Consider the following 72,089-nt stretch of genomic DNA (forward strand, 5'->3'; position numbering starts at 1 on the left):
CTGCGTAAGCACACCGGTGTGTTGGAGAGCAATGCCATGACATTTAACAAATGGGTACAACGTTTCGCTGATAGTCACAACCAGCATCATCAGATGTTTTACTATTGTGATCTGATACAAATATCAATCATGAATAATATCATTATGAATATTTAGCTTATATTACACCAAACATTCATAAAGTTTAGATCATTCGCTCAGTAAACCATTACAAGTCCTATATTTACCCTTTCATGTTTACTTTCTTCTGTAGCCAAAAGCAAAGCCTGGAATCAAATTAAGATATGGCTGTCTATAAACATTAGCAGTGTTTTATACATTACATTTTTGCAGTGCATTTCATAATATGTTAATGCATTTACATAATGCATCATCGCCATCATCACCGACACCATGTCTTCTAATGCCAGCACAACACCGTAATATGTATCCATACGCTTTATCTCTGCTTTGCAAGTGGTATGAAATGCATATATTTTACAACGTTTTTAGTTTTGTAAAAGTGAACGGTTTCATCGGCATAGTTGCATAGCGTGTCTAGGGTGAAGCATACTTGCATATTATCGTATGTACACATTTTTATTGCGCTCCTGCAGTTTTTGTACGAAAGTTTTGTTTTTTACAAGTTGTGTTCCAATAAGCATGTCCATGTGAATAAACGCCGCTTAAAATGTTAAGTTGTACGTTTTATTTTTAAAGGTGCCAGCCCTGCGTTGACTGGCTCACTCCATCGCTCGAAGAGAGGCCGCCACGAGATAGAGACATCTCTAGCTTGCTTCGCTACATCGTGACCTGAAGTGGCTCTCTCAAGGGTATTTGGCCTACTCTTTCATGCTGGCCATGTGTCTTGGAAGAGTTGGGAGTACACACACTTTACTCCACCAACACATGAACTTCCAATCGACTCTGATGTACCCATTTATACTTTTGATAATATAAATACGGTGCAAATCTAAAGTGTCCATATTTCGATACATACTGTTGAGTTATTCATTCGACACCAACATATGTAGAGCCTTGGTGTTGTGTAAAACAACAACATTATTTGTATCTTACTTAACGTTACTTTGGGAATGGAGTTGCTCCCTTCTATATCCAACCCCAAACAGACAGTGCCATTTCATTGAATCAGTGTGATTCAATGAAATGCCACCAGTGTGACACGTAACATCAAATATGTATTTGTACTTCCCAGAAGCATCTATTCATTTCTTTAAAACTGATTTTTTTTTTTGCGCGTGTGTTTAGTTTGTTGTCCTTCCCCCGCACCAAAGATTAGCAGGGTTTGCTACGTATGGTGTGAAAGAAGTTCAACATAATTCAAAAAATGGATCAACATGTCGAGGTCTTTATGTTTTGCCAAATAACCATTTGGGATGCAGTGAATACGTTATACGCTCTACATGTGATCTATTCCATCCTCTTGCAGTTGTTTAATCTTCTTCATCAATGTCCTTGTAGCAGGTAATATGCACCGATAAAATAAAACATATCCAACATTAGGAATATTGATATGTTGCTTATCAGTTTTTTCAAAAACACCCCAACCCGCTTTCGTTTGCCTCTGTGTTCAAAGTTTCACCTCGGTTTTGCCTTAAATAGCTGACCTAGGTATACCTCGTTCATTACTTACGATTACAAATAAATGATTACTCCCTGACTTGAAACAAAACAAAATCAAAGAAGAAACACACCGCAAAGTTTAACAATGCTTCCAGGACCAGGGGAAGGATGTACGTACTTACGCAACGTGCAACCTGCGTTACAAATCGGGCCACAGGGCCGAATCCTCTGCCACTCCCAGTCTCGTTTCCCAGTGGTGGCTTGGCAGCAAGGGGTGTTGTGTCAGGAAGGATACAAGGCCAAGCTGAACATTCCCACTGTGACTCACCATGACGGTTAGCCCGTGTGCACCACGCGCACAACGCCGCAAGACGGAATGCAACTTCAATTACTAGCGGTGCCTTAAAGCGTGCGGTAAATGGGCCTTGACCACTTCACTCCGTTCGCATTAGCTATGGCTTTGTGGGTGCGTTCTGCTTACTTTACACCAGTAGGACGCGTAATATTACAACCACAGCTTGCGCACATGAAGTTAAACAAATGGCCACGATGTTGAAACACTCGTTGCGTAAACTGCACGGTCCAGCAGCTTGTAAATCAGAATAACTTCATGAACACAGCCTGTTACTATTGTATTGACGTTCAGCCGTGCAGTGCCAACATTGAAATCAGCTCTAACAAACACGTTCATATTTTGATTTAAAGCTTTCGTGACTGCCGGAATCCATACTCTTTGGTTCTTTCGGTAAAGTCACGTAGGTAGAAAAGTAAAAAATAAATCTATCACGACGGTTCAGCAGTTCCACTGCTGGTTTTTTTTTCCACCTGAGGACGACCACTTGTGTTGCGATCGAAACGTCGTGATATATATTTTTTTATTTAGTTTTTCTACCTATGTGACTTTACCGAAAGAACCAAAGAGCACGTTCATATACTTGGGTCTTTCGGTAAAGTCACGCAGATAGGTTCAAAGAAAATAACAAAAATAACAAACAAAAAACTACGACGTTTCGATCGCAACACAAGCAATCGTCATCAAGTAGAGGTGGAAAGCTGCTGAGGCAGGCAAGCCTTTAAAACAGCCTGCCTCAGCAGCTTTCCTGCTCTTTTTTCTCCTGATGACGATTGATTGTGTTGCGATCGAAACATCGTATTTTTATTGTAATAGGTTTTTACCCTTTCAACTGGTACAACAACTGGCACCTTTATACAAGGGATCATGTTTGCAATAACCACAACACAAGCATTCAAAATGCAAACAAAAAGAAACAACTCTGATAATGATATGCACTGTCCTTGAAGTTGATTGGTCCACACCCGAGACAGCTTTTCTCAGAGCCTAGTCTCCATTGGTGTTGGACTCGGCTCTAAGAAAAGCTGTCTCGGGTGTGGACCAATCAACTTCAAGGACAGTGCATATCATTATCATTATTAGAGTTGTTTCTTTTTGTTTGCATTTTGACTGCTTGTGTTGTGGTTATTTCAAACATGATCCCTTGTATAAAGGTGTCAGTTTTTGTACCAGTTGAAAGGGTAAAAACCTATTACTATATTTGCCACTGGTAAAGGAGGTCTCATAGTGTCGTATTTTTATGTTATTTTAGTTATTTTCTTTGAACCTATCTATGTGACTTTACCGAAAGGCCCAAGAATATGAATTCCTGCAGTCACGAAAGCTTTAAGTCAAATTTAAACACGTGCATGTATTTTTTTTAAGTCTGTGGAAAACTATCGTTCTTCAGTCAAATGTAGACCTGTGCAGAAGGTGACCTTCATAAAAAGGAATGGCATTGAAATGTAATGTTAATTTGTTGAGTATTCCAACATTTTTTGAAATCCGTGCTGATGATTTTTTTAATGATAAACATTATGTAGAGTGCCACAACTACAAAATCGTGTGGTGTAATAAGGCCTTCATTGTTTTAATTTATAAAGGAGATTTAATGCGTTAATAATACAGTTAACTCTGGTCTTTAGCACCGGACGACATAAATACACAAAAATAAAATAAGATTTTCCAAACATTTTTACCAGAAACAGGTAAACTTTTCAAATCTGCGGCATTTGTTTGGAACTCAAACGTGGCATAACCAAAATTCAATGCACATTTAATTGATCAAAGTTGCCATATTTTAACGACTAAAAACAATCAATGGCTCCAATATAATGAAAACCAATGAGAAACACTGTTGGTCACGAAAGCTTCCGGTCCTTTATGTAAGACTTACCTACCATACACCGTACACATCACTGCATTGCAGTAACACAGTCCACCACCAACTGATATGCGTGCCCATTACGAATTCATCAACTCTCTAACGTTACGAGCAAAGTTGTGCTGAAATGCCCCGTTCCCATTGCACAACCTGCCGACGTACCAGCATCACTGCTACGACGGCCATCCGGATGTTGTCCTTGAAAACGTGCGGTCATGCACGATACGCGCGTATAGAACACGGTTGTAAATTCGCCGCTGGATGAGGGCCTCTCCACGCACTGTCGGAGGAGAGAGTCGATCATTCACTGGCCATACCTCGAAAATGATGATTCAGTGCAGGTTGACGAATGCGCAATGCCTACTACACCCGTTTGATGCATGTTTGTCACCCATCCAAGCGCTGTCTATCTTCCAATGTCTGCTGGTGATTCTACTGTTTAAACATTTGATGCACAAATCACACTCTAATTTTATTCTTAAAGATAAGGGTCCGGCGTGTTGGGAAAACAAAGAATGGAATCATTTTCATGACTACAATGGAAAAATCCGAGCCCTTCACTCTGCTCAACCGCAAAACTTTCCCCGCGATGACGCATCACAGCGGCAGCAAATGCAGCAGCAACACACACTGCGGGTATGTTGTGCGCAGGATATGAAAGCCATAACTGCAAGTGAATCAGTGAATAGCTTTACAACCACGTGCTGTTCAGCTAAAGCGAGGTCTGACGTTTCGCTCCACGTGCCGAAAACCACTGTGCGTAACGACACACCAGAAAGCTCCACAGCACAACTGGGAACACCAACACGAAGCAGTACATTAATAATTCCACTACAAAAATCAGAAAGTAACATTTTAGATGGTGTAACATGTTTTCTTTTAGATGGGGCCTTAAGTGTTTACTGGCCACTTTCAAAGGAGACAAATAAGTGACCTTTTGGGAGCAGTGAATGCTCCCACCTATTAACACAACACACAGTTGGGTGCGATATCCGGGCAGACAAAAGCTGTTATCCATACAAACAGCTGCAAGTCAGTATTTAAAAAGCAAGGCTGGAGATGAGAAGGGTGTGCTCACTCAACTCTTAAAGTTCTCATTCCATCTCTCTCTCTCTCTCCGGGCAGCTGAGTAAATAGCTCCCATCAGGCTGCAAGTTAACGGGACAGAGAGCGTGAAACGTAAAAAGAAAATGCGTCGATGTTTGCTCGCAACTTTACTTATAAACCCACCAGCGCAGCTTTTCGGCACCTTCCATCACTCCATGCGGCAAATTTCCTCAGTTGTTGGGTAGGTTTGAGGAGTGCATGGTGTCAATTGCCTGATTGTGCATTACCACTTAAGAACTGGAATTGGCTCAATGGCTCTGTAACACACTGTGAAAGTGTCAACTGTAGCAGTGATCACGAAATACAACGGAACACACTCGTAACTAAGCTACGATGACAATCAGTGTTGGGACAAAAAGGTGCATAATTTATTTGAACTCTGCTTTTCAAAAACTGGAATACACTGCGGGAGTTCAATCTTCCTTTTGTAACCCGATGTCTAATCATTGGCTAATGTTTTAGACGTTATCTTGATGCGGCGTAGCCGACGTATACTCAATTGGCTCTGCTGCACACATCGGCATGCCAGTTTCAATGTGTAGTTGATTCAACACAGGACATTTCACACTTAAGATACGTGTACTATTAAAAAGCGTCGATTGCAATTGTACGCAGCAAGACTGACACGGGATAATAATAATAGGCATTTCTCGATCGTTCTTATGTTGAAAATGTTTCAGCAGCATTCGTGAATGTTATATACCTCGAGGGAATAACACATATATGTTCAATACACATTCCAAAAATGCAGGCCGTGCATGTACAGTACTGTGCAGTATATGTGAATACATTAAAACAAACTCGTAGTGGAATGGTGGAGCAGTGGATAGCGCACTGCACTATGAACACAGCAACAAGAGTTTGATTCCTGGCCACAAGGCTAACATGACTTGCCGCCCCCCTTTCACTAACCCACACTGACTAACGTGGCGAAATATTAGAATATAACAGAATAAAGAAATTATCAAACAATCTCCACGACCAACACGATGTACAGTATGTATTTATGTGTAACTTCATTCGCACCGTACGCAACCGACCGTGCAAGTCGGAGGAGCTGCAATCTATCGGTGGATAGACAAAGGCGATAAAGGCGGTCCAGTTATTTAATTATGTTCTGTTACTCAATAGATACTACGACAAACTTATTAGGTAACCATTCATACGCCAATTGTTTTAACTGGTCAAAAGAAAACATTTTAATTCTCATGAGGTCCCATGGTGTAAAGTGATGTCTCCAACTCTTATTATCCACCATCTCTCTCTGGCATCTCTATGAAGAAGGCCCATTACCTAAAACGTCGCCTATTTTATAGTTTTCTTTTTAAGGCTACAGTGTTGTTTGTCGAAAGGATTGAAGGCTTTTTTGTTATTTGTGCTTGTGCACCACTGTCAGTCCAGCAACAGCAGCATCACCAAATAAGCTGCTACATTAATAAAGAATTAATAACATAAATGAAAATAATTATACTGGACAAACAATCGCTTCGGGACACATCAATAATTCAAGGACCCTCCTTTTTATCAATACATGTCCACGTGTCAAGGAAAAACGATGCCAAGTGTATGCTGTCATCATTACATAAACCTTTTAACACTGATGCTTAAGCCCATTCGGTGTACTGTATTGAAATGAATATAATCAAACGTCAATTACGTTCTATGAAACAAATAATCAGAAATAGCAATACAACGTGGGCTTATGCAACAAAAATAAAACATTCTTACAAATTGATCAATAAAAAGCAAGGACATTCAAATACAGCATAGCATTTAAAAAGTGGACTGTACACGCAAAACAATCAGTTTTGATGTGAAGCTTTCGTGACTGCAGGAATCCATACTCTTTGGTTCTTTCGGTAAAGTCACGTAGGTAGAAATTAAATAATACATCAGCCAGTTCAGCAGTTCCACTGCTGGATTATTTTATTCTGCCTGAGGACGACCGCTTGTGTTGCGATCGAAACGTCGTGATATATTATTTTTTGTTTTATTTTCTTTTTTCTTCCTACGTGACTTTACCGAAAGAACCAAAGAGTACAATAAGTCTTGATATGCTATATGTAAGGTGGCAGTGTTTTGAAATTTGTACCAATCCTTCAGTCAAAAGGCAGTTGAAGTTGATGAAGATGGAGAGCATAGATGTGGGAGTGTAGTGAAGTCCAACATTGGACGCCGCTACACTACGTAGATAACACAATATTCCGAGATCGGGATAACAAATAAATACACGTGCAGCCTGCTTTTTTTGTCAATCCAATGAAGGATGAAGACCTTCTCACGCCTTGAAAACCGTGAGATATTTGACTATACTTCACCACGATGGTCAGTGCGGGTTTGTGCAGGTTGGGGCCAGGTTGGGGATGCAATGGGGTTTCCTGCACTCCACTCTACCGCACACAACGCCCAGGGCACCAGTCTTGTTCGTATGGTACTCACCCATCCGAGCGCTAACCAGGCGCAATCTGCTGAACATCTCGGGATTGGACGGTGATCGGGCGCATTCAGCGTGATTTGGTAACGCGCAAACACATTTATATTCCACGGGATAATAATTACGTGGCCATCATTGTTTTAGAGACCCCCTTTTGGTCGTAACACATAAACGTCTCTCCGACTTAATCCATCGCAGTAATGAATTGCTCTCTGTAGACGAGCGGCAGCATCCGCAGCCCTCCCTGGCGATGGGGGAAAACGGCTCGTGAGTGAATTGGTGCCCAGATTTGTACTGCAATGGCATACATCTTGCCAGAGCAGCCGCCACCACCACCGACCGACTCACCAAAAGCCACCTACCGACCCACCAAAAGCCACCTACCGACCCACCAAAAGCCACCACCACCCACCAAAATCCACTACCACCCACCAAAAGCCACTACCACCCACCAAAAGCCACCACCGACCCACCAAAAGCCACTACCACCCACCAAAAGCCACCTACCGACCCACCAAAAGCCACCACCGACCCACCAAAAGCCACCACCACCCTCCAAAAGCCACCTACCGACCCACCAAAAGCCACTACCACCCACCAAAAGCCACCACCACCCACCAAAAGCCACCTACCAACCCACCAAAAGCCACTACCACCCACCAAAAGTCACCACCACCCACCAAAAGTCACCACCACCCACCAAAAGCCACTACCACCCACCAAAAGTCACCACCACCCACCAAAAGCCACTACCACCCACCAAAAGCCACCACTGACCCACCAAAAGCCACCACCACCCACCAAAAAGCCACCACCACCCACCAAAAGCCACCACCAGAGGCAGCAGCGATAGCAGCAGCAGATTTAATGCTCCATCGCCCACACGCCCACCAGCAGCCCCTCCTGCTCCCCGGGGGGAATTGGCGCTCACGCTGCTGCTGCTGCCGTTGATGCTCGCGCACCGGCTCACGATCAGAAGGCACATTCAGGCTCTGGCTGGCAATCGCGGCGGCGGCAGCAGCATCAGCAGCAGCGATGCGTTGTGACAACGCCCTGCCGACCATCACAGCCTCCATTCAGAATGGAATCGTCGGTCCCAGCGTAGGGTAAGAGATTCGTTCCCCAGTGCGGCGGCTGCTTGCTGGCTGAGTCCACGTATATATTTTTTGTCAATCGTGGATTGCTTATTGTTTTAATTCCGTCGGTGGGCTTAGATTTATGCCGTTGATTTATTTTCTTTTGTGTTCTTCTCGTTGAAAACACATCGATGCTACTGCAACTCGGGGAGGGGTTGCTTATTTAAATATCCTGTGCATATCGAGAGGGCGACAATTCCAACGTTCCGTTGCTCGTACGCCTGACGATGGAGGCTGTAAGCGGCGGATCAGCAGCAGCAGCATCATCATCACCAGCACCGGCATCAGCAGACCCCCCTCGGCCACAGCATCCCGAGCAAAAGCGGTCCAGCAATCGAACACCGTCCCCGGCGCGTCCGAGGGGCGGCCACGCTCGCCTGTCCACGGGCGCAAAGCCCGGGCTGCCCACCAAGCCAGGGGCCAGCAAAGCCGGGCTCTCCCCGGCACGCCTGGCTCGCAGGAGCCCGGCCAAGGAGAAGGCAAAGCACGTGGCGGATACCACCGGCTCCTCCGGCGTCAAACCGGGCGCGGCGGCGTCCTCCTCCTCCTCGACCTCGTCGTCCGTGTCGTCGTGCTCCTCCGGAGGGGCACCGCGCACCACGAAGAGCTTCCTCGTGCGCCTGTCGTCGGCCGAGCTGAAAGCCAAGAAGATCGTCGACTGCAAGGCGGCTGCCGTGGCCGTGGCCGCGGCGAGGTTGAGGAGGAAGGTTGTCACGGCGGCGAATTGCGACGCGGCGGCGGCGGTGGTGGCGGTGGCATCAGCTGCGCACGGCGGAACGCGGACTCCGCGCACGGACAGCGGCTCCGACCTCTCGGACTGCGTCTCGGAGCCGGTCTCGGTCTCGGACGAGCAAGGCGGAGGCTGCGGCGGCGGCGGCGGTGGCAGCGAATCGAACGTCTCGGACAGACATCTGGACGAGCTACGCGAGAGCGCAGAGGACTGCGAGCAGGAGGAGGAGGAGGGGGCCACGGACGGTGCGCACGCCGCTGCTGCTGCTGCCTACGATGACGACGACGACGACAACAACGAGACAGCGACATCTGCTGCGGCAGATGCCGGTGCGGCTGGTAAAGCAGACGTGGCAGACTGGAGCGACAGCGGCATGGAGGCAGAGTCGGCGGACTCCCCGTCCGAGCTGAGGTCGTCTCTGCGCGCCGACGAGGACGCGTCCGGCGAGGCGGCCGAGTCTTGCTCGTCGGCGACGGACGCGCGGTCCAGCAGGCACGGCGAGATGTGCGGCTTGGAGGAGGAGGAGTTCGGCTTCTTGGACCAGGAGATCTTCCGCGAGATGGAAGAGCTACGCTCCGAAAACACCTATCTCAAGGTGGGTGCCGTGCCGGCGTTCTGCGATTTTACCGATAATATATATTTTTTAAAACAAACCACACGTGTTGGCTACGTACGGTGCGAAAGAAATTCAGCATACTCTATGGGAACCTCATTTGCCAGTAAAAATATGATAATTGGTTTTTTTACCCTTCTATCTGGCAACAAAACTGACACCTTTTTACAAGGAGTCATGTTTACATAGACCGCAATACCTGCAGTCATAATACAAACAAAAGACATAACTCTTCAAGGAGAGTGCACATTATCAGAGTTATGTCTTTTGTTTGTATTATGACTGCAGGTATTGCGGTCTATGCAAACATGACTCCTTGTAAAAAGGTGTCAGTTTTGTTGCCAGATAGAAGGGTAAAAAACCAATTATCAAGTTCAGCATACGTGCATAAATCTTGGCTTTCTTGCTGGCTTTTTGGGTCAACCCTTCACGGGAGGGGATGGATGGTGGTGATCGTGAAGCGTGGGGCATGTGATGACATCCGTTTTGTCATTCCACTGCTGGATGAGAGCCTCCATGTGCCGTGTTGGACGTGGGGTTATTTAATTGACACTGTACGTTGGTGAAATCAATGCAGTTATCGGCTAGACCCAGTCGATCCTCTCCCCTCCCTGGTCCCCCTTCGTATTGAGGGCCCGAATTCGATTTTTTATTTTTCGGATTATCTAGTTAAGAGCGCAAGACTTGACGAGCTTTCTAGCCGTACGAGAACATCACGAGAATTGACATCACTCATTCACGACCGTCTGTATTAATTATATCATCTGGACACTTTTTTGGATTGCATGTTATATTCACTACATACCTATAACATACGTAACTATAAACTGCATTGTCATGTTGCTGTTTAGCATAATGCTCCTGCGCAAACATGTGCGTTTAAAATTGCGCAAATGTACCCTCGAAATATATGCACACTGGGGCGCATGCATGCATACACGGGGTAACCTTTACTGCTAATTACAAACGACCCAGCAATCTGCGCAGTTGTCTCGTCCGGATTACTGGGTCACATGTGTGGATGCTGGTGGAGATTTTGATCGAGAAACGTTGCCAAAAATAAGATCAGTAATTCGCAATCATGAATTTAAAAAAAATACCCTAAAACCATGCAATTAATTACCCAGCGGGTACTATGAGCGCTACGGCCGTTGTGTATAGCGCGTCTTTGAACGTTTCAGATTGTGTAACCGAGATATAACATTGACGTGTCTACGTGACCTATTTTACAAAATGTATATTTGATAATGGTGCTCTACTTATTTCTGACACACAATAGATGTTGTCAAGGATTTTGCCTTCTGGGATTTACTGCAATACATTACGCCACTGTGCACAGAATGACCTAAATTTGAACAAAAATATATTCGCATGGTTTAATTTCTTCCAAGGTCACGTGGTTTAAGCACATTTAATGCATCTGTACTGTAAATAGATTTTATTTTTTATTGCTGACCGACACAGTGATGAAATGCGTCCTGAATGTGTAGTGGAAAAAATTCCACCCTGCAGCCATCATCAAATCCGTTATCAAAACTAGGTCACACCATGGCTGAAAAACAGGCACTTGAATTGATTGACGGCTTTACAGTACGTGACTTGCCGTTAAGTGGGGATTATAATATCATGTTGTGTGCATCGTCCTAAACTGTTAAATGCCAAAGGCCCACATATTTTTACGTGTTATAATGTTGCAAAATGATTGTTAATTTAATCAATCGTCTACTCGACAAAGAGGATTTTTTTTATTGGTCAGTTCAAAGGGTCAACCATCCATAATGACACTTGGCTGGCAAACCATAGTGACGCAAGCCCAGTTCGGCATCCATCTTCGCGTGACTGTGTTGGTGAGCAAGGTTGTTCTTCAGGATTTAGCATAGGGCTTATCAAGCCAATTGGACGTTGTGCTTGCAAGCCCTCACTTTTGCCAAACTCTCTTAGCCAATATAATTAGCATTGCCCACTTAAGAGTCAAGCGGACAGGAGTGTCTTTAAGAACGTAAGAATGAGTACCACTTTAAAGCTTCAATAACGGACCTTGCTATTGCATTGTCTAATATTCCTGTTATGCTCACACTGTACGCAAGGCTCATGCATTAGAGTTCCCTGTTAGCCACAAAAGCAAAATACTTTACGCTTTATTAAATCTATTGTGCTCCATTGCAAAGCACTGTAGTTCCCAAAAAAACAAAGGGATTTGTATTTTTTTTACTTCAGCAAGTGTATGGGTTTTCCTCATTGTTTAGTTTGCAGTGATGTGCTCAGTAGTTGACATCAATGTCTCCTGTCTGTCACATCTGGCAAGATGAAAGCATTCGTCTAACAGGCCTAGCCGCTGAAGGTCAAAACTGGTCGACACTTTGTTATGGAATTCGTATCTGTGATGTTGCACAACTAGATTGAGATGCTTACTAAAAGTTGAATGCACGGAACTTTGTAACTTCATTATAAAAAAAATGAATGAGAAGATAAATCGGAGAACAAAACAAAAATTGGATGTTGGAAAGAAAATATAGTATGGAAGCAGCAAAGGGCAAGTTAATATTTGGCAATTCACATTTGGTAACCATTAGGAAGAGAGATGGAACCATAACACGTGATAAGATACAAAATAAAAACATGAGTGGGTGAATTGTATGCAGACTTTTAACAAAAACTCCATCATCATATATTGCAGGAATCAAACTGCTTTCAGATGAAGAGATTGTAGTTCCACTGTCGCTCACAGTGTTTTTTAAATGGAAAGCTTCTGGACCAGATGGTGTAACTGTAGAAATCAAAGATGCAGGACCAGTTGTTGGAAGAACATTTGTGAACCTATTTACAACATGTGTGCATATAAATGAAATGCCCCATCATGGAATGATGCCTCAATCATTATTCTATTCAATACAGGTAATACATTAAACTGACTTGAAAAATTACAGAGGCAGAGCACATATATTAAAGATTCACAAAGATCATTGGAAAACGGAATAATGGAATATGTAGATGACAACCAACCACACGAGCAAACTTGGCTTAGGAAAGACAAATTAATATCGGTTATCATGATGCCTTGCTTTTGTAGACTATGAACGTACATATTACTCAGTTCAAATGGATCAATAATCCAAGCTCAAACCAGGCCTGAATAAAAGAAAACATATAAACAATACAATCTATTTACAGAAATAGATACAAAGTAATAAAAACATATTAGTGGGGGAGTATGAGACAGTTAGACACACGTTCATCAAGGTTATTCACAGCAACATTCAAATATGCTTTTAAAAAGTGGAAATGAGAAACAAATGAATACACATAAATGGAGACAATATTACCAATCGCAGATATGCTGATGAAAGAGTCACTATAGTACATCATCAAAATTGAAATTAACTACAGGAAATGGTAGAACTTGATGGAGACGGCTGCAAAGTGGGGCTTAAATATAAGCCAAAAAATGTCTCGTAAAATAAGTTCACTAAACAATTGAAGACATCTGGTGGAGGGACACAACTGGAAAACACATCATAATATACATACCTATGGGAGTTATTGAAGGTGGATTGGGGTGAAAATTATTAAATAACGAATTGGAAGTGAGCAGGTTGGAGTGCTTTTGGAACTACTGCAAGTAACGAAAAGCAACATACCAACGATGCCTAAAAAATTACGTTTTAATCAATCTGAACTAACTGCTGTGACGTACTGATCGGAAATATGGACATTGACAAAGAAAAGGTAAAAACAAAGTTGAAAAGTGCAACAACAAACATGACAAGAAGATGCAAATTTGGAACATGAATTAGGGAAATTAGAGACACGAAAAGTAAGTGGCCTTGAGCAGGACATGCCACTAACAGGAATGATAGCCAATGGTCGAGGCTCACAAGGAAATGTGACAGAGTAAGGAAGCAACACACCTAAGATAATGGCCACTGCGAATTTGTAACGATGAAAACAGCACGCTTGCAGGTGCTGGATGTATTGTTGTGTCGCAGGACCGTAATAAATGTTTGATGGAGATGGGAAAGCCTTCTTTGGGCAGTGTAATGATCATGGCTGATGATGAGTGTTATTTTTAAATCCTTTATATTAAGTTCGCTTGCTTGCTTGCGTGCTTGCGTGCTTGCTTACGACCGTGCAAATCTTTCGGTCGTTTTTTAACCCACTTCCCGTGATCCAATCGAGCTGACATTTTCCACACAGACTCGTTGTGCGTGACAATTAATTTTCGTGAAATTTTTTTTCCAAAATTTTACACTGTTTAGGGGAAAATAAATAAATATTTAATTACCAATTGGTTAATGCTGGCAGACAATCATCTGACCCATAGGTGGGAGCCATCTCAAGCCAGAGGACGAGAGGACTCTAGCCGCCACGCATATAAAGGATCTAGAGTGAAAAACTTTGTTTTTACGGGTTAATTTTTTAAAAAATCTAGCTACATTCTGTTATTTTAACGGATCAGTGTGATTTTGGTCAAATTAAATCTCACGGGACAATAGCTGCACACGGCTTAAATAAATGTAAATGTAGTCCAAGATGGACTTCACTCACTTTTATTGTTCCTTTGCAAAGCTGCAGGTCTTTGTAAAAGTGCAAACCCACAGTGTAAAGAAGTCCATGAGTTTTTTTTCTGTGTACCTGAAATGACATCATACACCTCAAATAGCATGTTTCCAAATGTGCAATTGTTTTTATTAAGGCTACTGGCCTTGGCTTGTTGACTTCCTCTCGGCAACTGGTTTGGGAATTCACAAAATAATGTCGCATAAGATAGATCCTTACTTCTGCTCCATTTTCATGGCCAGCCAGCTTCTTATTCACTGCTAGCCCCTGGTATAAATAACTGCCTTTTTATTCACACACACACATCTCATTTTGAAACACACGAGAGAATTGTCTCCTTATTAAAGCTGCAATGCTTATTCAAACAAAGCCAGATTTTTATTACTTCCAGAGCCTTATTGCAGCTAGTTATTTATCAGGCCTTCTTTTGAATCTGCTTTCCTAAATACTGCATGATATTAACTATGTATTAGAGTTTCGTTGTCTATAATCGGTGTATTTGTGGATAAAACTCAATTACAAAAACATGATTTATACATGGGCATGTAGGAATACGGATTGCACCAATGAGATTCTAACTAATGTTAGATTTATATGAATGGGTTCGATTGTATACGCAATCAGCGCACACAATCTGCACACGCAATTACAAAGCTCAGCATCACCAATGCCATGTTGGACTCGCTCAGCGTATTATTACAAACAGCTGGAAATATCAGCAAGATTGCGAAAAAAAATACACAGGTCAACAGAAGTAACTTGCACATGATGCGTACACATAACATACAACGCGAATGTATTGTTAAGCAGAGGTGGGACAAAGTCATTGTTATGCAAGTCCAAGTCGAGTCGCAAGTCATCAAATTCATGACTCGAGTCTGACTCGAGTCCAAGTCACATGACTCGAGTCCACATCTCATAGGTGGGACAAAGTCATTGTTATGCAAGTCCAAGTCGAGTCGCAAGTCATCAAATTCATGACTCGAGTCTGACTCGAGTCCAAGTCACATGACTCGAGTCCACATCTCATAGGTGGGACAAAGTCATTGTTATGCAAGTCCAAGTCGAGTCGCAAGTCATCAAATTCATGACTCGAGTCTGACTCGAGTCCAAGTCACATGACTCGAGTCCACACCTCTGGTGCATACACATAAAATACAACGCGAATGTATTGTTAAGCACAGCAACACTCGTTGAAGTAGGAATCCATCTGATGAAAGATGTTGTGTGGCAGACGCAGCACCTCAAAGCATGCCATTCTTCGGAGGGGCTGCTAAGTTAACGGTCGCATTGGCATGTGGATATTTAGGATCCCGTGACACTCTCTACAATAGAAAGCAATTGTTTGCTAATGTCGTGGCCAAAATGACCTTCAACATAGCCTGTGCTTTTCCCACATGTAGGTCAGCATAAAACGAACACACATCAGATATATGTGCATTTGTTATTATTATTTTATATCTGAATACAACAATTTCAGTAACGCACAGTTAACCAATTGTGCTCTCTTTGGAGTCATTCCCTTCCAGACAAGAATTGGTGTCTGAGAAACCATCATTTCACGAGAGACCATTAACAAGCGACTGACACTCACGACAACAAAGCTCCTCTCAAGTCTTCTCAAAGAACATTACAATTACACGTTCTCAGCAATCACATCAAGCAAACTTGTCGACACTTTGACCTGCCACATGGCTCTCTAATAACCATTCTCTTCATATCGGAAGTGGGGGAGGTGGCGGGTGAGGGGGTGGTGGGTGAGGGGGTGGAATCATCTTCTTGGTTCTTTCGGTAAAGTCACGTGACTTTACCGAAAGAACCAAGAAGATGAATCCCTGCAGTCACGAAAGCTTTAAATCGAAAAAAGGGGTGGAATCATTTAATCGTGCGACAATCATGCGCAGACAAATACCTTCGCACTGACAGCGTCCAACATACTCTCGTGACCACCACAGGACGAGCTGGAGGAGCTGAGAACGGAGATGGAGGAGATGCGGGACAGCTACCTGGAGGAGGACGCGCAGCACGTGCAGGACCTCCGGCGTGAGCTCGACCGCGCGCACAAGTCCTGCCGCATCCTGCAGTACCGCCTGCGCAAGGCCGAACGCCGCAGCTTGAGGGCCCTAGCCGCCGCACACTCGGGCCACTCGGACGGGGAGCTCATCCGGGCATTTGAGCAAGACCTCAAGGTGAGGCGGCACCGTCCGGGGCACCGGCAAAATAAAGTCCGCGGTGAGATGTTTGCCAAAAGACGCTTTTAATGTACACATTTTTTTAAAGGTGAGTTTGAAGGATCACATAATTATCACAGGCAAGTCAGTCTTTGACCTCGAACCCGGCTCAAGGACATTTCCCCAGGTCTCATACTTGACCCTGGCCTCGGGAGTGTGGCTTCAGTCCGATGCCTTGGCCTTATCGCACTGATTTTGACACTGGCCTCAGCCGAGAGCAGCGTTCTTCATTGCAAGGCCCACGAGCCACTGGCGGCCCCTGGTGGCCTTTAGTGCGGTCCCTGACGTGCGGCCACCAAAAATACACAAATGTGAAAACACCCCAGCGTCCTGTGAAACCCAATGGTTTCATATGTGTGCTGGCCCTCACACTGATGTCTGATCGGCCAAAGTGGCTCCCCCTCTGAACACTGGCCTAGATGATCTGGCCCTTGACTGGCGTTCACACTGGCGTCGACCAAAGGACCCTAGGGCTTGTGGCTCTGTGTTTTCAGCCCGGCCCTTAGCCTCCTGTATCCTGAATTCAAGACTGAATCATTTTTATGTGTTTTATAACATATGCTTACAGGGTTACAAGGTGGCATGTAATACAGTGCAGAGAGTAAGTTTTTGGTCTGGGAGCTCTATGGAGGACCCGCTAGGGGGAGCTCTAGATAGCACCTCTAGTGGTTATTTGGCCTTTTATTTTCATGCTGGTCAGACGTCTTGGAAGAGGTGGAAGTACCCTCACTTTACCCCACCACGTGATCTACCAATTGACTATGGGTGTACAAATTTATGCTGCTGGGTAGACAGAGGTGGGGGGGGATTTAAACATATTGCACCATTGTTTCAACTGTTATGCCGGGAGCTCAACTGGTGACCTCTGCATTTCAAGTCCAGTGTACGTCAATATGAGAGGCGCTTTATAAAATGGAGGTTGTTATTATTGTATTATTATAGCAGCATCTCCAATAAATCGTTATTGCTCTCTTAGCACATTCTGCTGGCTCAGTAGATCTGAAAGTTGAGAATTCAAACCCTGGTTGGGGTTCACTCAGCCAATCATCTCCTTTCGGGTCAATACTCAAAGTATCCATTTGTGGGGAAGTCAACAGTGATTGCCCCAAGGCTTGACTTTCCCCACCATAGAAATGTGGAATTTCCACCACTGGCTTAGGACTCATATTCTTAGGTTTTTTCCGTAAAGTCACGTAGGTAAAACATTAAAATTAATAAAAGTAAAATAAAATAAAAATCACGATGTTTCGGAGGCAACACAAGCTTCCGTCTTCAGGTGGAACCGTCACAGCCACGACAGCTGTAAATGGGAGATGAGCACGACATCAACGATCAAATGAGCAGGAAAATAACTTTTGTAATTTTGCTTTAATCACAGTAAAAACTTTTTCTCTCTGTTATAATCCACGAGTCATTGTCCCCCCCCCCCCCCGCGCGGATACAGGTTGCGAAGGATGTCTCGGTGAGGCTTCATCGTGAGCTGGAGAGCGTGGAGGACCGGCGTGTGCGGGCAGAAGATGAAAACGATACCCTGCGTGCCAAGCTCATTCAGCTGGAGGTCGCTAAACAAGCGCTGCAGAACGAGATGGACAAGCTGAAGGAGGTGAGTGACCCGGGCCCTCCTCGACCATGACCTCGACCGCCACTGTCAACCACACAAGCACCTCGGCATCGCCTACTACATGATTGAACATTTTTAAATCATTATCAATACTATTATTATCTTTGGGTTTAAGTTGCGCGTCAGTGCTGATGTGTTGTGCGTCAGTGCTGATGTGTTGTGCGGTCGTGCTGTATGTTGTGCGTTTTAGAGTACAACATATATTTTCGTGATGCCTAAAAATGAAATGGTGCCCCATTGGCATTTGAGGACATTCTCGAGTCTCTAAACAAGTGTGTTTACAAAAATAAACTCCCGTATTATCAGCATTCAGCGTAATAATACATTTGCTGCCCTTTGTCAATCCAGTTCCCTATGAAAGCCTCCCCACACATGTTGATTTTAGGTGTAATTTGACCATACTTCACCAGTCCAAGTTGGTGGAGGTGGGGGGGGGGGGAGGACCGGGTCTCATTCTGACATCACTCGGCACTGACGACAGTCGCGACTGAAAATTGAAAACAGGTCACCGGGGTTCGTAGCATAATGCATGAAAACACAAATAATAAACATTAATCGGCGGTGCGTGAGGCTCAGTATGGCGTTCAGGATTTTACAGCAAGGCTATAATTTATTCACGAAAGCCATTTTGTTTTTCAGGAAGAGAATGTGGAACTTTTTCCTACGATGACTGATTTTTTTTTCTGGCAAACACTATTTCCAATTATATACCCATTGTACTAAGCATGTACGACGGAACACAATAGTGGGTTTCGTCTACTTGTTATATTTCCAGAATTGTGAACTGGGTAAGGCAGGCTGGCAAATCGTGACTGGAATTTCCCAAATTTCCATGCACTGGTACTCACTAGGCATTAATCTTCGGGAGCACTGGACGGCTTAATTTGCCATAGCATGCTGCGTGGACACAGTTATAAGACTCTCTATCACAGAAACAATCTCATGCTCTTTAGGTTTGACGAGCCGATTTGAAGGCGAGTCGTGAACGGTGAGCAGTGCACCGGTCTATTAACAATCTCTCTAAATATAAACATGACACAAGCTCTGAGATGATTTTAGTCGGCTAACAGTAATATCTGACTGACTAGAATAATGAGATGGTGTGTGGCTGTACCCGTGACTGTGACTGCATTGTCATATCTTGTGAAAACAAGAATAGATACACAAGTGACCTAATTTTCACAATCAAATATACATCGCATCCAACAGACACGCAGCACGGACTAAGAAGTAATACTTAGTGGCATGTATCGTGATATTTGCACATCATGTTTACGTTTACTTGTTGGACTTTATTGACACCGTCGGAAGCGTCATCGATGATATCTGCCGTTTTTCTTTTCAATTTCACTTCCACTTCGCCTCATCCGTAAATCTGCTTTTTATTGCACATCTGAGCGCTCGCCGAATAACGTCAATGTGGATCGAGAGAGTAGTGTTGCACGTCTCCCGAATGCAGAACGCTTGTATCGGGCACGGGCAAACGTGCGGTGCGTAAGCAATGAGCACATAAGTTCCAGAGACGCTTCCGCTCTCAGCGTGGTTCGCAGTGCTTTTCCCAAAAAAATAAACCTCGCCCCGCCGCCGGGTTGCAATTGTGGCCGAATTCTCGGCCATGATGTCATTTCCCTCTCGGTCATAGAAAACAATGGGGCTACCTCGGCGTTCTGAGAGCTCTATTGTTAAAGCGACGGCTTTATTGATTGTACATGACAATGGTGGTATTGTGCGAGCCTTCGCATGACCTCTGACAGGTTCCTCTGTAGTGGATTTCCTTTTTAACCAGAGCAGTGAGCCAAGCACCTTAAGTTCCTTGTCTAGTATAAACATATTTGCTTCATGTCATGGATGTTATGTGTTCAACTATTATACACTGCAAACACGATGCAACAGGCATGGACTGATCATGGCTGCAAACTAACACTGGGTCCCATTTAGGTAACTTGTGACATAGTTGCAGCCGGCGTGTAATTTCATTTTTTACTGGAGTGTAATTTGGCTTCAGAAAGTGGCACAAGATGCTAAAATAGAATCTAAATTAAATCACTGGACAGACTCAACTCCATATGTTCAGGTCATAAGAGAGAAGGTAAAACAATGGCAGTTGGTCTAATTTATTTTAAATAGAACACTTATACCCATGTCATGTGATGAAAATACTTATGAACATTCGACTTACGTACGATCACCGATACGAACAAACCTGTCCGTATGTCCAGTTGCCTGTTCGGACTGAGAGCCGTAAGTTCAACCGCCGCGCAATAGATAGCGGTGGTGGCATCTACATCTGCAGAACATGAAGAATCAGTGACATCTACATATACAGGAGATTATACAACTTTTAAAGCCATTCCCCGTGTTTAGTGTACATGCCGTACAACATGTTTGGAATCGACAGGAGTAAAATTGGACTTACGAACAAATCGACTTACGAACAGACCTGTGGAACCTGACTCGTTTGTAAGTAGAGGATTCCCTGTATATGTTTTTTTTAATATAGCCTTATATATGTCGTTTTGGCGGGATGGACTCGTGCATGCATGCAATTACTGTAGAGACCCCGCCTGCCCCCCAGCTCAGTACTTGATATATTTAAGTTGAGATCTAAGTAAGATAATGTCGCACTTTTAACTCACAGTAGGCTTGATTCATTGCCACAGTTGAAAATGTTTACCCGAATGCCTTCATGTCAATGTGGTTAGCATTAAAATAAAAAGGTACAGTGTTAGACCACGGGAGGTGGGATTGCTGATTGAAGCAGAATTGATTGTTGTTGTGCTCCTGCTGCTTGGTTTTTAATTAATTTCCCCAAATGGCACTGCATTTAACCAACGCCACAGTCAATACAAGCTGATTTATGAAAATGATGGTGAAGTTTGTATATGGATTGCTTGGTCAGGCACATTGATTTTTTAAAAACCTATGAATAATGAATGATATATGTACTTAATGACATTAATGTATAATTGGAGTAAAGTGCATTAAGTGAAACACTGCATCCGTACTGTTAACCTCTTTCAAGGCTGCAATGATTGGAAGTATAGTACTTGCGATCTTTGACCTTTTGCCCGAAGCAATATATTATCAAGGGCACAGTGTTCGACACTAGAATCGCCATGCAAATTCCACACTTCCTCCAAATGGTTTAAGCACTGCCACGGGAAGGCCTGACATACAGAGGCAGGCAGGCAGAGCAACAGAAAACCATCCACATTGCAATCATATTTCTCTCTTGTGAGACATTCAAAAGCGCAGAAAGCTACAAAACAGCCGCGCGTCGCTTGCTGGCCGATCCTCTAACAAGTTGGTGATCGATGCAGACAGGCCAATAAAGGACTCATCGGACTGCAATGTGATCGGCGTAAAGTATGTGCGTTCTGAACAGTCCGAAGGGCGCTTGCCGGGAATAGCTGTAGAGCCCTGGCACGCGGCAAAGCCTTTAACCCAACGCTGCATTCGCGTGTTTACGGCGATTGGCTTCACAAATCATATCCCTCTCTGCACCATGCCTAGCTTGCAGAGGTGTGGACTCGAGTCATGTGACTTGGACTCGAGTCAGACTCGAGTCATGAATTTGATGACTTGCGACTCGACTTGGACTTGCATAACAATGACTTTGTCCCACCTATGAGATGTGGACTCGAGTCATGTGACTTGGACTCGAGTCAGACTCGAGTCATGAATTTGATGACTTGCGACTCGACTTGGACTTGCATAACAATGACTTTGTCCCACCTATGAGATGTGGACTCGAGTCATGTGACTTGGACTCGAGTCAGACTCGAGTCATGAATTTGATGACTTGCGACTCGACTTGGACTTGCATAACAATGACTTTGTCCCACCTATGAGATGTGGACTCGAGTCATGTGACTTGGACTCGAGTCAGACTCGAGTCATGAATTTGATGACTTGCGACTCGACTTGGACTTGCATAACAATGACTTTGTCCCACCTATGAGATGTGGACTCGAGTCATGTGACTTGGACTCGAGTCAGACTCGAGTCATGAATTTGATGACTTGCGACTCGACTTGGACTTGCATAACAATGACTTTGTCCCACCTATGAGATGTGGACTCGAGTCATGTGACTTGGACTCGAGTCAGACTCGAGTCATGAATTTGATGACTTGCGACTCGACTTGGACTTGCATAACAATGACTTTGTCCCACCTCTGCTAGCTTGATGAGCAACATTTCAAGGAGAAACAAACTGGCTGCTCAATACATGTGCCAGAAGGTTAATGTTTCAGCAGGGCCATAATCTTATATTTCAGCTACCTGGCCTGATTTTAGATGAATACTGTATTTACAGGGTGTCTGTATATAAATATGTCATTCGTTATATAAAAACGACAGCATGTTTATCTGCCTGATGGAATAGTAGCATGGTGGAAAATATATTTTTATGTACCCAAGTCTTTACTTTACTAAAAATCTTGAATTATATATATTCAACAACACATAACAGAAGCATTCAACACAATCACACCCGACATGTCTGGCAACACCATGACGACATTTAGAGGTTTAGAGATCTAAAACTAACATGATGAAAAAAAATCTTAACATGGCCAAATGCGTGTGTAGTTGTGTCGGCCTTGCTAAAACTACCATACAATTATATTTCTTCATTGACAACCTGTATATAGTCATGTGGCTTTACCGAAAGACCCAATGAATATGAATTCCTGCAGTCACGAAAGCTTTAAGTCAAGAGACAACCTTATAGTTCAATCAAAAGGTCTACTGTATAATAAAAATATACGAAAGACACAACATGAATAATTGCTGCGAAGGTGTCATAGTTCTTAGTTCTACCACACCCAGTTCACAGTTTTCAATACCAAGAGCAACATCGGGAAATTAAAATATCTCAATTAAAAATAAGAGATAGAATTTCAGGTCACGGGCCATCATAAAAAATTAGTTCTTCAGGACGTGCGATTAACTTCGTTGGATTACAAATCCTGCATTGTAAAAGTAATGCGTGGACGTTGCACAATGGATTCTTTTGTGGGGTTTAATGGGTGAAATTGGAAGCACTTGAAAACAGGGGCCAGGGCTTTAAGAGAGCTGCCATGCCGCTGAGCAAATGCACAGCAGCTGTTCGTGCTGGCGACACCCACCAGGGATGAGCCGAGTGCCAGCCCCTAGGGGCAACACTCACAATTTTGCTGCTCAAACATGAGACAAAGGCACTTTGGGGCCACTAATTCCAAGGCTCTTTTAAATGCTACAATGTTCCGTAAATGTGGCACGTTCTAAAGGTGGATTTAGGGGTTTAAAAATGGCAAAGGGGAACACCGCTTTAAAGCTTTCGTGACTGCAGGGATTCATCTTCTTGGTTCTTTCGGTAAAGTCACGTAGAATGGAAATAATAAAATAATAAAAATAAAACATTATCAAATTATTCTCACGCCGTTTCGGCCACAACGCAAGCAGCCGTCCTCAGGTGAAGAACACCTGAGGACAGCTGCTTGCCACAACGCAAGCAGCTGTCCTCAGGTGAAGAACAGGTTTGTCGAGAAGGCAGAGTCTGACCTGTTCTTCACCTGAGGACAGCTGCTTGCGTTGTGGCCGAAACGTCGTGAGAATTATTTTATTATGTTTTATTTTTATGATTTTATTTTCATTCTACGTGACTTTACCGAAAGAACCAAGAAGAAAGGGAACACCGCTGTCACGTTTCATTTGCCCTTATGGATTTTGCGCAATCATACTTTACATTGACTCGTCATTCACATGTAATTTAACATCTGGGTGTATTTAATTGGGCATGAAGCGTCATGTTTATAAACTGTATTCTTCATCACGTTACCAACGAGTGAATTGATTGTTGAGATGCGTTTTGTGTATAAATGTATAGCTAGAGTAGAGTTATGTATATTGAGTTTTTTTAACCAATTGCTATTCACAAGCCTCATTGCTGTTAATAGTCCAGTCACATGCAATTGTCATGGATGTCCATTTTAACTAAATAAGGTCATTTACAAGATTAACTATGCAAGTTAACTATAAAAAATCCAAATGGATGTGAGATGTTTGTGGTGGTATTTCATAAAAGAAAATAATGTAACAAAAAATCAGACTTTATTTTAACATGCATTCGCTCTTTGAAATAATGGAGTTCTTTATGTATGTGCTAGGTTAGGTGGGAGTTGCTGGATTGGCCGATTGGCACAATAAAACGGTTGTAAAAATTGGACCTCCTAATTTGGGTCTACCTCATTATTAGTTCAGGAATATCCCCTCAAGGTAATGACATAAAACTAATTCAATTAATATTGTCAAGACGATCACTCAGGAGAAGAGTGGGCAGGATGTCATGAGTTTCAATGGCACTGTGTCCCAAATCTCCTCAACAAAAGGACATGAATATCTCAGTAGGCTTTACACTCTGTTTTAAGTGGGAAGATTTATTTCAATAATGCGTACACATACTGCGCGTTTTCAGGAGCACTGTGTGTGAGCAGTGTATGGTTAACTGGTAACCAAAGTACGCTGCCCTTGTGAGTTGTGGGATTTATGCAAAATAAGATTGTACTGCAATGTGTTCACAGCTGGTTTTAATTTAAAACAAACATCTGATTGATCGTGTAAAAATGTTTTTTTTCAGAGCTCGCTTCGGAGGCGTGGCAGCAGGGAGCTCTACAAACCAGAAAAGAGACCTTTGTCCCAGGTTGGTGTTATGAGCTTCAACTCTTTGCCTCAGGAATGAATGCACATTCAGTTCATTAAACAAGGCGGCCAAGGCATTCCTGAGAGTGTATTAATGTACAGGGTGTTTCAAATGGATGGACCCAATTTGAAATCGCTATATCTCTGCAACCACGAACCGCCCATGAATTAAACTCTTACCACTTCAAAGGGCGGGGTATAGAGAGGGCGGGGCATAGAGAGGGCGGGGCATAGAGAGGGCGGGGCATAGAGAGGGCGGGGCATAGAGAGGGCGGGGCATAGAGAGGGCGGGGCATAGAGAGGGCGGGGCATAGAGAGGGCGGGGCATAGAGAGGGCGGGGCATAAAGAGGGCGGGGCATAGAGAGGGCGGGGCATAGAGGGCGGGGCATCGAGTTTCCCAGCGCACAAATAGTCCCTAGACTCAGTCATTCGCAAGATGGCGACCCCGCAACACAAGGGGCGTTTTGCATTCTGCAGTTCAGCAAGACTGAATCCGTAATTGCGGTGCAGCGTGCGTTTCAATGGCGTTTTGGCATCGATCCGCCAATGTGAAAGAGCATGGTGGCACAAAATACCGTGTTTTTGTGCCACCATTAGCGACTAATCTGGATGACCTCAAAAAGAGAATCACGGCAGCGTGAGTGGAAGAAGACACTTTGAGAGGCGTTTGGGACGATTTCAACTATCGTCTCGATGTAGTCCGTACAGCAGGTGGAGGGCACATAGAGCATTTATAAAATGGTTAGTAAAACTTGATAACTCATTAAACCGTTTGTACTTTTTGTGTAATTGTAACATGTTGCCATCGTGAAATATACTGATTTGAAATGGGGTCAATCATTTTAGAACACCCTGTATTTAACATGTGTTTCCACTTGCCCATCCAAAACAGGTAATTAGTATATGCTGTATCTTATATATAAAATGAACAGCCATTTATCAATCCATTTACTGGGTGGAGGCCTCTGCATCCAATGTCAGTCATAGTGGTTGTTTGGCCATCCTTCACCAGGCTGGTTCATTACAGTTCGGTGAAGGAGGCACCCAGGATCAGTCCAGATTACACGTGCCACTGATGTCATCCGTGGTCAGCCATCGATCTCGGATCCCCGGGTTCATCGCATAGTACATGAGCCACAGTGTCACCGCTCCCCACAAACAATAATATACAGTTTTAAATCATCGTCGTCGAAATAAATATGATAATAATGGCTCCCAGAGATAAATCTCAGTGTTTCCCATGCCGAATTACGAGTCGACACGAGCCTGAAATCTGATTAACAAGAAAGCGTATATAAAGAGCTTTCATTTTCCCTGAGGCTTTCTTCAGCTTTAATGAGCTTTGCTGCCATACACATTACACTGTGGCAAGCGCAGCAATTCCGATCAATGGTCAGTGAGGCTGAATAGAGCTGACGCGTAGAGAGAGCCCGACCATGGGTGAGGGAAGAGTAAGGCAAGTGGAATATAACCACACTACTGTGCATTTTGCCACCGGCGTAACTGATTCTTATACAGTAAAACCTTGGATTGCGAGTAACTTGGTCTGTGAGTGTTTTGCAAGACGAGCAAAATTTTGTAATAAATATTAATTTGTTAAACGAGCGAGGTCTTGCAATACGGGTAGCACGTGTATACGCTTTGTCTGCCGAGCGTCATGTGATCACAACTGATATACGAGTGTTTTGGATTACAAACACGTTTCCGGAACGAATTATGCTCGCAATCCAAGGTTTTACTGTAATTGATTAATCCGCACATTTATGTGCTGAATGTCCAGAGCGTATGTATGAAGGCCTCCTAAAATAATATGAAATGTATTTATGCAATACTGTACGATTCAGTCAGTTAATTACTACTGTATAAGCAATGATTGATTATGTGTACACTGTACACAGTATGATTACATTTTAAAAGCTTTGGATTCCAATTCATCAATATAGACCGTATTCCACTTACTAAAACAAAACACAACTCTGCATTGGTAAACATTTCCACACGACCTCCTGGCGCGACGTGATCACGCTGACACTGGCTGGACAGCCTTCAAAGTGTGCCATCGGTGGTGTTTCAGTGCCATTTTAGGCTCTAAATGCGTTCGGCTCAATTCTGAGTCTCTTTCCATCACATCAGGAGCGTATTTAATTAAAGGCTACCCTGAACATCGATAAACGTAGCCCAAGATAACCTCCGTTCTCCTGTGATTACGTTTTACAGTGCTATATGCGACAGGCAAACTCGGACGGTAAGCGCGTTAGCTGCGAGGAAAGCTCTTAGAGGGCTTTACGTGCAGAGCACACCAACATATGCCCTGCATGTATATGTATGGAAGAATAAGAATAGGCTTTACCCTTTCTGGCAACAGAACAGGTGTTGAGATATTCAAACGCCAAGTAAATACCTATTGAACGGCATCGGGTCTCAATTAACTACACATAGTTGTGGCAAAACATGCAAAGAAACATGCTCTGAAAATATTTGCATTGTGTTTGAAACTGATTGGCCTACACCAGAGACAGCTTTCTTTATGCTCACCTTTTGGCGTTCTCTGGTCTAACACTGGTGAGACTAGGCCATAAAGAAGGCTGTCTCTGTTTAGGCCAATCAGTTTCAAAGACAATGCCCATATATTGTCAGAGAATGTTTCATTGCGTGTTTTTCCTGCCTTATTGCCAGAAAGGGTGAAGCCTATTGTTATGTTTTCATCATTTTGATACTGGCAAAAATGTCCCATAGATGTATGTATGTTGAAATTCTTTCGTACCGTGTATAGCCAACTATGCTAGTCGGAGGTGCTTTAGACTTCTACATGGAAGCATAGTCCGAGATGGCATTTATAAAGGGTAGAACCCCCTGTTCTTGCGGCAGCCAATATATTTATTGTATAAATGTTGGTAGAATGCCACCCCCCTCAATCATTTCCACTTGCTGCACACGTGTTGGCGCAGAGAATATTAATATACCAAGGCAGATTCACTAAATAAATATGATTTAGAATGGGGTTTAGCAAGTAGACTGTAATAATTTTCAATTTAATTTTCTTCCGGTTAATACATGTATTATTTAAATTTTCTTAAGTTACTTTTCACCAAAAATAATGGAGACAATATTTATACGTGGGTGTTTCAATGAGAGCTTTTTTTTGTTCCATGACAACTTTAGCACGTTCACCGCTTGTTGGAGAGGTTCGTGGTTCAAATCTGGCCAGCCGGCCTGGTTATTACTGTGGGTGTATTTGCCGTAAAATATGCGCAATCTGCTTTGCAGTGGACGTTAAAGACCATGTGACGTAATTCAACACGAGCAGGAGGGCATTATGTGCTGACATCATGGTTCATATTTGCCAAATTTGGATTCCACATAGCAACATTGCCCCCGACTGCAAAACTTTCTGCAGACCATGTCTGTGAAACATAGTGCCTTCATGATCGCCTTTCAATTTAAGAATGGCACGAATACCGAATGTACTTCATTATTACGTCCGAGTGATTTCAGTAAAGATTACACAGTAAATAGGCAATGCTCCCTAGTATTGGTTTGCAATATTTTTTTTAAAGACTCTTCTGATCATTGGCGGATATATCATGCGATCAACGACTCTGGCAGCACCATTGCACAATCGCACGTTAGGAGAGCAGTGAGCCGTTATCGGATTGTTTTTGTTTCTAACGTATAAAGACAAGTGAAATGTATCAACCAATGAAGCTGCAGTATGGTGACACGTTAATCAACCATGTCAAAATTTGCAACTATGTATACTATATACATATGAAACAGCACCCATACATTTTTTCTAGTTTTTGCCATCAAATATAGTACAGTACACTGGGCACATATATAATGTATAAAACATGTGTTTAACATGTAGGCTTTCGCGACCAATATCATCCATAATATCAATATCAACCAAAAAAATCTCTTATTGGAAAACATATGTTGATGAAGGCAGCCAGTCTCAATTACGTTTCAACATCGTCAAGTGTCAGATGTAACTCTTGCCTGAAGCCACGCATAGTCGTGTACTGCCGTGTTTTACACTCGTGAAGCGTGCGAGACTGACGGCCAGCACGGCAGTAAATATGCATGTGGCTCGGACATCGCCTCACCTCGTAACCGTCACTGTTGCACCGTCAGCCTGGTAACAGGAAGCCGTCACACTCGAGCACCGACACAGATTTATTGGGCGACTGACAAATCACCTGGCCGCTCAAGAGCAATGTCAATTAACCTCAGGGGTCATCGCGTGTGATCATTCAAATGGGTGCAATCCGATTTAAAATTATTACTTGCAAAGGTGCAGCTTACCGCTGCCTCTTTCGAATACAAATAGGCAAATTGCACCGCAAATGTTCCCAAATATTTGCAGAAGACTGCTTGGGTTTCATGAGGCACTTCATTGTTTACAATGTATAGGGGTGGGGGGAGTGCGAGCTGGAGAGGGAAGGCAGACTAAATAGAAGGAAGTGAAACAAAACAAAACAGATTTCCTGTGCCCCTGACTAAAGCACAGGGAGGGAGGCACGGTAGGAACAACATACACCCTTCAAAATAGCAGGAAACCAGGCTTGCGCAGGTCACACCCATGAGCTGCGGAGAAACAAAGCCACTTTAACTGCGACGCTGCCAATGTGACAGAGCGCTGATTTGTGTCGGTGTCCATTTGGGAATCTTAGCCCCCTGACCCTTAATCGAAACAGGCATATGAATAGTTTTCATCTTAATAATGGACCCCTCACGTCTTCCTTTGTCCCAGGTCGTGACATCTCGATAGCCTCTCGCACTAGTTATGAATTAAGAATCCAAGCAAATGTTATAAATAAATAAAAATCATATTGTATTCCCTGGATTATCAATACACTTTCGGATGAAGGCCCTGCCCATTCTTTGTCAGTCACAGGGGTTGTTTGACCACACTTCACCACACTAGTCAGTGTGGGTTAGTAATAGGGGTGCCCAGGACTGGTTCACATTCCGCATCTCCGATTAGCACGGTTGGCGACATACGGTTCAAAAGGAGTTTAACATACATACATTGTCAGCTATAGTCGGAAATCAAACTCGTATCACGAGGTTCATACTGCAGTGCACGGACCACTGTAGCCAAATCCACCCCGAGGCTAGTAATGATATAATAAATAAAGTGGAACATCAGCTATGATCAACATTTAATTTTGTTACAGCTCGATTTGACATTGCCATGCAGACACCACAAACATCACCGTTCACCACTCTTGCAGGAGGACAATGCAGACCTCAAGTGCCAGTTGCAGTTTCTGAAGGAGGAGGCTGCGCTGATGCGCCGCAAGATGGTGCGCGTGGGGAAGGAGCGAGACCGCTTTGAGCAGGAGCTACAAAAGTACAAGGCCTCGTACGGCGACCTGGATGGGCCACTTACAGCAGGCGACGGAAGCTCGGCCATCGGCGGTGGCCCTCCGAGCACGCGGGAGACCGAGCTGAAGCTTCGCCTGAGGCTCGTGGAAGAGGAGGCCACCGTCCTGAGCCGCAAGATCGTGGAACTGGAGGTGGAGAACGGAGGCCTCAAGAGCGAGATGGAAGAGATGAAGTGCCACTGCGAGAAGGGGTCTGCGACGGCGGAAGGCTCTGATGCGGACGACCACAGGTCGTGCATTTCGGTGGATGGGGATCTTGGCGAGTCGGCCTGCGAGCTCAGGCGCCACCTCCAGTTCGTCGAGGAAGAGGCGGAGGTCCTGCGTCGGTCGGTGGTGGAGCTGGAGGAACAAAATCGGCTGCTCACAGAGGAGCTCGGACGCTCGCGGCCGGGCTCTGACCCTGAAGGTGACTGGGACGAAGAGATGTCTGAGAGTGGACCCCCGTCATCCGAAAGTCTGCAGGAGGAGCTCGATATCGCACGCAGCAAGATCGGGCAGCTGAGCGGAAAGTTGGCGAAATTCCAGTACGAGAACAGGATTCTGCTCTCCAAAGCGCAGGGCAGTGATCTCGTCTCCCAGGCGAGCCACAAGGAGAGCACCGACGGCAGTCTCGAGGACCTTGGAGAACCGTCCCAAATGAGACGCGAGGGGCCCGTGGGTGGTGAGGGAGAGAACGAGGACCATCGGGAAGAAGCCACTTCTCAGATGGAGAATGACATGAACCTGCTGCTGAGACGATACGAGGAACCGCGGAAACTCGCGCGCTTCAGGAGCGAAGCGGAGCGCCTCGGGAAGGTTATAGAGTCGCTGATATCCGACACGGAGAGTTTGATCGGCGAAGCAAAGGATGCCATGCCGTGCAGTGAAGTCGAAGACAACGACGGAGAAGCTTCATTCGCGAACAGTGGACCACAATTGCTGGACAAAATCGATGCGAGGATGAGGGACATAGGCAAAGAACTGAAATCTTTTATCGAAAAACTTGACATTTCAGCAGATGATGCTGCCGATGAAGATAACACTTGCACAAGAGACACCTTCTCCCACTTTTCTCTGAATCGGGACCACACACTGGATTTCCAGGTGAGCACGGCTCGTGAAACCAAATGTTAAAAGGACTACACTGTATTTTTAAACCAGATTTTAAGCCTGCATTTTCACGTATGAAAATTAGAGTTGCGTACATGTTCAGGTTAATTTAATTACAATACACTGGTACTGTAAATGCCATATTGTAGCGTTCATAATTTGGATTCATACTACAAACCACCCGTTGATGTTGCTCCTGGTTAAACCTGGATACGTTTTCCAAGGAGGTTATGCAGCTGCAGTGTCTTCTAACCAGATAGAGACACAGAAAACTATGATCTTAATGCGACTTATGTGTTCAATAACAAACGCATTTTAAAGGTACTGCGATATTGCATGTTAAAATGAAATGTCCATTGTGCCCTTAATCCACTTGCATTGTCATCCGTGGGGCTTACGATTGCTTTAACATGTTCGTTTAATACCATCGGTGCCATAAGGACTAATACATGTCATTGGCATGTTACAGCAATGTTAAGCCTGATAATAGTAATACTGTACAGAAAAACAAAGTCATGCTCACATGCCAAACACAGTTTTTGATGCTCTATCTAAAAACAAAAGATCAGCATGCTGCTGTTGCTATTCACTTATGTTTCTGCTTCTGCATGTGCGCATAACCATGGATTGTTGCACTCCCCCTTCCCTTCTCACCACTCTCCTCTGCAGCCAATCATCTTCTTAGTCCTCGCTCTCCTGTTATTTTCTTCCATGTCCTACGCCATAATCTTTAAGTTGGCTTTTATTTTTTTCCTCTTCATCGTCCTGTGATTCAATTACTCCGCTACGTGTTCGTTTTTATTTACGAAGATTATTTTCTATCGTTTCATATTTTTTTACGTTTAAAGGTCAAATTTTTCCTCTCTTGTCATTTTTGTTCTTGCGTGTGTTGTGTCTTTGCGCGCGTCGTGCGTGTATGTTGTGTGTTTGTCGTGTGTGGACGTCTGTCTTCTATAAACTGTATATAAAAGTCTGAGCTGGAGGATCAGGCGTCTTGGGATGAACATTCAGTTGACAAGGCTTGCAACCTAACACCTGCAGACAAAACCTCTTCCGGAGCGTTGCATGAACGAATGTATGGAAAAACAGATTCTGTGGAATCTGAGGTTAGTATACTAATACTATTAATATGATCCATATCAAGCTTAATTTGTAACTGTATCACTCTCACTTATATTTCAGTTGTCTCTTGCTGTTTTCTATCTTACGTGGTATAATTTTATCCCTTTGTTTTATGACACTAATTGCTGCCATTCTACAAATGAAATTCTGTCTATGCAGTATTTGTATTTTGCAAAAGTGTTGTTCATTAAAATAATTTTCACAAACGCAGCCTCAACCCTTAACGTACTAATAAAGATGCCCGCTCACAAAGGCCCCCCGCTGGAGCTGAACTTCTTAACGTGCAATTTTCAAATCAAGAGTGCAATTTTTATATTCTCTACAAATGTCCAAAATAACCGCACGTTGTATTATCTACACCATTAGCTACGAGAGTCGCAGGAAGTACTTTCAGAAGCCAACATGACCATTCAGCAACTTCAGGTGCAGTTGGAGCAAGAGCGGCAGTATCGGAGAGAGGAAAACCAACACCTGGAGAAGCAGATCTCCCTGGTGAGTACACCTGCCACTTGAATAACAAATACTGGGCATATGCATGAGCCCCATATTCTTCTAGTTCCCTGGCCTTGGGGCCATTGGGGCATGACTGTTTCCTTCAATTGATGTCTCATTGCAGTGGTCTCTCCGCCTCTCTCTGTCCGTCACTCCGTCTTTCAACTGAGACAGCTTCTATCCCATCTCTTGTTTGATGTTTAGGCAGATCACAGGCTTCCTCGCTCCCTAACACCGTCCAGTGTGTTCTTCATCACCGTCATTTGCAGCCAGTCACCGTTCCATCCTGGTTATGTGTTCAAAACGTTAGTGTTTCCTATTTTTGACGTGACTTAGTCGCCTTTGTATGCCCGTTTGATTTTTCCAGGACTTCCTTGTTCATTGCGTGCTCTTTATAAGACATAATAAATCCCGAAGGCTTCCATTTCAAAGGCGATATGAGAGAAATCAAACGGTGATGACAAACGTCTAAACCTCGTCTCCGGCATTGGCCACAGTATCTCGTGCAATCGAAAGGCAGTGCCACCTGACACGGCTGCCCTTCTTTTCCGAATCTTGTTGTACGAAAGCTCAAGGCGGAGCAACGGAAGCTGGCGCTGCGGCGGGACTTTGAGCTGCAGAGCGTGCGGCTGCAGCAGAAGCTGGAGCGCCGCGAACTGGCGAGGGCTCGCGGATCGCTCGTGCAGGAGGTGCGCTGCCTCCGCCAGGGCCTGGCGCTCGTGTGCGCGCGGCTGCGGGCCGTCGTGCGGCACTGGAGGCAGGGCCGCAAGGACCTGGGGCTCGGGGACGAGGCCTTCCTCGACGTGAGTAGACGGCCGCGGTGGCGAGATGTTGACGACCTCGCCGAGTTTACAGGAGGTCGCTTGTATATTTGTAGTTTGCGTGTTCTCCCCGTGGTCGTGTGGATTTTTCTCCGGGTCCTCCTCCTGTTTTTCCCTCCACATTTAGAAACGTGCGTTGAGGGTGTTTGGCTGTTGTAATCTTCCACGTGATAAGCCACTTTGTTGGGCTATCATTTTTGGCAGGTCACTTCTGAAAAATGGCTATTGCTCAGTGTGCCCTACCTGGTAAAATAAAAAATTGTTTAAAATTGTTTGCTTTATTTATTTATTTACGGGACCATCTTTTGTCCCCTGCTTCACAATTTTTTGTTTAGTCTCATCGAGTGTGGCGACAAGGGTGGCCCTTCCCTGAAGTACAAATAAACCTGGACATTGCATTGGAAGAAATATATTTCAAAATGCTGAAAGAGGAAAGGGACTGCATGTAAATACACCGTTTTTGTTGGTGTTTTATCACGTAACTTGCAAATACGGGGACTTTCAGTAGCCTGGGAAGACTCGCAGACTTCCCTGGACAGCCACCTCAAAAAGAAGAGGACAACCCTGGACAAAAACCACGGCAGGTTGGGAGCCTATTGGGGACCCGAGCCAGGGTCCTATTGCTGTTCCTAGGCCATTCCTGGGGCCAGCGACGCCTGGTTTCCAGTGGTTGTCAAAACACAGCGTGGAGTGGGGGTTGAGGCACGGGTCCGTCCCATTGTGTGATTGTGTGTGTGTGCTGCAGCTGGATGGAGCTGCGGATCTCAGTCTGGTCCTGGTAGAGAAGGATCTTCTGGAGGACCTGTCGGAGGCATCCAACACGTCGGAGAGCACAGAGGACAGCGGAGTGCACTCCTTACTGGAAGGCTTGGCTGAGAAGAGAGACAGCCTCACCGCCATGGAATGTCTGGGCAAATGGGAACAGGTCGGTGCAGTGGCTTTTAAATTCACTGGACGCATTTCCCATGTGAATGTGTGAATGTCAAGCGTCCGTCAAAGTGATCACTCGTGAGTCACTCGGGACAAAACCTTTTGCCAAGCATGACACGTAAGGTTATTTGGAAAATTGTTATCGACAAAAAACAAAACTATTGCTCATACCATAGATAGCAACACAAGTATAATGATGCCTACACAATTAGAAATATAAATAAATCATAATTGTAAACTGTTTGTAATATAACCAGTTACATTCATAATGACGATTGCTGTGTATTTTGCGGCGTGTAATATTCACATATTGCACACACATTTTTATATAAAGCAGTGTGCACATGCACTTACACGTTAGATGTTAAACGCAAATGCCCCGTGCGTGTTTAAATTTGGTGCCAAAGTCACTAGGTCATCATAGCCAATGCCGTTGATGACACACCACACCTTGCTGTTACTTACATGCTTCAGCCAGATCTCTTAGTTGGCACGGTAACTTCAAGGTCTACTCTCATAGTATCATCCCCACCTCTTGAGTGAAACGCAAGTTTATCCATACGCATACGTTTCTAGACTCTTTTAACGTGTTAAGAAAAGCGAGATGGACAGGCGGGGTTGCCATCTGAGGTACAAAACATGAGTAAATATCAGAAGAAAAATATTTAAATATACCAGATAAGGAGATAATTAAATGTAAATGTATTGTTGTGAGTTGTGTTGTTATTATTATCATTGCATCACTTAGAGACAGAAAACTGCACTTTCAGTGCCATGAGAAGACTTGCATTTTTCCCACGTCATCTACCGCAAATGAAAAGATGATCGTGGGAAAAAGGAAAACAACGAGGACAGGTGGTAATCCTAGTGGAAAGCCTATGTATGCATGTATGTATGTTGAATGTCTTTCGCACCGTACCTAGCTATTCGGAGGTGCTATGATCCCGGGTACCTGTTGCCAGGGCTACCCAGAGGGGAAGAGGGGGGTGTGGGGGGTGATGGATGGAGGGGGGGGGGTCACAAAATGGGCCTTCCACGTAAGGGGCCCCACAACGGGGCCTGCGTTTTTTTGCTGCTGACGAAATAAGGCGGCGGCGGGGTGGGGGGAGAAGTGGGGGCCCAAGTCGAATTCTGCCCTCAGGCATCCAGAATCCTCTGGGCAGCCCTGCCCGTAGATCTCTGCCCGACGGCTCCTGGTTCTCGTGATGTGGTCGTTCAAGCAGGGCCGGGAGAGCCGCCGTGTGCTCCTGGAGCTGCGCTCGGTGCTCGAGGATCTGCAGTCGGAGTTCCGCGAGGAGGAGCGGAGCCGCTCCGAGCTGCAGCGAGAGTTCGCCACCGAGAAGGCCACCTGGGAGATGGAGCGCGCGCAGTTCAAGTTCGTCCTGTCTCAGGTGACCGACTCTAGGGTTTGCCCGGCCTGTCCTGGTTTGTCCTCTTAATCGGCGTAGCAGTCCTAGGAAATCGGTACGTCTTCACGGGACGTTGAATAGATCTGGCTCTTGGCAGTGGCGGCGTAATAAATAATAAATACGCCACCCAAGACAGGGGGGCCGGCAACCTGCGGCTCCGGAGCCGCGTGTGGCTCTTTCCAGGCTGCTTCATGACGTGATGTGCGTGCGTGTGCGTGTGTACGCATGCATATGGGGGAGCGGTAGTGTAGCGGTTAGTGCGCTGCGCTATGAACCTGGCGACCCGGGTTCGATTCCCGCTCACGGCCAACACCAGTGACGATTATCTGAGCCGGTCCTGGGCCTTCCCTAGGTCGACTCAGCCTGAAATGAGGACCTGGTGTGTGTAAACATCGCCACTGGGGAGACAAAGGCGGTCGGGCGTGGTGCTGGCCACCCACCCCCTCGTGTACCGTTCCGGCCTTCATAGGTGCTCGCTAACAGCACTTGCCCCTACAGTCTGTTAAGGCTATACGGGGGATCTTTATCTTTGTACGGATGCACATGCATTGCGGCTCTTGGAATATTTAGTTTTGTACCGAATTTGAAACAAATGTCGCCTTCCCTTTAATTTTGGTTTGCCGACTGCTGACCCCAAAGACGATGCGTTTGCATGCCGTTCTCCCCCTCTTATGGTATCGTTACATATTCCTCCTCTCGCGTTACCTCAGAGGTGACAACCCTACACCGAACCCAACACCCAACACACACTCGGGACACACAATAAAGGGTGGGGGTCTGTTCAACAATTTCACATTGTGGCAGAGCACGCTTGCCTTTGCTTTGTGCTGCCAATTGCAATGTTGGCACATTACAATTATATAATTAATACGCGACAAGAATAACTAATTGCCACATTACATAAGTATTGTGATTCGTATTGGTTTTCATTTGGAATGATGTTGGCATGCATGCAATATGATTTCAAGTCTTTCACGAAAAACAACCATCAATCATGAAAATATTACATGGAAAATATTAAGCGTTATTTTATTAGTTTTTTCACTTGGTAGAATTTGGCCAAACATTTCAGGGAGGAAACGTCATTAAATTAGTTTAGCTGCTCCACTTTTTTTCCTATGTCAGGATAAGTATTATATAGGTCGCGTTGCAATATAAATGATATGAATTCTGATCTCTTAACCTGATTACTTTATACATTTTATATATACAGTATATGATGCATATCTTTCCAAGGGAATTGAGAATTATTCATACGCAGGGCTTTCAGTATTAGCATTACACACAATATATTGCAGTTACATTCTTATTAAATTAAACAAAAAAAACCCTCTCTAAGTGGATAAACTACTGATATTCTCGTGAGCGGCAATGAAATATACGGCGATTCGATTGCATCCCCAGTAATAGTTTAGATGCGTTCTCAAATTATCGGTGACGACTTTAAAATAAGCTCCACAGCTGCACAAAGGACCTTAAAAAAAGACCCGAGAGTGGGCACTGTACACGCATCCCCTGCCGCAGATGTGCAAACCACCAGGAGTGATTTGCTCGATTGGTCACAGAAAGGCTGCAGTGGCAGGATTTGTGGAATGCTTCTACAGTATAAAGTCCGTTAGAAAGGTACGCTTTACCCAAACTGCAGGAAATCGTGCTGTCTGCCAATATATATACACACCACTGATGATCCATCTGTACAATGCAGAATGACATATTGACTCACAAATATCATTTCTGAACCTCACACTACACATATGAAATTGCATGTGTAAAAATCAACATTTCCCGATCCATTTATGCTGTATGTAAAGCGTCTATGTGGCCACCGCAGCCACTGTTTAGTTTGTTGTCCCTCCCCTGCACATCCGATTTGCACGTTTGGGTACGTACGGTGCAAAAGAAGTTCAGCATACATACATAGAGGCTGCTAGAATAACCACAATGTAAAAAAAATCTCAAATCAAATTGTTACCTTGAATTATGACAATGCATTGAATCACTGCAGTGGGGGTGTGAATGATTAAACCTGGAATTGACGTAAAATGTGGATTAAAAATGTTACTTTCATTGGACCCTGCCAGAAATGTGCCACATTATTCAGTACACAACTTTGAATGTAAAGCTAAAAAATTCCAGCACGAGTAAAGTAAGGGGGAACCAGTCTTAACTAAAAGCCAAACAAATGGGAAACGACTAAAACATTTTTTCAATAGTGAAGAAAGACAATGAGATGTCAGTCATGTGATGGGAACAATAAAGGAGCTGGCGGGTGAGGAGGTGGAGACAGTTGTTGTGGAGATAGGGATCACAGCAGTGGCATCTCGACCTCGAGCTATACAGCATCAAACGCACCACATCTGTTGTGTTTCTCACTTTTTGTGGCGCAAAAAAAAACAAGCATGTTAATGAAATCTTCTTGGTTCTTTTGGTAAAGTCACGTAGAAGGGAAATAATAAAATAATACAAATATTATTAGATTTTTTTTATAATGTTTTATTTTTATTATTTCCCTTCTACGTGACTTTACCGAAAGAACCAAGAAGATGAATCCCTGCAGTCACGAAAGCTTTAAATCGAAATGTTAATGAAATTTGAACCAATCTGAGAGGTGTTTTAAAAGAGCCCCCCTACGTGTCGTATAGCAGGCAACGAGTATCGGTTATGTGAGATTTGTGTTTCGCAATCAGAACAAGTGTTATGTGTGTTCAAAAGCATACTAACGAACAGGACAGTGGCCTGGAATCTCATTAATTAAAACTGTTGTTTTCTTGTATGGGCATTGAACTTGTGCACCTTACATAGCACACCATCTGAATTGGGGGTGCGGGGGAAAGACAACAAACTATACACAAAAAAACTGTTCTAAAGAAATTCGTTTTAAATCTCTACTTAAAAGTGCATAGCTCCAGTGGCTCTCTTAATATCGGATGGAAAAGCGTTCCAGACGGCCGCAGAAGCGCCGTCTTTGTTCAATGGCCAGCAGCCAAAATCCGGGTGGCTCAGGGCTCAAAGCACTGAGACATCACCGCTGTGATACTGAGTTTGAATCTGGGCATCCACTTATGAATCAACCAGATTCCGTAATTCATCAAGCCGATTGTCTCAACGTCATTCACTAATAACTGAACAACAAACAAACACACGCACGTCACGTACAATTAGTTTTTTCGCTTCATTTGGCTGACTTGCAGCCTCGGAGAATTGAACCAAACGGTTTCACTGCTATGTTATGGAACTGTTTCTCATTAGCAGAGAAAGTGCAGCCCATAATGTGGAATGTACCTTGACAAGACCTCATTAGTTGTGATATTACTTGGTGCACACCCTATGAGCAGTGCTATGTGCAAACCCCGTGTGTTCTCCAGCACATGGGGTATGCACTGCTCTGCGAGAGTTCTGAAATTATTATTCATCCAATCACATGATGCCCGTTTCACAAGTTGAGTTTGAACACTTGGAAATGGAGAATGCATATTTATACAAAAAGAAAAATGACTAGTTTCCAAAAATATGGATTTAAAATATCAATTGCCTCAGCGATTGAAAGCACCTTACATCACACCTCATCTCAACCATTCCAGTGCTCTGCGGTTGTATAACATCAATCCTCTACTGAAACCTATTGGCCAGCCAGAGCCAATCTAATAACCTAACTTGTGATGCGTCTGCTTGTTTGCTTGCGCTGGCACCGGCCAGCCAAAGCGATAACCTTGCACGGGACGCGTCTGGTCGCTTGCCCTGGCGCAGCTGCAGGCAGACATCTCGTCGTCGGGCGAGGAGCCTCCGCTGCCGGAGCAGCTGGCGGAGCAGCAGAAGGCGCTGCTGGCCGACATGCACGGCCGCACGCTGGAGCTGCGGCGCCAGCTTCACGCCGGCGAGCGCGGCTGGGGCCGCGAGCGCACGGAGCTGCTGCAGCGCTTCGACCACGAGCGCAAGGATTGGGAGCAGCAGCTCCGCCTGATGCGGCACAAGGTCCACCAGGTCGGCCGCCCGCCCGCCCACCCGCGCCAGCCGCTCGCGCAATGTTTAACCACAAACGTTGAATTTGTACATTTGGTGTTCCTCGCCAAGTCTTACAGCGCGAGGCTCTCGCAAAGGTGCTGTGTTTCGCGGACGTAGTCTCGTGGTAGATTTATCGCTCTGTATGTAGCACTCGGATGGGTGAGCACCATGCACACCAGACTGGTGGAGTGGGCGTTGTGTGCAGTAGAGTGCAGCGCTGCAGAAAAAAAAAAACATTGCTCCCCTAACCCTGCCCCCACCTTCACAAACCCGCACTGACCATCGTGGTGAAGTATTTGTATGTACCCTGATCTCGGAATATTATTATTTGTGTTATCTACATATGTATGTGTTTTGGACTTCTTTCACCCATAGCCAACCGTGTTAATCGGAGGTGCGGGGGAAGGACAACAAACTAAACACAAAAGCAGTTCTTAAGAAATGAGTTTTCGATCTAGATTTAAAAGTGCGTAGCTCCAGTGGCTTCTCAATATCGGAAGTTAGAGCATTCCAGACGGCCGCAGAAGCGCATTTGAAAGCTTTCTCCCGATGAAGTAGTTTCTGGGCAGTTCTTCAATCTTAGCGAACTGGGACCATGACACTGGCACACGTGGCCTGCTCTTCTCCAAATAGGACCCTGAATGTCCACGGTGAAGCAGACAGTGCGTATCTATGGTTGCTATACCCGCGGTCTTAACCAGGGCGGCTACGGATCATGAGCCACAAATCTCTGCAACCAACCAAACATTTCCCTTAGTTTATTTGTTCAAGTAATTATTGTGTAACGCACAGCACACGCATATTAAAATGCTTACTATTTGAAAGTTGACAATGATTCGAAGATGCATGGCAGGCTTTAACGGTACCGTAATTTAATAATGCAATTAATAATTATTCATATTGCAAGCATAGCAGTGCTCAAAACAATAAGAACAGTTGCAAAGGTACGGCAAGATACGATTTTGCGATAATCGTTATATTTTGAAAACGTATATGTCAAAGCGTATCGTGAAAAATGATATCGCGGCAACCCTTGACCTGGCTGATGGCTGCAGTGGAGGGGGGGTGGAGCTCGCAAGCGATGGGGGAGGGGTACTGATCGTGTTCACAGCTGCTGTTGAGCTCCTGTGGTCGACTCGCATAAGAGAAAAAAAAAGTAAAATGCCAAACATTGATTTATTGTTCTTCAGCAATGAGAAAATGCACCTCTATCAATGAAAAGGCTGCAGATTGGGTGAGACCAACGGAAAGCAAGAACATTTGCTCAATAGCTTAATCCTTTAATGTTTACGTAATTCGCGATTTTGTTCTGCTGTATTTTTCCCACTGTTGATGAGTGTCCTGTGATTACGCAGACTTTGCTCGTTTACTAAGCCACCTCGGCCAATGGTAACAAGATACAGTCATTGCGACCGCACATAAATTGGGAGTGTGAAATCGAATGCCCTCTAGCCACAACGCCACTCATCCACAGAAACACGGCAATCCCACAGTGGTAGGGTAGTGGTGGAATTATACAAACGTTTTCAAATCTGATTAGCATGAACAACTGCTAACATTTTTACAGTTCCATTTAGGGCATACTGAAACAACACTGGATATTTTCTGCATCCAATTACTATCCACCTAAACAAGTGAGAGCCTTGAGCTCTCACCTGTTCAGGCTCTCACCTGTTCAGGCTCTCACCTGTTCAGGCTCTCACCTGTTCAGGCTGCCGTACGAAAAACGTTGAGCTCTGGCTCTGCGCCTCCGAGTTCTTGATCGAACGTTGCATACGATTTGCGAAACGTGTGCGAATTATCAAGTGTCTTTATAAGCATTACTATATGCATGTAAACCTGTATGGATTACAAGTCGACACATATTATAGTTAATATTTCAAACATGCTTACAGTTATGATGAACATCACCAAAATGTGCCCTATGGTATATATTCTACACACTTTTTTTTAATAAACTGATTATATCTCATAGTACATGATGGGTGGGGATGAGTGTAGGTTGAAGGAGGGCTGGTTACTAAGACAGGCTTTGGTGTGAGAGGCCCAGAGACTGGTGACCAAGAGGAAGATCTGTAGGCAGATCACGTGATACAGTAAGAGCAGACCTTGAAGGCCAACTTGTCAAGTTTACAATAGCTACAGAATACAGTGGAAGGAAATGCTGGCCAAAGGTGTGGTGCTACGAACCTCATTGGCCACGATGATCTCTTGACCTTGATGTCTCTGGTGGTAAGTTGCATTGATAATTGTGTTTCAATCCCTTAGCTACAGAAAGAGAAGCCATCGCATGCAGCCAGTGGGTTGGCTCAGCACCTTCCTGGAGTTTCATCGGGCCTCCGAAGCGAGCAAGGAAAGATCATCTCCATCCTGCGCTGTGGCCCTGACTCCCAAATGCTGAAGGACATTCGGCCACGTGCATTCGAATCCTTGGTTCTGGACGCACTCAGCCTGGACTCGCCAAACCGGGAGGCACTACACAAGGCCCCAATGCTGGGACAAAATGAGGTAACGCAAGGCAGAATAACTCAATTCCACTGTAATGAGCAAACATAGCCTGCCCAGACGTTGCATATTAGAAGGTGGGATTTATCCACTCTAATTAAATATTGTTTTCCATTAAAAACACATTAAATGCACTGCCCACACCTGCTGTGGGCATAATGTAAAATTAAGAATGACAGAGTTTCATAATGAAAGTGAAATTATGACTCTAATTAAGCTAATTAAGCTCATATTGTTGAACTGAGACATTGTGAGCAATAATAAATCAAATAAAGTTGTAAATTGGAAGTTTTCCTTTTTTCAAACAAAAAAATGCATACCATTGATTATTTTCAGCTCTTGTCAATCCGCTGCTGGATAAAGGCCTCCACACGCTATGTCAAATCATGTGGTTGTTTAACCATACTTCACCACACTGGTCAGTGCGGGATGGTGAAGGAATGGTGGGGCCCAGGACCGGTTGACACAGCACTCGTCACTCATGTTAGCCATGGCAGGAAGTTGAACTCAGGTCACTGGCTTCATATAGGACAGTGCACCACCACTCCAAACTCCACCAACATTGATTTTTTTGCTTGTACCATTTGAAATAACCAATTGTGACTTTCCATTCTGCACCGCTGAACATTTCACTTGCAATAAAATCGAATGTATTCTCAATATACATGTGTTGTTGTGCTTTCTTGCGCTTTTCCACATTCAGGTGAAACTATTCCGTAGAACAAACAGTGAGGACCTGGGAGAAGACACTGATGGTAAAACAGGTTTACGCAGGTGTGTTGGACGGATCAAAGAGCAGTGAATCATTTCCATTAAAATGCTGCTGTATATATTGAAAGTATAACATGAAATATTCAGATTCATGAATACCGATATACAATGAGAAAAAAATTTGTTGTGGGCTAATTGATGTGACTTTTAATTAAAGACTTGCTCGTGTCTTTCTAGGGCAAGGTCAAGTTCCTCCATCAATGACTTCGATGCCCAAATGGACAATGCGCCGTACCTTCCGGAAAAGAGCTCCCCGACCAACAGTGATCCGCTGTTCATTAAGATCGACGGGGTCTCGCACCCACTCTCGCCAGACGACCTGAAATACATCGAAGAGTTTGCAGCCAGGCGGAGGGTCAACGACGCCACCCACGACCGCTGGTCGAGCGACGGGCAGGAAAGCGAGCAGGCTTTGCTGCAGGATGGCCCCGCCGAGAGCGAAGGGCACTCCTCCTGGTACCTCACCACCGGCGTCGACATGAGCGGCGATGTCCTCGCAGACGCTGAGCTCCGGGCTCAGCAGATCATGGGCTTCGGCCCAGAAGAAGCCGAGAGAGACGGGGAGGGGTACTACGGGCGTCGGTCGCCCAGGGGATCCGACGCGGCGCAGCCGGAAGGCGACGCCGGCGACGGCGGCTATTCGTTCCTGTCCCCGCACAGGAGGCGAGCGGCCGACTCGCGCTGGTCGTCCGAGCTTCTCGGCCGTCGGAGCGACTCCTCCGAGAGCGGAATCGCGTCGGACATACAGACGTCCTCGGCGGCCGAAACGGAGGCGTCGCGCAACATGAGCGACGACATGAAGGAGGCGGCGTTCGGCACGCGGACGGGCGCGCAAGGGGGCGGCGGGGACGACGAAGACGAAGACGGCGGCGGCGGCCGTCCAACGCGGGACACCGCCAGCCAGACGGCCTCCGCGTCCACCACCGGCACGCAGACCGTGCGCACCATGGTGAACGTGTGCGCGCAGACCGAGTACGTGCGGGGCCTGTCGTCGCACCGGGCGGCCGTGCTGCAGCGCGCCACCTCGCAGGCCGTCCTCGGCTCGCCGCGCTCGTCCCTCGGCGCGCGCGGCAAAGTCTCCGCGGCGGTGGCGGCGGCATCGCCGCTCGACAAGATGGACGCCCGCTTTGAGCGCAACTGCTGCTCGAAGTTCAGCTCGCCGAGATTTCCGCGGAAGGCCCCCGCGAGCCGTGCGGAGCAGGCTCGCTACGGCCGAGACTCGCCGCTGTCGCGGCTCGACTCGCTGAAAGGGCAGAGCGAGTCGGCCTGGGCTCGCTCCACGACCACGCGGGACAGCCCCGTGCACACCACCTCCAATCACGGCCTCTCGAGCCTCTTCACGTTTATCGATCACTCCACGGAGGTGCCCGGCAAGGCAGGGGCAAAGCCCGGCGGGAAGGAGCCAGTGCGGTCGCGATCGGTCGACATGTCGCGGTCAAACTACGGGCTCATCCAAGAGATCCTGAAAAATGCTCGAGACAGATCACTGAGTCCTAACTCCAATCGGGAACAGAGGATCTGCGCTGCGGCCGTCAAAAGCTGTTTTGGGTCTCCGAAGAGAGAGGTGCCGGTGACTTCCCCTCCCAGAGCGAGAGAAGCCCTTGGTCAGTCGAGCAGTGAGCCTGCAGCAGCGAAGTCATGCGACCAAGACGACGCAGGAGAGAACAGCACAGACAAACCTACGGGGAATACTCCCGAATCGCCGTCGGTAATGAATACTCTACTTTTATCCGATCTTAGAGTAGCAACATTATTTTTGCCTCCTTCGGCCATGCGTTATTTACAATGTTTTGTTGAACATGACGGTTACGGAAGCTGTTTTTCTCAGTGAATTGTGCTGTGGTTTGTGAAGGCTGCATGCAGTTTACTTACTCAAACTACATGTTTTAACATCTTTACTTACTAACACTAATTTCTGCTCTTTTACCACATCTTGCTGGACATGCATCCAGAAGCACCCTGTTGTATTAACAGCCCCTTGGAGCTCCTAGCATGCCAACTTTAGACTGCTGTAAGTCTCCTTTTCTCGGTGAAACAATCTCCTATTTGCTGTTTCCACTTTTCCAATTACATTTCTTGAATTGCTTTCAATTCTCTTTGTTCACTCATTTTCTGAACCTCCCAACAATGTACCCAATGTGGTCAAAGCATGAATGTATGCGACTCTGTTATTGTGACCGTTGTTTTTTTTTCTCCCTGGTTTTTTATTTTATTTTTGTGCCACAGTCCCGCGAGTCTGCAGCTGCTCGGCGTTCTCAAAAATCCACAAGCCGGACCTTCCAACCCCGGTGGCCACCGCGAGATTCATCCTTCCCATCCCCCGTGGCATCGAGCAAGAAACCCAAGTCCGGTCCGGCAAACGCTTCGTGTATGAAACCTTCAGCTGATGCAGGTGGAAAACAGGAAGGCGAACACGCAGACATTCAAGGTGAACTGGAGGGTGGTGGGCGTTGCTCGCAGTCCCGTCCGCAAGAAACTGGGGAACATCCAGAAGGCACCGAGAACGGCGCATCGGAAGCAACAGATAATGAGGCTGCCGCCCGTGGTACTGAAGAAACATCAACGAATATGACGTTGGAGAATGATCAAGAGGGCATGCCGGATGTTGATGATAACCTGGGTGGTGAAGACAAAGATCTCAGAGATTTAACTGATGATGATGATGAGGAGGAGGATCCAAGTGGAATCTCGATCAATGTCTATATTGACAAAAATGCCCATTCTGATGATGATGATTACAGCTCAGCAGACAAACCGGAGAGCAATAATGAGCTGATAGCTCACGACGAAGGGGAGAATCCAGCACCAGATGATGCAGAATGCATTGCCTCAATGCCAGACGATGAACAAATATTCGATGACCCTGCAGAAGAAGTCGAATTTAATACAGATGTGGCCAACGACGAGTCTCCGTTTGAGGACACGGAAACATGTGAGCCAGATGGTGGCAATGATCTTGAAAACGACGCGGATGACACTGGGGCCCTGGACAAAGTGGAGGAGCTGGAGGAAAAAGAAAATGATTCTGAAGCAGAATCGGAACGGGATCAACTTGAAGCAGAAAATTCTGAAGATGGCAATGATCCCACAGCTTAGGTGAAAACGCGTATGAGAATTTTGATAGCAACAATTAATGTTACGGAAATAAAAAGATTAGTGCCAATTTTCAAGTTTGTATGCAAGTTCTTTCTTGTTTTTTCTCAGACACAGGAATTCGTATCTAGCATATTGAAATGCAGCCATATCATTTATATGCGAAATTTGATAAAACATTTAAATTATTCATGTACATTTAAACGGAGAAATATTAATTTAATTCTAAATCGGCTGTTTGCACCTCTGTTAGCACAATCCACTCATTTGTTAGTTACGTTTTGAGTTTTGGTTATAAAAGTCCAAATCGAAATCACGAAATTTGTATAAAGGGGCCGTCCATAAATTACGTCACGCACCTAGGGGGGGGGGGGGTCAGACATTTGTGACGATGTGTGACGAGAGTGGGGGTGTTGAGAAATGTGACGTCACATCAAAATGTGCAACTTTAAATAAATATAGAATTGTTCTAACAACACTCCTACAACATCAGAGTGCAGCGCCACATTAAATACGCGCTACAATGACAATAGTTTAAAGCAATTTGAAGCATGTTCTATTTTCAAAATGGAAATATGGTTTGGGGGGGGGGGCAGAGCTTTGTGACGTCATATTTGAGGGGGGGGGGTCTGACTTTTGTGACGCCGTGTGACGAGAGGGGGGGGGGGGTCAAAAATCGTCCAAAATCGCGTGACGTCATTTATGGACGGCCACTAAGTGACAAACCATAGCCCGCAAGTAATTATTTTTTCAATTTCACCCACAATTTAAGTTTCTGAAATTGCATAAATCTTCTCGCTCGTTGGACAAAAAGTACCAAATCGGCAGGGTGTCTTATATTATTGGTCTTATTGATACTGTTAAAATATATTGTGGATGTTTTTATTTATTCCACACACTGCCACTTTGATGTGCTACTTTAATGTTGGGTTAGGAGACGATACCAGAACGCCGATGAAAGCTTTATGTTCAACTGTGACGAACGACATCTGTTGTGAAATATGCGTGCTGTTATTCAAGTCATCGTTGTGCGCGGAAGAACACACGTCACATGTATTGATGATATGTGGTTGGCGTTTGGGCCGAAGTGCTGTTTCGTGCATGCTAATGAAGTTAGCACTTTAGTGCTTGTAGTTAGCACAAATGATTTGGTGTCAGTAATGTGAAGTTTAAGGTTCCGTGATATCCCTGTAACCAGTTAATTTATATTATTGATGTTTTGAAAAGTGGACAAATGCCTACACTTGTATAAAAAAAAAAGTCTTTTTAGCTTTGTAATGTTTTTATTGTACTTGTAATTATTTATGTTGTCAGACTACTGTAGTGATGCCTTTATATTAGTTCCAATTAATTATTTTTCAATAAATGTAAAAGAAACGGTCGCTTTTTTTTACATAATCAAAGCTGGTTTTTAGGTGTGTGTGTGTGTGTGATAATATATGCCTTAAGTAACAATAACTTGCAATGTTTTTTGCATTTGAGTTTAAGCACTGTATTTGGTGAACAAATAAAGTGCTGCTGAAGTCTACCCACGTTGATCTTCCTTGTTAAAACTAAACCACGTTCATATTTAGTGAGGGGGGTGTGGGGATATTCAGAATAAACTCAATATAAACATGAGGCATCAAAGCTGTTTTGTGTTACGAGAGATGAGTTTTCGCAGAGCGCTATACACACGGTTTTTATAACGGCAGATGCACGACTTAGTCCTTAAAATTACATTATTTTTGACAGTGGCATAATATTGGTTATTCGAGATAACACGCCTAATTTTAGATCGTCGGTGCTGCATGCAACTTTGAAAAGGAAAATACATTTCTCAAGCCACTGTTGACAAGTGCGAATGGAGATAATCTCTGAGGAAGGCTCTCATTCATAGGATCGTTTACATATTTTTTTCATTGACAAGGCTTCTCAGTTCAACAGCGCAAATGTATATAATGCATACCATGGATTGTGGAGTGAATACGCGGCTCCATCATTGCAAATATTTGCGTGAGAAAAATGTTGCCACTGGTATTTTTTTCTCCCAACTGGTGTTCTAATTGCAAACTAATTCAGGATGAGAAAGGGTGCATGAAGCAGGAGATTCTACACCTACACAATGCATCTCTCCGTATTTTGATAGTAAATGATTTACTATCCCTGGGATGGATAAACGATTAACTTTCGAGAGGTTAAAAGGCTAAGGTGCAGCCCAAACCGCTCACTCGCACCGCTGCTGGTGGAAGGGCCTCCAATAGAGCAATGGCTCTCAACCGAGGGGTATCTGATTATAAATGTGTGAAATTATATCATACATGAGGGTCATTGGTGAATAATCACGTATGAATCTGCTTATATAAATTAACTACGATACCATTGCGATCCGTATGGCAACCGATAACGATGTAACATTCTAGACTTTATTGATCATATACAATGCGGTTTACTCGAGTAGCTATTGAGCGCGAACAAATCGCTTCGCAGAGCGTCCGCTTCGAATTTGTTTTACGAGCTAGCTAGGATGCCTCACAAAATGGACAATTAGTGAAAACATCGATGCTCATTATTCATACATTTATTGCTCAGAAATCCATGTTGGGTCTGCAAGGGCTACTCGGTTGAAACCAAAATTCAAGAGAACCGCTGCACGAGAGCGAACACTTGAGAGTACTTGGCCTATGCTTCCACGTTGAGCCCAGATGTGTTCGAAGATGTGGGCGTACCCACACTTCACCCCACCACCACGCACAATGCCCATCGACTTAACTTTTGTACCCGCCCTATAATGCTGGGAGGACGGAGGCGTGCTGGGAGGGGAATTTGATCAACTTGCACCGCCATTCCAACCGCTGCACTGGGAGATGGAAATTGGAAATGCATCGGCGAACTCCGGATTGCAAGTCCAGTCGTGTGCGAACCATCACCACACAGCAGCTCCCCCATGAAGCATAAGTCGTGCGTCGATGTAATCGTTCTGGCAAGATGTAGCCCAGTGGGTTTCAAACTCCCAGTACCTGCGTGCAGCTTTTTCTTACGTAATTACCAACCCTCACGTGTGCGTCCTGTTTAGCTGCGTGATTTCCTTGCACATTTTTACAGGTCTGCAATTGTCGAAGGCTGCACCGTGGGAGGTCATGAGAACTGAAGTTTCCAAAACACTGATTTAGGCCTGGCTGAATCGTATATAGTACTTCAGTTGCCTATCCAGACTTACACTTACCATTACTGTCTAGATATTTGTTTATCTGTAGTTACCTGTAACAGCTCTGAGATCATTGTCAAGCCATCATCTGTCCAAAATGCATCTCGCTGCCGCACACAAACTCATTTCTTCATCTCCGCGCCGGTCGTATTCACGCCCCATTCTCTCTCTTGACCTCGATTCCACCACCAGCCTTGTCCGTCGGTCATTCCTCACAGCGATGTCGCCTTCTTGTCGCACGGCTGATGTAGGTGCACAGCAACAACTACAATTTCACATCGAGGCGGTCGAGCCAGAGTATCGGAGTATTGATTCTAGATTTGAAGCTTCCGTGACTGCAAGGATTCATATTCTTAGGTTTTTTTCGGTAAAGTCACGTAGGTAAAAAATTAAAATTAATAAAATTAAAATAAAAATCACGACGTTTCGGAGGCAACACAAGCTTCCGTCTTCAGGTGGAACCGTCACAGCACGATTGCTACTTGATACAGCTATCGTGCTGTGACGGTTCCACCTGAAGACGGAAGCTTGTGTTGCCTCCGAAACGTCGTGATTTTTATTTTACTTTTATTAATTTTAATTTTTTAACTACGTGACTTTACCGGAAAAAACCTAAGAATATGAGTATCGGAGTGTATCGCTACGATGTCTCCTTCGTATTTGCGGATTGGGAATTGCGTTCTTTAACGGTAACTGCTGTATACACGTACGGTATTTGTAGGATGCGTCGCACATTTTGGGTCCGTGATACTTTATCCTTCTTGAGAAACCTCATTATTCACCACGTGCGATTTCTCGCGGATGTAAACCTGAAGGGTGGCCTGGGTCGACTCGGTGAAAAGCGGCGATGGGGAGCGACTGAGTTGCCCACATTTTCGCTGTCCAAAATCAGTCCGCCCACCGGCTCAGGCCCTGATGTGGGGGCCCGTGGACACTTCTTGCGGCCAGCTTCCTCGAACAATGGCAAGTTCTTGTACAACAACAACAAAATGAGGGGAAACAGACGTTTCCAAACAATGCGCAGCCTTCTGCGGTCACCTTGTGAAAGGACTAGCGTCACGTGGGAGGGAGGAGGACAAAGGGGCGACACGCACGGCGCTCTGTACACACACGCACACGGCATTGCCATGTGCGTACGGTTATGTCACCGTTTTTGGCTTTTCTGCTGACTTCCTTGTATCCACAGAGGAATGATCCTAAGTTGGAATTCCCAACCCACGTGCCAAAAAAGTACGGGGGGGGAGGGGCGGTGGAGATCTGCACGTGTGCAATGCACAGCAGCACAGCGAGAAGCCCCGAAAAGCATCCTTATGAGGGCATGCCTGAGCTTGTATGTCTTGCCATGGATAGCAAAAAAAAACATCCATGGGCTTTAGGAATGTTTTTTCTCTTTTTTTAGTTCGATTGCGAGCAGTTACCGGTACACTCGTTGTTGTCACGAGAGATGCAAGTAAATACACTTCGTTGGGGTTTGCCCCCGTCTAAATAAATCACATAAAATAGGTCAGATGCGATGTCTTCGCGAATATGCCCGCTGACATAATGCGCGTCATGACAATTGCGAATACTGTACGTGGCATCAGATGTAAATGCATGTTGCTGGACAATCCATCCATTGACTGTGTTGCATTCAGCAAGCTTACGCCCCACGTGCTTTGTGTTATTGATGCAGTTAAAGGTGCAGCCATGAAATTGATTTGCTAACGCCACCGCTGGCAGAAGGAAGGTCTCTAGAAAGTGTCCCTCTGCAGGGTGTTTGGCCTACTCATCCACGCAGACGTCTTGGTAAGAGTTAGGAGCACCCACGCTTTACTGGCCGGCGTGCTCATTTGTGACTGCTGGGTGGGGGATGAAACACATTCCTGCGGAGGGAGCTGGTAGGAACGTTGGGTTGCTCGGTCAATGGCCAGGGTCAACAGCGGCGTGGTGTATTCCGCAAATATGCCCGACTGTGAGGGCGGGCACAAGCCGGCGTGAGTTTTATAAGGGCACCACGGGGTGACCAGCCCCTCCCTACCCAGCCCCACCCCTCCCACCTCCCACCCAGCCCCACCCCTCCCACCCCCCACCCAGCCCCACCCTCCCCACCCAGCCCCTCCCCACCCTCCCTTCTCCACCCAGCCCCAACCCCCCACCCAGCCCCTCGCCACCCAGCCCCTCCCCACCCTCCCTTCTCCACCCAGCCCCAACCCCCCACCCAGCCCCTCGCCACCCAGCCCCTCCCCACCCTCCCCTCTCCACCCAGCCCGACCCCTCCCATTTTTGGATGTACGACGGACGGACGGACACAATAATCCCCTGTGGGCTGGTGGAACCAGGTGGTTCCTACCAGTATAAACGTTCTCTTTGCTGTTTCGTTTGCCGGGCCGGGTGATTGAAATGACCACCTCTCGATCGCATTTAAAGTGTGTTGCAAAGCCCTGACACCAAGCAACTTAGTTGTTTGTGCAGGGTTAAACACCTTCATATCGGTGTCTCACACGGGGCAATGCAGAAAATATTCCTTTTGATTCTAAATCGGTGACAAGACTGTAATCAAACTACAAAGAACACAGCTAACTTCATGCACGTGATTTATTTCCACCGTGGCACAAGTTCGGGGCTGGGGGGGGGAGAGAGAATGCTTACTGCGACGCAGACAGAAAAATAAATAAGAAACGCTGCTGGAAAACATACGGGAGCCAAGAGTGGGCTTAGTAACGATTTAGTTCAGTAGTAGTGGTGGTGGCGGCGTGTCTGCTGTTTGGCTCAGTCTATGTCGGAGGGAGAGGGGAAGGGACCAGGGTATCGATGCCAAGAACCACACAAGCTACCGCCAGAGCCAACACAGTGGTTGCTGCTACAATTACCAGGGCGTGGTGGATAATCATTAATTTACCAGCACCGTATTTGCATTGGATTGTTTGTTATCGGGGGCGGTTTTCTTTAGTGGCGATGGGGAAACGGGGTAATTAACCAGTTTTGATTTTAAGCTTTCGTGACTGCAGGAATCCATACTCTTTGGTTCTTTCGGTAAAGTCACGTAGGTAGAAAAATAATAGATCACGACGTTCCGATCGCAACACAAGCAATCGTCATCAGGTGGGACAACCACAGCGAGAAAAAAAAAATAACCCGTAAAAACAAAGTTTTTCACTATAAATCCTTTATATGTGTGGCATCGGGGCGGCTAGAGTCCTCTCGTCCTCTGGCTTGAGATGGCTGCCACCTATGGGTCAGATGATTGTCTGCCACCATTAAGCAATTGGTAATTAAATATTTTAAAAAATTTCCCTAAACAGTGTAAAATTTTGGAAAAAAAATTTCACGAAAATTAATTGTCACGCACAACGAGTCTGTGTGCAAAATGTCAGCTAGATTGGATCACGGGAAGTGGGTTAAAAAACGACCGAAAGATTTGCACGGTCGCAAGCAAACAAGCACGCAAGCAAGCAAGTGAACTTAATATAAAGAATTTAACAAGCAGGTAAGCACGCAAGCAAGCAAGTGAACTTAATATAAAGGATTTAACAAGCAAGTAAGCACGCAAGCAAGCAAGCAAGTGAACTTAATATAAAGGATTTAAAAACTGCTGAAGTAGGCGAGATATCTGCCGTGGCACGAGGTTATATAGGCCTCGGCAGTAGGGAGGGAGGGAGAGAGAAGTGGGGGAGGAGGCGGGGCAGAAAGTGGACCCTGCAGTAGCACCCGGGTTACCGGAGTAAAGTGGACCACACAGCAGCACTGCAGAGGTCGGCTGCAGGAGGAGAGAGAGAAGGGAGGGGGGGAACAGGTTTTGCTATCTTATTCCAGTACTGTATTTGTAGAGCTTCGTCCAACTGATTGTTCACTTGTGATTTATTATTATTTTATTTTTATACATTTTTATTTTATTTTTTACCTACGTGACTTTACCGAAAAAACTAAGCGTATGAATCCTTGCAGTCACGAAAGCTTCAAATCTAGAATTGATTGTTCACTTATTTTGTTTATCGACGTAGAGTGAGAGAGGTGGAATGTAGTTTGCCATGGTTATAGTGACATTGGGAAATTGAATATTTCGCACGCATAGCCATTAGGACCGACACAATCTCTTGCGATTCCATGAATTGTCACGATTCGGGGCCACGGTTTTCCATTGTGATTAATGTAGTGGCCTCTACATTTAATCACTCATACATGCATATGGTGTGCACTACATTATTACGTTATCACAGTCGATAATAGTCTGCAGTAGTTTCACACTCGGGGGGGAGGGGGTCAATGTTTAAAAGTAATTTACGTTCATTGTAACTAACGCAACATAACTATACCATCACTAATCATTGAGTATAACTAATTCACTCACCATGTAAATATGTGTAGCTCAATAACATGTCACGCAATTTATTATAATCTAACGTAGCTATCCAATTAACTATGACTAACTTGTTCCATTATGTAAGTTCTGTATCTGTATATACAGTATACTGTTTATATTTCCAAATCTAACGTGGTTTATTGTAGGCTTAAATAACAAATGATGGGCCACAGATGGCATCGCTCCACTGATTTCAGAAGGCCAAAGACTGGAGGACCTTCCCACAGCGAATCGTCAAAAAAGCCGGTGGTTAAATGTTGCCTGAGGTTACTCTTCAACATGCAGGTGGTGTTTGCTGATCGGTAATACACTATTTGTTCGAGTAACAACTTTATTCATTAGCTGTGTCGTCGGGTGGGGGAGGGATCACGACACACATTTTACTTGCGCGATTTGATCCAAAAATCAATTGCGAATCGAATTTGCGAATTTTATCATTTGGACCACGACTCTTGCACACATGGCCAGGGGGGGGGGCAGATAAATCCTTAACATACAACATACGAATTAAACTCATTGTGTCATACACACATAATGCCATGCATGTATCGTATAAGTGTATGATTTTATTTTATTCGATAAATAAATGCATTTGATACACCGCTAATAGACACGGACCCCTCCCTGGCTCCACCCCCACAGTGACAGTACTGAGACCAAGTTTCAGCCAGCCATGGATCTCGTATTTAAGCATAGAGGTCAAACGAGAGAATGGGGCGAGAATACGACCTACGCGGAGATGAAGCAATGCATTTGTGTGTATCAGTGAGATGCATTTTGGACAGATGATGGCTGACAATGATCCAGAGGTGTGGACTCGAGTCATGCGACTTGGACTCGAGTCAGACTCGAGTCATGATTTTGATGACTTCAGACTCGACTTGGACTTGCCTCATCTTTGACTCGACTTGACTCGGGACTCGAGAGCAAAGACTTGAGACTTACTTGTGACTTGCATAACAATGACTTTGTCCCACCTCTGCAATGATCTCAGAACTGTTAGAGGTGACTATACATAGAAACATATCGAGACAGTGTGAGTCTGGATAGGCAACTGATGTATACCATTTAGCCTAACCTACCTCAGTGTTTTGGGAAGTCCAGTTCTCATGACCTACCATGGTGCAGCCTACTACAATCGCAGATCTGTAAAATGTGCAAGGAAATCAATCAGCTTAAACAGTACGTACACGTGGGGGATTGGTAATTCTTGGTAATTACGGAGAAAAAAAAGCTGCACACAGGGACTCAGCAATGGACCATACAGCATCACCTAAAAAAGTATACCAATCTCCGTTACGCATTTGCAGCACTGGTATGCACACACAGAGCGATAAGGAAAACAGCCTTCACAGTGTTAACGTTTTAACGTTAAGCTTTGTTCACGCAACTGAAATAAACACGGTTGACACACATACTCTTTGGTTCCTTCGGTAAAGTCACGTAGTTAGAAATAAAATAAAACAAATCACGACGTTTCGATCGCCATCCTTTGCCTGATGACGACCGCTTGTGTTGCGATCGAAACTGTGAAACTGTGTCAACCGAATCCTGCAGTCACGAAAGCTTCAAATCACGGTTGACACAGTTTCGAAGAAGGCTCAAGAAGACCCAGACAAGCCAGACTTCTGCATACATGGCACTATATACTCTTACTTTACTTGATACGGCAATCGTGCTGTGACGGTTCCACCTGAAGACGGAAGCTTGTGTTGCCTCCGAAACGTCGTGATTTTTTATTTAACTTTTATTAATTTTAATTTTATTTTTTACCTACGTGACTTTACCGAAAAAACCTAAGAGTATGAATCCTTGCAGTCACGAAAGCTTCAAATCTAGAATACATAGGACTGATAAACTTGTAACTCGGCGACCTGAGACATGGATGACAACAATAAATGCTCACTTGAGTGGCATGCCTTTCACAAGTCCTTTATATATTTAAAGAGCTCGGCATCCGATGACAATTTGTAATTATCCAAAATGTAACTTGACGGAGATGTATATATGTGTGCATAAAACGATGGTTGTGTCGCTTCGTACCCATGTGAAAATCGTTTCCACTCGCGAATTCATATGGTGACAATTCTAGTTGCGCTCTTGTCCATCTGCTGCCCCCCCGTTACGGCGAGCCAAACCGCTGAACATGTGGGTCAACAATCACTTTATAATCATGTGATGAATGCACGATTCAATGCGTGCCACGCGTGTGTGTGCGTTGTTTTCCCAAAAGAAATCAGAAATAAGAAACAAAGAGCTTGCATTGCAAAGCATTCATCAACGACTCAAAAGGGATGCAAAGCAACATCAGCCCTTTATGCTTTTTTTTGCCCTGCCCCGGGGGATTTTGGAACATAAAAAATATATAATCACGAACCAACGTTGCTTTTCTTGATCTGGCTGAGGCAGGATGTGGGTTCATCAAGAGTATTTTCCCAACAGGCATACAACTATTTCAACGTTGTTCGCTTCCCTAGAATTTTGGCTGTCGTTAGAAAATCAAAGTAAACCTTTGCCATACTCGTAGCACACTGTCCAGCATCACATTGCCAGGCTCCACACACTCATATATATACAACAATTTATATTTGCAACGAAGTGGCAGTGATGTCACCATGCCACTTTTGCCAGTCTAGGTGGAGTATGTGGCCAAGTGCAGTGTCGAAGGCTTGCTGATAGGAGGTCATGGGACTTCCCCTGGAAATTGTGAGTTCACCGACTGAGAAGACCAACGTAATGTTTGTATACGAATGTCTAAATATACAAGTATGCGTGTGTATTTTTAATACACAGTTAAGACACACGTGCACAGCACGTAAACCGATATGAACAAATACAACAATGTGTGTAAACAAGTCGCAAGAAATTATGGAAATTGGGAAGGCAGAGAAAACGTCTTAATTGTGGACACAATACCCAGCAACACTTTTTTTTTCAGACGAGCCAAGCACATGGGTCAGCGCAACGCCACGGTATTATTCACCTCCAGGGGATAACATATCGGTCTTCCTACCCAGATCCTCGCCAATACCCCATGGTGCCCCACTACCCTGGGATGGATGGAACCCCCGTCTCCCGTTACTAATTGTGGAGTAGCAGCAGCTGCCAGCTCTCCACGGAACCTCCCCCCACGCCCGACCATGCCAGGCATGCCAGTGTCCAACCACACTGTGGAAAGAGGCTGCAGGAAATAAATTGCTGAGCTGAGCAATGGGCATACAAACTCTGTGTCTGTGTCCGGTGTAACCATAGCAGCTCCATTGAACTCATATGAAACGTCACACCCCTTCTGGTTTAAGGTTGTTGGGTTTTTGTTTTTGCTTCCTTCGAAAACATTCGAAATATGCAACGCTGTGCTATATGCATACTTTATTTATTTCATTTTGTGACATTCAAAAATATATCTTGAAAAAAGATGACAGCTCTTTGTCAATCCACTGCTGGATGAAGGCCTCCCGTTCATCATGTCAGTCATGTGGGCTGCTTTGGCCATAGGTCACCAGCATGGTGAGTGTGGTTCGGTGTACGGGAGGACCTTAGACCAGTTCTGATGTCACTCACTGCTGATGTTAACCATGGCCAGGAATTTTAGCGCATGTCGCTGAGGTTCATGTTGCAGTGCGCAAACCACCGCGCCACTGCTCCCCTCCACATTCTTTCGTGTTTCCTTTGAACATAAAAGCTGAAGATTTTCATTGAGTTGTACGAAACTATGCATTGCCGATGTAAATGTTATACAGTTCAGGAATTGCGATTCAGTGTCCTCGTTGATCTTCATTAACGGTGTGGAGAGTTGCAGAAGCTGCAGTTGCAATTCAAACAAAATGGAGGGCTCTTGGTCTTGTGTCAGCTTATGCTGATTTTACCATTTATTTTCACGGACAAAAGCAGACATCCATATGTGCATGGCCGTCTTAGAGTTGCCTAGATATTGTTAACCATCTGTGCGATATGTTTGTGAACAAAATTTCATAAGTATGCTTTTAAAGCATTATTTTCGTCGGAGAGGTTAATAGGTTAGGGTTCTCACTTGACTTCATTTGGATTTGTAAATGTCCTGCAATTAAATACGTCAAGTTGCTTTTGAACCATTCGCATTCAAAGATTGTAAGAGGTATAATTAGCGTTATCAGAGGCAGCTGTGTCGTGCAAGTATGCTACACAAAGGATTCAACTTGTGATATATTGTACAATAATTACAAGAAAAGGTTGGAGCAAGCAAGATAAATATAATTAAATGGAAATATGTATATTTTGTGGTGTTCACGTCCACATTGCTGCCCACTGATTAAATGGTTCATTGAAATGATTCAATTAGGTCGTGTATTTATATATATATAGGCGAAACTAAATCGACTGTAATTCTCCATGCTTTTAGAGGGATTGTGCACTGCATGCTTAAAGGATTATCTTTTGCACCACCGTTACTTTGGGCGTGATCTCATCATCAATATGTGCCATGGAGACGTTTGCAGCGTGCTCCATTGTTATACTGCCGAACGGGAGGAGGTGGAAAAAAACACTTGATTAAAAATAAAGTGTTGACGCGAGTCACTTTTTGAATGTATTTTAGTGCATTCGTTGTACAAATGATAACGTGAGACGAAAGTGAATATGAATAGCGTATGTATTCTGGTAGTGTACATTACGTGGAACACAATATCAATAATCAAAGCACAATGACAATCATCACATCTTATCAAATTCCACGATCTATATTATTTTGTGTGAATGCATGACGTGAACTGCAACAATCAATTCAGTGAAATCCATGGGCAAGCGTCTCCGGATAAAATCGGTTAACTCCAAATGGGTTGTGTCTGCGCGTGAGTTTATTTTGACTTGGGCACACTCACAACACATCTGAATGCTTGCCCCAGTGACACAAACTGGACCCCTCAGCTGTGGAGTGGCCAAAAATAAGTTGCGTGCTACACACACACATATCACTGTGCTAATATCCCATGCTGACTTTCAGCTGTCTCCCACACATCTCCACCAGCCCCACCGCAGTTCTGGACCTCCTTTAGGGGCCTAATCAGCCCTGTCCTGATTTACAGTCCACACAGTTTTTTGCCACAGGTATGCACTTCAATGTATGCACATTTCTAAGACTGGGCAATAGCACCTACATTGAAATATGTTTTCACATCTGTTCTTAATGGGGAATAGCCATTGCATTAAATAAGTCTTTTTATAAGACATAATAGATTCCACAAAAAGGGGTTGCAATACAGAATTATATATCATGTTTAAACCCAACATGTTTGCTGCATTCATAAGAATATAACCTTTATGCTGAATGCAAGTACTCAATATAGTGTCATTCCATGCAATAAATCTCCTTTTAATATGCACTCCACATGTTCTAGATTTGCAGGTGTACCTTAGCTACATACGAGCAAGAGAGATGTATTGCAGCAACGATCTAGCACGCCACATTGTTATAATTTCAGGTCGAATATACAATCGAGCGAAGAATTTAATATCACGCATGCCAAGGTTTGGACACGAAAACATTGGAAGTTAAACGAGCCAAGTTCGTCAACTATGCCACATAGTAGGCCTAGTGTATGCATCCTTTAAACAAAATCACTCTTTCACAATCCAATTCTCCTCATCGGCAGTCCCCCATATGGTTCACAGTGTGGCAAACCAGCGACAGGACTCACTCCGACCCCTGATATTGACAGGCTGAGTATCCATTTCTGGCAGGTTATTACATAGTCGTCTGTCAGCAGAATCCCACTGGGAAAGAGAAACAGCTGGCTAGCCATCTCATCCTCCTCGAACACAAGGGTGAGTCATGCGCCGACAAGCTGTATGGAAAGAATGGCATTGATAATATCTTTGCTTGTGCATACTTTCAATTCTAGACATTGTATTGATGGATTTTTTTAATGTCAAATATAGTTTATTCCATTCTACAGTTAAATCTGAACAATGTGTACATACTGTAGTTCAGGTGCAGCAGCACAGGGCACATCTGAATTTTGTAAAATTTGAGAAAGGAAAAAAAACAGTTATATTAAGTGTGAGGCGAAAAGGGTCCAAAGCTCACGTCTGCAATACCTAGAGGACATGATATAAGACCGATCATTAAACGACTGGCTTGTTTCAAAAGAACAGAAAAGTGTGGCGATAAATTGTACAAACAACTATCATTCACAGCTGAGAAAGGGTCAGCCAAAACGATGGCAGGAAATGAATAATGAACGAGTGCTCTCGCTGAGTTTATAAACGCCGCGCGCACAACGAACGCATGTGCAACCCTCGGCACAATTAGTCCCGCGAAACATCACAAAAGTGGTGCATCCATGCATAAATAATTCTCACAGAACCAATTTGGAGGGCCAACAATAGCGGCAAGCGAGAGGCTTGGTCTGACGAACAGCTGAGACTTAAAAAAGGGTTTCGTGGACAACTGCTGATGGCACACGTGACCCCGCCCCTGCTATCACAGATGCCTTTTACAGACAGAGGCTAAGGGGGAGAGGGGGTCATTTGGATAATCAGATGTCCAATTTTGGCTATGTTTCCATTGGTTAATGATGCCGTGGGGAACAACTCAAACGTTCGTGACACTGATTTAAAGATTCTAGATTTGAAGCTTTCGTGACTGCAAGGATTCATACTCTTAGTTTTTTTTGGTAAAGTCACGTAGGTAAAAAATGAAATTAATAAAAATAAAATAATAAAAATCACGACGTTTCGGAGGCAACACAAGTCTCCGTCATCAGCAAATCTGGCTGTGACGGTCCCACCTGATGACGGAGACTTGTGTTGCCTCCGAAACGTCGTGATTTTTATTATTTTATTTTTATTAATTTTAATTTCATTTTTTACCTACGTGACTTTACCGAAAAAACTAAGAGTACTGATTTAAAGCTTTCGTGACTGCAGGGATTCATATTCTTGGTTCTTTCAGTAAAGTCACGTAGAAGGGAAATAATAAAATAATATAAATATTAACACTCAAACATGTGGACATGATTCAAGTTGGCCAGGCTTTTATTGTTTAATATTTATATTATTTTATTATTTCCCTTCTACGTGACTTTACCGAAACAACCAAGCATATGTTCGTGACACTGTTCGTACAAAATTAATTCCACCGTTTTTGACAACAGTTGTATTTCGTTTTGTGATGTTTGCACGTTCATTTTGTTCGGAAAATTTTCAAGCGAATCTTACAAATGTGAGTTGTCAGGCATATTTAAAAAGTCTTCTCACCGGTGACAACAGCATAATAGGAAAATGTACTAATTGTTTACACTTGCAGAACGTGTTAACATTTATTTATGGTGAGTTAAGAACATTTTACCAATGTAGAAAATATATACCAACCAGATTTGCGTTTTAAGGTACTTCTACACGGGGATTTATGGAAAGTAAGTACAGTAATACATTTATAACTGTTGGGGGTCGTCAAACACAAGCTGTTCTATTCTATTTATTTCTCCTAATTATTTAACAGAAACACTAAGCAAAAATAAATGTCTGTGATCAAATCAAGATATCTGTATTGGATGAGTTATGGTGTACTAGCCCCGAAAGCCTGGCCAACTTGAATCATGTCCACATGTCTGTGTGTTAAAAATGTGTGACAGGAATTGTAAATATTCAATGGATGTTCTGCTCGATAACTAGGTAATGATTTCTGCATTAAATTATCTCAAAATGGTGGGGGGAAAACCTACTTAAAACCAATTTTCCATTAAAGGAATACACGCTTGGTTCTTAAGTAATTTGTTCAAAGTGTATAAATAATTAATGTTTCAGTAAGTGTTCACTGTATTATTTTATTTTGGTTTACAGCCACAATCCGTTTATTCACGCTGATGTAATCCAAATTCCTATTGCAAAGCGAAATGGTCAGGACCATGACCACCAAATCGGCTCGTCTCACTGAGGTGGCAATGTGACCTCAATTTCAAGGCAAATGCAGTCATACCTCAATGCAATCAACAATCAGGCGTATATGTAGAGCACCCCTTATTTTTTTATTGTCACGTTTCAAAGCCAATTGAGCTATACAGATCTCTTTCAAGGACAACTCGGCCAGAAGGCAACAGTGGCAGCAATGTGTTACATTTGAAATTTCAACAGAAAATGGAAAAATAAATGTCATCATACACCACCGTTGCTATTGTGTGCATGCCTTACTTGTTTGGGCTGGGCTTTTTCTCTCTCTCTAAATTATTTTCACCCAACATATATTTTTTTAAATATATGATTATCTCATATTTTACTCGGATTTATCTGAACTAAATGTAAAAGCACTGATTTTCGTTTCTAACAAAAGGGTAGAGGAACAGTGCCTTGTTTTTCGCCACTTTTGTTTCCACAATAACCATTATAAACCCAAGATGAACAAAACTGTGACAAGGCATCGCGCATTTTTACATTTTCCAAGGACAAGAGCTGAGCTGGCAGACGTGTCTGGTCTAGGGAAGGGTTAAAAGGCTTATTTTGCTCAGTGACCTCCATAGCAGCTGCGAACAGCACAGATGGAGTGTGCTGATAGGAAAGGGGGGGGTGGTTGGGGGGGTAGTTACCATGGAGACCAGATCCCAGCCACCTCCCCATGGTGCCGGTACACCCCCACCACCCCGCCTCCACCCCCCCCTCCCCTCCACCGCTGCCCCTCACCACTTGCACGACCTGCCATTGCGCTCGCTTGCACGTGCTGTTCGCAGTTCTCCGTTTTCGCCGTAATTGTGATGGCTTCGCGGAGACAACCTCGCCGGGCTTTGAGGCTGCAATAAAAATCGAGCCGCGAGTCAAGGCCGCAAGCCAATTAATTTGGAGGAAGAAGATGCGTCTCTCGTGAAATAAATCTTCGCAGTGCATCCAATTGCACTTACGTGGTGTAGGAAAACAGCATGCAATTTATATGCTTTTTTTCTGGTGGGAGGGTTAATTATCACTTACATTACGTAAATAAATACTTGAATTTTTTACGTGGACATTTTGAGATTTCAAAAATAATAGTTTTTTTTTGTATCATTGTTCACTGGGAAAATAGGCGAACTTTCTGAAGCCTACGTGTTAAATTTTCTGAATGCGTTTGTTTGTCCATTGATGCCTATTCATCAATATACAATAATTTACAAAGCCACATCGCCAGCATGGGCAATTAGACCAACATGGGCAATTAGGCCGATTCCCCCCCCGTTGGAAAGAAGAGGCCCTCTGTACATGTTGGTGACACTGCCGTGGGTACAAAGATTGACGCACAGTAATCGTCATGTAATTTTTTTCCTCATAACTAATATGATGATAAAAAAAATTCTGACTATAAAACATTTAAAATAATAAACTACACGTTAATTTGTGGAACGGAACGTTTTAATCTGAACGCGTGCATATTTGTAGTATGGGGGTGGATGGAGCGGTAGCATAATAGTTACCGCACTGTGCTATGAACCTGGCAAACTGAGTTCCTGGCCACAGCTAATTTCAGAGGGGAGTAATATCTGAACTGATCCTGGCCATTTCCATTCAACAACCGTATAGCGAAGCACCATCAAACAAAGCTCATTATGATTGAAACAACGTAGACTTTCATCCAGCAGTAGATTGACAATCTACTGCTGGATGAAGTAGATTGACAATCTACTGACATTTTTTCTTTCAATATTTCACAGATATTGAATATGGTACTATACAGAGTGGCCCAAAGATCAGGACACACATGATTATTTCATGTATCTTAACACTGACATAAAAACATATTAATTGATTATTCTTTAAGTTAATATTGTATCTATTGTCATTATTAATATAAAAACATTTATCACGATGGCGTCACCTCAAATCGATCGTTTTGCAAAACTCGACCAAGAAGCCTGCATGAATTGAGACTAAAACATAATTGCTGAATGTTTAAAGATGACACCTTAAATAAAAAAAATGGTTTATTTGTTAAAATAAATTAAATAACCCTACGTGATTTCTTAAAATTAATCCTATGCATCCTAACCTTTGGGCCACCCTTTATATATATCAGCTGTGCGGCTTAAATCCTTGTAAAACAAGTGCTCGCTCATTTTCATACTGAATTGAACGCACGCGTAGGAACAAATTAACAGTTGTGAACTATAACGCTGCCCCGTGGGGCCGCAATCGACAAGCGAGAGAACGAGCGGGTGGCTCTGAGGGAGCCTCTCATCCACCGTCACCCGAGGTGCGCGCGCATCCACGAAAGACCCCTTGTTTCGGACGTGGATTTTGCCGACGTGGAAGCAAATGACGCCGAACGCGCGCGCGTGCGCGTGGTGCGCGCGCACGCGCACGCCGATCGGACGACGTGGAAGAAGTGACGCGCTGTGGGGACGTTAACTCGTCACCATCACTTCGGAAGAAATAATTAAGCAGCAAAAAAAATCCCACAAATGTAGATATATTTTTTTTACGTTAATCGCTGAGAATTGCCTTCGAATGTTAGTTGCAATATCTCAAATTTAGTACGAAATTACAAGCCTACGTTTAATTAATATCCAGTCCCCATTATTTTATTATCACAATATCATACTGTTCATTTTTTTCCTTTCCACCTCCAACCTTAACTTTGCAGTGTAAAATTAATTAACTTGTTCTTATGCTGAAAAAAAATGTTTTCACATGCATAGACCAATGTGTTTGCAAATAAATCCATGCATCGAAATAATACATGAAACTCAAAAAAGACCTAGGTTATTTCCTGAAAATTATTGAAGCAGTGACCATTGCCCATTTACAGCCAGTGTGGATAACTCCTCTTTGCTATTGCAGGGACAAGTCTATCCATAGGACACGAAAAGTTGTACCTATTTATCAAACCCAGAGGGATGAGCTGAGTCACCACCCGCCAGGATTTGACCTTTCAACCTTCCAATTGCGTGGTGCTCACTCCCACCACTGAGCCATCTGGCCAGATTGAAACGAATTCTTTCATAATGCTATGCAAGTGCATCAGATGCAGGACAGAAGTTGCTTTCATCAATATTCCCGATCATAAAACCCTATTGGTTTAATCTGCACTTAGACAGACTTATCCCATCTTTATGATTGCTGTTACGAATCAGCTGAACAAAGTGAATGTGCATATTGGACCAATATAACTATCACAAATAAATATTTCTCTCTTAATATACAATTTATACCTAGAATAATATATATATAACTGTATCCATATTTGTTATTGTATTCTTCCATTGCATGCATATTTTTATTCCTGAAATATTAAGAACTAATAATATAAAGTAGTCCAATTTAATAAAAACAAAACTTAACACGTAGGCTTTCGCGACCAATGTTATTCATAATCAACGTTTTTGGGTTAGATCGCGTTATTTATAAATGTGTCGTAACCCTCCACCACCCGACACGGCCAATCAGCAAAAAAGTGTCACATTGACAAAAAAGTGTCACGTTGTCTTTTGTCAACGTGACACTTTTTTGCTGATTGGCCGTGTCGGGTGGTGGAGGGTTACGACACATTTATAAATAACGCGATCTAACCCAAAAACGTTGATTATGAAAAACAAAACTTAAAGTCTTGCTATCCAGTACACCGACCATATATTTTGCATGGGCTTTGTATATATCTTCTTGTCATTATACACTAGCCTTTTGACCGTCCAAGGACGGGTGTATTGCAGTAAATCTGAAATTTGCAAGCGAAAAGCAGACCACGACGTGATATTCATTGCATCAATTCGTGTGAAATTTGTAAGGTCGCGGTGACACAAATCTATTTCATTTAAAGGTTATAATCCATTGTTCATCATGACGTCCTTTTTACTTCCATGTCTCAACAGCGTTACGGAGATCGCGTGACGTGAGGGTTCTGCCTTTGTAGTGAGGGTTGTGAGTTGACGCTGAGGAGGGGGGAGGAGGTGCTCCCCCCTACCCCCATGTGGAGTGACGTCATCCGCTCATAATTATTAATGAGTGGGGGGGTCCATTTGGAGGACGTCACCTGGTCATGATTCTTAAAGAGGGGAGCTGTTCGATGTGGCGAACCGTCACCTGCGCATGATTATTAATGAGGGGGGGTGCTCCAAGTGGAGTGACGTCACCAGCTCATGATTATTAATGTGGTGGGGGGGGTGCTCCATGCGGAGTGACGTCACCCGACATGATTATTAATGACGGGGGGGGCGGGTCCATGTCGAGGACGTAACTTGTTCATGATTATTAATGAGGGGGGCTGGTCGACGTGGAGTGACGTCACACGCGTTACACACTGACATTCTTGGGTAAATATAGTAGTGAATGTGTATGGGATATTTCTATGCATAAATACAGTAACTTAATGGAAATAATAATTAACCATTCACCTACAAACAATTTTACCATCCAGACACGATTTTCTGATAGGTCATTCCGGCAAACACACACATATACATTTCCTTAGCTCACAAATGGGTTATAATGTTGCATTTAAATACAGCATAACTGCTTTTACCCCAGCCCTTAAATATTTTTACTCCAACTTACATCAGTGAGACGAGTGCAAATATCCACTGAATGCATGTGTTTATTTTAAGTAAAATTTTTCATAGAAATGAAAAGTTTACGATCATGAAAAATTAAACCTTGTTAACAAAAATCATTCAGTGCATAACCATGTCAGGGTAGATGACAGTTTCGAGCACAGGAATATTGGCATGGCAATTCAAGCTTACTCCTCTTCAATAAATTGCAAGAAGCATACAAATTTATCTTTTAATCAGTCAATATTAAGTCCTGGGATATATCGGTCAGAAATATTGACCATGGCAAAGAAAGTATAACAATAAAATACAACTGTACGAAGAAGCATGGCGAGGTGCTTTCTTGGAATTAAAATCGTAGGAATTAGAACACATGGAATAGATAAGGATTTTTTTTTCAAGTTAAAGGCACCGTTTTGACTGTCCAAAAAAGTCGGCTAGAGCAGGATACATTGATAGAAGGGATGATGGATGGTGTTTAGGTCTAATAAGAGAGTGCCAGCCAAAGGAGGGATCGCGCCTGCGATGTCCATAATTAGCACAGTTGGCTACGTGTTAGCACGGTTGGCTATGTGCGGTGCGAAAGAAGTTAAACATTCATACATAATTAAGATAGAATTATGAAATCGCCTTGTTTCCTAGAGCTAGAGGACTGTTGCATCACAAATCGCTAAAGACGGTTACAACTTTGGGAAGCCTCCATCCGGCAGTAGATAGATCATTCCTGACGATGACTCTTCAGTCAAATATGCACATGTGCAGTGGATTATTATCTAAAGAGGTAAGTTTCTTCAAACCCATAAAATACCACACACAAACAGAAGGTGCAGTACTTGTGATTAAACGCAGCACAAATTAACTATTCTAGTGGCATTTACATTTTATATATGCACATTAAGAAAGCCACAGCAAAAATGTTGCAGCTATATACAGTAAGCCACATATACTCTAGTTAAACTATGAGTCCTCATGCAGCATTTTTATCCTGTAAAATATAGCAGGATGTGAGTAATCGTCGCACAGGCCTATGTGCTGTAAATTACTGAGTTTGTTATCGACAACCGTTATCCCGGGGAAGGGTGCTAGAAACTAGGGCAGGGGTCGGCAACCTACGGCTCCGGAGCAGCATGCGGCTCTTTACGGGCTGCTTCTTGACAATATGTACGTATGTACAGTATGTACTCAGATGCATTGCGGCTCTTGAAATACTGAATTTTGTACCGAATTGGAAAGAAATGGCTCTTCTTGTTATTTTGGTTGCCGACCCCTGAACTAGGGGAAACCTGCACGAAAATGCTTGCTGAAGGAATTAAGAATAGAACCGTCGGCTGCAAATAGAGAATGTGGTCAAGGTGCTTGAACAGAGAAGGACACGTCAGCGCGTTATGTGCTGATGACAAAAAAAACATCTCGCCATTATTCCATACAAATAACAAAAGTGAGGCACGGATGGATCCACGGCTTTTTACTTTTTTTTTGCTGCCGATTTTTCCAACATTTATATCATGAGACAAAACTGGATTCTACATTAAAACTGCAACACTCTTGTTGCCCCTGCTTGGGAACGCGAGCAAACATCACGTTAGGGGCCCATTATTACCTACTACTGGTAGGAACCTCCTGGTTACACCAGCCCACAGGGGATTATTGTATCCGTCCGTCCGTCGTGCATACAAAAATGGGAGGGGTCGGGCTGGGTGGAGAGGGGAGGGTGGGGAGGGGCTGGGTGGGGAGGGTGGGGCTGGGTGGGGAGGGGCTGGTCACCCCGTGGTGCCCTTATAAAACTCAACGTTTAACCTACTCACGCCGGCTTGTGCCCGCCCTCACAGTCGGGCACATTTGCGGAATACACCACGCCGCCGTTGACCCTGGCCATTGACCGAGCAACCCAACGTTCCTACCAGCTCCCTCCGCAGGAATGTGTTTCATCCCCACCCAGCAGTCACAAATGAGCACGCCGGCCAGTAAAGCGTGGGTGCTCCCAACTCTTACCAAGACGTCTGCGTGGATGAGTAGGCCAAACGCCCTGCAGAGGGACACTTTCTAGAGACCTTCCTTCTGCCAGCAGTGGCGTGAGCAAAGGAATTTCATGGCTGCACCTTTAACTACATCAATAACACAATGCACGTGAGCGCAAGCTTGCTGAATGCAACACAGTCAATGGATGGATTGTCAAACATACAGCAAAGCTTCATGTCGTTAAAAAAAGGATTCCTAAAAGACGTAATACACAAACAGTAGACTCATCACAGACACCCATAGACTCAACACAAAAACCCACAGATGCGTCTTCTTGGTTCTTTCGGTAAAGTCACGTAGAAGGGAAATAATAAAATAATAAAAATTTAACATAATAAAATACATTTTTGGAATTATGTTTAAAATAAAATAATAATAAATAAACATAATAAAATTAAACATAATAAAAAAAAAATATTATGTAGAATGTTTATTAATTTATTATTTCCCTTCTACCTGACTTTACGGAAAGAACCAAGAATATGAATCCCTGCAGTCACGAAAGCTTTAAATCGAAACTAAACTAAATCCTTTCATGCAATACTTCAGTTTACAGTATATTCCGACAACTGCTTTCACGCTAAAACTGTCTACAGTATTCGGTGTTGCTTAATGCCTTGCATTTATTGCAATAAAATCGTTAATTTTACACTTTTGAAATAGGTAACACTATTTGCTGATTGAGACCGGGATGCTAGAGTAAATTGCTGCATGACAAATAAGAAACGTACGTTAAGCTTCCATTTAAGAGCATAGGTGTGTTGTGTCTATACCCATTCCTGCATTTCAAGATCTCTCTTATCCCAGTACTACGAAACAGTCTACTTGTCTAACTTAAAACCATATCGTGAGCTCTTTACCATTGCGTTTTAATTCTGTACGCAATTAAATTGCAGCTTCAAACTGTAAATTGGTGCACATTTGCAGAGCAATTGTGAAACTGCACAGACTGCCTCGGTCGTCTCTATAAATGGCCCTGAGGTAGCAAGGATTCTGGAATAAACAAAATAAATTGGTGGTTGAATCGCATCTCCATGGTTTCCGTTTCTGCTCTTGTCACGACTTGGCACTTTGATACCGATATTACTGCAGTGTTGCTCACTTTGCTGTTGCCATGGCCGCAAGCAACCCTTATTTCTAAACCAAGCCATAATTCATTAAATAAGTACCGCCAAAGGCATACATTGTCCTTTGCATTGTCATTTTCCTTCTCATGAATAATATTTCCTTTCGTCTATTGTGATTTACATTAGTCGTTATATTCACTCGAATGCAATGCTATGGTGCGTTTGAGCTCGATTTTACCTCATATATTGGTAATTAGCAGAAACAATCTGACCAATTTTCAATGGAGCCATTACCAGACTGTTAGTGTTAATGGACTGTCAGTAGTTAGCAAGCACCAATTAAGACCGACACGAAACATGAGGGTGGTGTGTTGTGGCCAACACCATGCCCGTCCACCTTTGTATTTCCAAAACTGATGTTACACACTGCATCAGGTACTTATTTAAGGCTGAGTTGACCTAGGGGTGGCCCATGACTGGTAGATATATTCATCACAAATGTTAATCGTGAGCGGGAATTGAACTCGTAGTGCAGTGCGCTAACCACTACACTATTCACTCGCAACATTTTAGACTTTAGACAAAGAAAGCCACAATGCAATGCTGCCTCCTGCTGTTGCTACCACAACAGCACATGCTAAGATGTTTTCTTTTCTTTTCTGGTGACATAAATTCAATTTCAAAGTTACACATCGTATTATTATTGCAACCAGTTTTAACTTCGCGAACAAAATGAATGACGAAAATATTCAACAGCAAAGTGTTTTTTTTTCGTATCAACTATGATCATGAGAAAATGCAAATCATAAAGTATGACGGTGATTACGACTATTCAGTAAGGGCTGAATTCAATTAACCAAACTGAACGAAGACGCAAGCTAATTTAGTACCATTATTAAAAACTGCAGTGCACCGCCGAGGACCTAAAATGGTTATTGTCAGGCATGATGAATCCACTGCTGGATGAACCCCTTGCCAAAACGTTTACTTCAACATTTGTGTCATCAGTTGGGGAGCATTCTAACATGAGCAAATTCGGGAGCCGATGGGAATAAATGTGAGCAATGTTAAACCGATGAGTCGTTGGCTTTAATCATGAGTGGTGGTGTGTTGCTTATTGGTAAAAGTGTGCTCATACACTTTATTTTGTGACTACTGTGTCTGCTGTTAGTCGTTTCAAAGTAGTGTCGGGTGAGTGTCTCGTGGGTATAAATATCAGGTGACTGGTGATAGTCTGGTGAGTGTGTTCTGAGTTGTGAGTGTGTGACTAGGTGAGTGTGTGTCTGATCAGTGCTTATTTACATATGCTACGGGCCCCGCACTTTCAAGGGCCCCGCGCTAAATGCTTTCAAGCTATCAATTCCGGTTCAGTGATTCTGCACTAGCTATATTATTATAGTACTATACTGCCTTCAACTTTTATGAACGACTGGGTGTTTAAGGTTAGCTATTTGTCGTATTATCTGGTTGTATAGCAAATTAAAAATGCAATTACTTTACTATGCAAGTACAAAATTTGTCTTTTAATATTTACGTGTTTTTTTATTTAGGGAACCTTTATGACATATGCTACAGGCCCCACACTAGCTTAATCAGGCACTGTGTCTGGTGAGGGTGAATGTTTGTTGAGTGGTAAGTGGTGTTCGGTGATTCATGAGAGTCCGGTGTCATATAAGTGCTGAGAGTCTGTATCTGGTGTCTCTTGAGTGGCTTTAAGTGACTACTGAGGTTCAGGTGAGTGTTGTCAGGTCAGTGGCCGGTTTAGGTGGTTGTCACGTGTCACGTTGCCTCACCCATCGGGCAGGCTGCCACCAAGTAGAGTAATACTTTCACAAACAGGGAATCTTCACGAGACTTCATGACAAATCCTCATATTTTCTAGCAGTAATGTGAGACGTTGTTTGGTTGTTTTGGTTATTGAGCTGCCCATTTGGATCAATGGAGCAGAAATAACCAGTTTGCCAGGAGAAAAAAAAAACCTCGAGGTACGTAAAAAAATAGCGTGTGTAAGGTGCACCTAATCTACGTGACTTTTTTTTATTTGCATACATTTAGAGATTTCCCGGAAAGACAGCCTGGATTTATTTTTTGTCATGCAGGGAACCCGATATGTGTAGCAATCACCTTGTACATCATTCAACATCCAGCAATCAATCACAAAAAAACACTGATAGATCACTTTCAGTAGAGAATAAAGATTATTGCTTTATGTGAATTAGTACATATATAACATCTCATTGAGAGCCAAACACCCCAAACCTTGTTTGAATTGGTGTGTATAAGGATTGTTACTAATGTCAGGTGGTATCTCATTTCTGCACGCCATCGGATTATCTGTCTAAATTTGAATATTATCCATTCAACATTGTTTTGTCATCTAGATACAATCTTTTTCAAACCCAAAAATAACTCAAATGTTGAGTTCCACGAACGTCAGGAGTGTCCAGATGGCAGAGCCGTCCCTGGGGGTACGGAGAAT

General features: G+C 44.0%; 1 protein-coding gene across 2 annotated transcripts; it reads left to right on the forward strand.

Annotated features, from left to right (window-relative positions):
• Positions 1 to 8,194: 8,194 nt before the first annotated feature.
• On the forward strand, positions 8,195 to 48,044 carry LOC144717874 (microtubule cross-linking factor 2-like). 2 transcript variants are annotated; one of them, XM_078593619.1, is made up of 15 exons: positions 8,195 to 9,781; positions 16,312 to 16,545; positions 18,032 to 18,190; positions 24,830 to 24,892; positions 30,130 to 31,365; positions 32,343 to 32,477; positions 32,860 to 32,985; positions 33,555 to 33,788; positions 34,552 to 34,731; positions 35,957 to 36,127; positions 39,893 to 40,126; positions 42,416 to 42,655; positions 43,356 to 43,426; positions 43,601 to 45,131; positions 45,650 to 48,044. In XM_078593619.1, exons 1-15 carry the CDS (start codon positions 8,684 to 8,686, stop codon positions 46,517 to 46,519), a joined length of 6,582 nt encoding a protein of 2,193 aa, XP_078449745.1. In that variant the 5' UTR covers positions 8,195 to 8,683; the 3' UTR covers positions 46,520 to 48,044. The 2 variants fall into 2 exon arrangements, with proteins under 2 accessions (XP_078449745.1, XP_078449746.1); XM_078593620.1 differs by lacking the exon at positions 32,343 to 32,477.
• Positions 48,045 to 72,089: the final 24,045 nt, after the last annotated feature.

This window comes from Lampetra planeri, chromosome 4 (genome assembly GCF_965212315.1).
Source record: "Lampetra planeri chromosome 4, kcLamPlan1.2.h2, whole genome shotgun sequence".
In the NCBI taxonomy this organism is placed as follows: Eukaryota; Metazoa; Chordata; class Hyperoartia; order Petromyzontiformes; family Petromyzontidae; genus Lampetra; species Lampetra planeri.

Coding starts and splice junctions, on each gene's coding strand:
- LOC144717874 (XM_078593619.1), top strand. CDS start 8,684: ATGGAGGCTGTAAGCGGCGGATCAGCAGCAGCAGCATCATCATCACCA. Junction 40,127..42,415: donor TGCGGCACAAGGTCCACCAG/GTCGGCCGCCCG, acceptor TCAATCCCTTAG/CTACAGAAAGAGAAGCCATC. Junction 45,132..45,649: donor ATACTCCCGAATCGCCGTCG/GTAATGAATACT, acceptor TTTGTGCCACAG/TCCCGCGAGTCTGCAGCTGC.